The sequence below is a fragment of the Podarcis raffonei genome, chromosome 9, assembly GCF_027172205.1.
Source record: "Podarcis raffonei isolate rPodRaf1 chromosome 9, rPodRaf1.pri, whole genome shotgun sequence".
Lineage (NCBI taxonomy): Eukaryota > Metazoa > Chordata > Lepidosauria > Squamata > Lacertidae > Podarcis > Podarcis raffonei.
In genome coordinates, this window is record NC_070610.1 from 33,204,733 (window position 1) to 33,276,821 (window position 72,089).

Sequence of the window (72,089 nt, forward strand, 5' to 3'; positions counted from 1 at the left end):
ATGGAGTTGAAATTTAATAAAGAAATCAATAATAGTATTTGAGGATATAAAAGAAACAAAACGTGAAAGTCATACAGCATAAAATACTCTTTCTTGCTAACCAGTATCACATTAGCATTTGCGAACGTATTTTTTCCGCAAAAAATACTCAAGAGCTTCCTGGAGGACTTTGAATCATTAAGACCAATTCTAAACCCAATTTTGATGAAGTTGGTCTCATTGAAATAGGTGGGACTTACTTTTGAGTAAACATGCTTTAGATTATACTGCAGGTCATTTGTCAGATACACCATAACCAGTCACATTTTAGTCTGAAGTAATCTTATCCACTCTAGCTTTCAAGTAATTCTTTTGGGTCTCTAGGTTATTCCCAGATGTTGCTGGACAACAACTTCCATCATTTCTGAACATTTGGAATGATGATAGTTGTAATTCAACAACATCTGAGTAAGGACACTAAGTTAAGGCAAGCCAGTTGAGACCCTGATACTCCAACAACATAAACATGGTAGATATAAAGACTAGTGGCTTATTTAACTCCCTTTCAGCAATAGCAGGTCTATGCTTAAATGTGTAAAACTGTGCGTTTACCAAACCCTTATGCAGTAGTTTGTCGTTCCATTGACCTCACTGGGAATTAAATGTAGTCCTTAGAGAGGAAGTGCTGAAACTGTGCTGCTATAACAGTGAAAACAGGGCATAAATTATTCTACTGAAATATAGAATGTCCTTCTGTCAATACACATATTGTAAAATGTCTATAAAAAGTCAGCTGTTTGTTTATTACTGACACATGGCTTGGATTAAGGCAAAGGCTACCTCCCCAATGGCTTGCAATAATATTCCAAAGATCATTCGCAGCAGACACTGCAGTTTAAAAATAGCTACATGAACTTTTTTCTGTCTAAAGAATATTCTAAAACTGATTTGAAGGCCATTTCTTAGGTTATTATGTTACATGTCTTTGAGACTAACCCAGACTTCTCTAACTTTGCTGGAAACAAGTTACAAGAAAATACTACATGCTGTTCCCACCCACCCCCATTGCAATTCTAAAGGGAATTTATCTTCAAAATAAAGCTCCATTTAGGCACCAAACCCTATAGAAGTCATCCAAGTCAATGGTAGCAATTCTCAGACCTCTTGTTCCAAAGCAATTCTGCTGACTCAAATGAGGCCATGCTGGAGTAAATGGTTCAAAGTGTCTAAATAGTGTGGCTTGTTTTATATTCAGAGATTCACCACTGCAGCTACATTTCACTGGTTCACATGCCAGAAGGAAGCAGGCAGCAAAGAGACACAGCCAAGCAAGAAAGCTCTGGAGGTCAGCAGTAGGTCTTTAACTAAGATGTGGATCAAAGGAGTTGCCCAGCTAAATTGACTTCCAGTGAATGCACTGCCATTCCATAAGTCTTCTGCTTAACAAGGTCAAAGAAGAACTTTTTAAAAAGGAAGATGTGGGTTATAATATTGGCATGGTTTCATTAGATTCTTGGCTTAGCTCCCCTGCTTCATGTAAAGAACATAAATTCCTCATGTAAAGAAAAGTCATTCTGGTAACAATAGAGCAAGCCTTCAATGTGCCTCATCATGTATAGGCTTTACTTAACAAACTTCTCTAGTAGGAAGAAATTGAAACTATAATGCCTAACTGTGCCAAGTTGGGAGAAGAGCACTATATACAATTTCCCAGTGTACAGGATTGAACTTGATTTTGAATCAAGAATTATGACTTGCCAGCACCAGCAGCTGGCATTTCACTACTATGGTTTCTTTCACATAATGTAAATGGGGGGGGGGGATACATTTTTTGTAAATCAGCACTTTGGTGCAGAGAAATGTTTCAATGTGAAATATGACTCTGAATCCTGGAGGCACTCTGGGTGGGTAGTTCCTGAATCCAGATAATTGGTCTATTATCTGCTTTGGATGGGGTCATACTTCTCCTGAAAAAACAGGCTCACTGTCGGTGGGTGTTTCTGGCAGTGGCGTAGCGTGGGTTGTCAGCACCCGGGGCAAGGCAAGTAATTTGCACCCCCTAACTCGTGGATTTGCGCCCCCTAACCCGTGGATTTGCCCTAACCCCAGATGTTGCGCCCGGTGCAGCCAGCCCCCCCTGCACCCCCCACGCTATGCCACTGGTTTCTGGGTCCATCTTTGTCCAAGAAGAGGACCAGCTGACCTCATTATCTAGGGGTGCCTTTTACCAGCTTTGGCTGAATTACATACTGTGATTATTCTGCAGAGGAAACATTCACTAGACCACCACAAACCAACCCTCCCCTCCCCAAGAGCTTCTATCTATATCATGATGAGGTCTTTGGGGGGGGGATATGGAAGGCACAGCAATGAAAAATGGGATATTCTTACAGGGCTTAACTATACACTAGCCCTTTGGGAGGGGATAGAGTGACTCCTGTAAATGAACACTAAGACATACCCTGTTGAATGACCTTTTTACTCAATGCCACTTCCATTGATTCATATGAATATAGCCATACAGTGGTTGTGCATTCTTCTGAGAAGTCCCCCTGAGTTCAGTGGGACTTATCTTCAAGTATCTATGGTTCATCCAGCCCAGTACTATCTAGCTGACTGGTAACAGTTCTAAAAGGTCCCCAACAGAGGTCTTTTGCTATACAGAGAACTTTTGAGATTGAACCTGAGACCCTAAAAAGCAAAGCACACATTCTGTTATTTTTATTACCAGCACTTAATTTCTGCCCCATTGCCTTCTCTTTATACTTCAACTGGAATTTCCCATGCAACAGAACTAACAACTGCACTGATTCTGAATTATGCTTAGGATTTATATTTTTTTAAAAAAAATAATCATGTGGAAATGTTAAGTCCTAATTACACTACATGCTTGTCATCCTAAGATATGCTTTGGTGTACTGCAAAGCCAGTACTAAGACAATTGCAATGCCAGCAGTTCCAATGTCAATCCTGGAACATTGCTTTGTGGAAGCACATAAAATGCACTTATTTATTAGCATAGCAAATCTTTGGCTAATGCCAGAAGCAAACAAATATATAGAGCTAAAATGAATATGTAAGGAAAGAAGACATATTGGTCATCTTGCTACAATCCTGTTAATGTGGCACACTAGCATCTAAGGAAAGAAAGAAAATCTCATATTGTGAATGTGCATGAAGCATACCTCTAAGAATATAAGATAAAAGAATTAGCAATGAAATTTGCAGAGTAAATCTGACTTTTTATCTTTGTTCTTGTATCACGTTGATGGATAGTTGAATAATATGATACCATTTATATAAAAGCAAAACATAAAATAAGCTGCACAATGGCCAATTGTATATAAGACACTAATCAAATTTTAACTAGCTGAAACAAATTACTTCCACGTATCTGAAAAGGAAGCCTTATTTCAAAATACTATATTTCTATCTAAAACATTCATTTAATGGGAATCCAAAATGGTCAGAAACTATTAACATGATTAAGTGTGAGTCCAAAATTGTATTCACTTTTTAATAAGAGAGTCATCTCAATCTGGAATTTCCACAGTTGCTAAGAAGCCTTTTCTTTATTTGGTGGCCACAGTAACTATTACACCAATAGAGTTGGTTCTATTGTATTTGCTGTTCTTAAAACAACAACAACAACAAAACACATTGGAATATAAGATATTCTGTTTAAAGCACATTTAAACAAACCAGGAGTGTAAAGCTGCCTGGGAAAATGAGATTTAAGTGTCTAGAAAACTAGATTAGCCTTCTCTACTTGATCTTTGGTGAAATAAAGTTGAACTGAGATGTTTCAAAGCTGACAGGTCCTGGTGAATTCCATTTTAACTTTGCATTAATGAATCGGAGAGCAGAGGCCATGGGCCCTGTAGCCTTTTTATTGTTCCATGGTTCCACTGAGTTGAGTCTTATGTGAGAATTTCTATTACATATGTCTACCAAAGAGCTAAGGCCTCACTAATCGCTTTGCAGTTTATAATGGCCTTCTGCCAATCCTATCGACTCCTTCTGGTTATTGGAGAGACTCAAGTCCTTGTGATTAATAGCATGTGACATTTGGTTTTTAAAAAAATCAAGAAAAAAATAAAGACACATACAACTGGATCACAATAGAGAAATCTTCTAAGTATGTAATTCATTTAAACTATTTAAATACTGCAGCCTGTATGTGAAACCCTTCTAGTCTTGAAAAAGTCCCATTAGGACTGGAGTCTTATAGTACTTCATAATGCAGTACTGATTATACTTTAATGAGGATGAGGATGATGATACTGTTCCATATAAATATATTTCACCCATTACAAAGCAATAACACCCTTCCTTTGACTGAATTTATTTTGTTTTATGCACAATCCAAAACAGTTATGAGTAAATAAATAAGTATAAACCGTTCTCTACTAATTTTTCCAAATCAAGTCAACGCTGAAAATGTCAGTGGTATAAAAATTATGGTTTTCATCCATGATCCTCAGTTATTGATACATTTTTGTGCTACTCTTCTGAAGAGGGTTGGGAAGTGTCTGTCATTAACCTCCTAGCATTCTCCCACTGAATTTCTGCTTAGCCCCTCTAGCCAATGATATTATTATTGGCTTAAGTCCAAGTATTCTGTCTTACATGATTTGTGGATGGAACTTTAAGTCATGTTGTTACTTTAGACACAAAAACAAATGGGTTCTATAGGTGACTATATAACTATGAAGATTACGTCCCAGTGGTTTATTAGATTCTAGGGAAAGTCCATAATTTATGTTTGGTTTTATTTTATGCCTAGGTGTACAACAGCTTGCTTCCCAGCCACCCATCTTCTTTAGTTTCTTCATTGCACTTTGTCAGCATCTGACATGTAAAATCAGTCAACCTTGTATTTCTTGTCAGGCAATAAACCACTGTTTCTCATTAGGTTTTTAATTACACACAACACAAAACACGCAACCCTGAAGAAGATGAAGCAATTTTCCTGTTGGTTAATGTAACAGCTAGAAAATGTGCTGTGTTCTAAATAGAGCTCTGTATCCACAACAATAAGCAGCGTTTAACTTTCCAGCCAGTTAAAAGGTAATCACATAATTTTCTTTTTTTATTATTCACTTTCACCAATGTAAGCGATATATTAATAACTTTAACTAGACTGCACTGCTTATTCTCAGTCCCGACAACTAATAACTAATTGTCAGCTCATATCCTAACCGGAAAGACTGCATTTCCTCTTCCAAACTTGCCCGGGTTCTGAGATGTTTGGAAGAAGACCTTCTCTTGGTCCCGCCACCCTCACAGCCATGCTAAGTAGGGACACAGGAGAGGGCCTTCTCATTGGCTGCTCCCAGACTTTAGAACTCCCTCCCTAGAGAAGTTCAACTGGCTCCCTCCTTGTTGTCCTTCCACCAGCAGATGAAGACCTTCTTGTTCCAGCCGCTTATGGGAACTGGCTGCTTTTAAAGAAAGGGCTGGTGGCGTGCTGTTTTCATTATCATGATCTGCATGTTTTTAATAGATTTCAGATAACTAGGAAATTGGAATCCGTTTGGTATTGCAGAAGATACTTAGGATTTCCAGATGCAAAAGAGTACTATGTTTGCTCAGAGTACATCCGTTGAGTGAATTTGACTAAGTTAGGTCTATTAATGCTAATGGGTCTACTCTGAGTAAAACTTTGCTGAATACCTCCCATGGTTCCAACATCTATTATAGTTGTGTAGAAAAGGGGGTTTCAACAGATCTTGCTTGCATGACAAGCTATACCTGCTGAATTCCCCTCATCTACATACCTATGAAAAGTGGGAGAGCACTGTCCCCTCTTGCATCAGGCCACCCTAGAACTATATTGGTGAACTGGAGAAAAATATTAAACCCATCCCAATTCTCCATTTTCGCAGTAAGCCTCCTTCTCTGTTTCTGTTAACAACTATGCCCTCTTCTCTCCAAGAAGGTCAAAGGTTAAATATCTTCTTAGATTTTTTTTATTGCTTCTTCATTGTTTTACTACTGCTTTTTAAAAGCTATTAAGCTGATATCAGTAAAATTACAACAGTTTAGTTTAGCACTTCAGGGCAGAGAAAAGGAATCTCATATAAGGTCAAGTTATCAAGCCAACCTGAAAGAATTAACAGTGTTTTTCATAAACGCAACACTGCATACATCAAACAAAACAGCTCAGGGGCTATGGATTTTTTCCCTCTAGTGTTGAATTCGGCAGTAAGTGGACAGACAAGGAATACATTTATTAAAAAAGAAAAAGAAAAAACCCCATGGTATTTCATTCACAGTTCTGTCTGACCTTGAAATGTGGAGCAAAGTCGTTAAGGTTTTCCTCCCCTCTACTACCCAGTAGGACTACTAAATATAATCTATTATTACCATACATGGTGTAATGAAAAAGCAAAATGTATTTCCATTTTAGGCCACATCCCTTGTCATTTTATGCCTTCTTCATGTAGCTCCATATACCGGTACATCAATAAAAAACACTTTCATATGCCTTCAGTGTTTTCTTACAGCAGTATTTTTTCCCTAATCTCAAGCCCCTTTAAAATTAAGTCTGCTGTAAACAGATGCAGTTCAGCTTTGTATTTTTGAAGGGACTAGAATCTTAAAAGGGACAGATACTCACAATTACGTGAAATTGACAGGAGCAGCACTGAATTGAAAGACGGAGAACAGTGCTCCACCACATTATATAGAATGCCATGCCCCTTTAACTCATATTCTATACGCTGTTCTCTGCCAAAATTTACACAAACACAAATATTTCTCAGTCCAAACAAACCTCCTAAACAATACCCAGTCCAAGAGTCTGTTCAGCATGCCCAACTTTTGAAGCTGGAGTCAGTGAGGGCCCCACGCTCCCCGGCCAGGTGGAGAATGGCCTGCAAGGTCTTCCGAGACTCACAACCAAGAGCTTGTACTTAAAGAACCAGTCACACACATATGGCATCCCAGTTTGGTGTGGACTCTACACTCCAGCATACTTAAGCCTATTGACTATTCCCACTATGCATTTGACATTACAATTTACCTCTAACTGATTTGTTCACATTAAGTGAACAATAAGCTCAAGCATGGAAAAAGGATTTAGGAAATGTTAAATAGGGTCGAATTTTTCTTCTAAGAATCTAAACACTATATTAACCAATATTGACAATAGTCATGTAGGCGATGACATAATCTGCTCAGCTGCTTTGGCACAGACTGTATAAGATTTCATGTTTTCGTTTGCAGAACGGTTAGCTTATTTCCTGCCATTCCTTTTGTATTTCGTCCGTGAACCACAGAACAGGAGTCAGAGTATTAGCTCATTACATTTTTATGAAGCCTAAGGTGTGGGATCATTAGTGATCTGTGCAGACTTGCTTCTTTTAAAAGAATAAATACATCCCTGAAATAAATTAATTCTATAAACTGAGCTTGAATCTTGGTAAGATGGAGGCTCTGGGGATAAGGAGTCCCCAGGTCTAGCACATAGGTCAGTTGCATGTTCTGCATGGAGCTGCACTTTCTCTGAAGCAGTAGGTAGGTACGTAGCTTAGGGTTGCTCCTGCATCCATATTTCTGACTGTAGGCCCAAGTGGCTTCAGTGGCTAGAACTGCTTTCTGCTAGCTGGTGTGACAGTTATGGCTGCTCCTGGTTCAGGATAGCATTGGCTTGCCAGGCATTGATAGCCTCCCAGTTGAATGACTGCAATGTGCTCTATATGGAGATTCCCTTCAGTTTGGTTCAGAAGCCGCAGCTAGTGTAGTGCAGAATGAAACAGCAAGGCTACTGAAAGAATGTACCAACTATGCTGAAAAAGCTGTATTGAAGGCCATGTTTAAGATCTTGCTATTGGCATACAAATCCCTGAACAACTTGGATTCAGGTTACCATCAGGAACACCATAGATTATGTATCCTTGGCGCTAACTTCAGTCCTTGGGAAAGGCACTCTCAGTAGCACTGTATGCTCCCAAAGTTCATCTTATATTTCTAAGTCTAGGGCCTTTAGTGTGGTGGCATCTTCAGTCTGAAATGCATTTCTAATGAACATCAGACATGCAGCTAAATTTTGTCATTTAGGTATCTGCTTAAAACTCATCCGTTCATCCAGACTTTCCCTGAGGGGTGATCCTGCTCTTGCAGAGGAAAATTACTGTTCAATATTGAATGTTGCTTATCTTTCTGTGAACTACAGAAAAGATAACAGAAAGAAGAACTCCAGTTGTGCACAGGGTTTATTGTTATCATTTATTATTTCAAATTTATTGCCTGCCCTTCCTCCACACTGAAAGTCCAGGGCAGCTCACAATAATAAAAACATTCTTTCATGGACATACATCCTTGTCTTTACATTTCACCTACTGTTACTCCCATTGTCCAGGAGACAATACAGCACTTAGTTTTTGATGTGGCTGGTCTCTTTTGAGTGCGGCTGTAGACAAAACTGCAATCAAAACTCCAGTTGTGCTCATGTTTCATTCTATGAATACATGTTCTGGCTTTGGATTCCAGTTTTACTTTCCTTGATAGTCTTGACCCAAAAAGTGAACCAATGTGAAATGAATCTTATGGATAGTGAGAAACGCAAATAAATCTAGATTTCAATACCACCAAACAACATAATATAGTTTATAAAGTGGAAAGGGAATGAGAAAAGTGAAAAATAACTGCTGTAATCTCCTGACCTAAGGTTTGGATTTAGCACAATTCTTAGTAATTAAGCAGATATTCTAAAGGTATTTGTGCTTGATGTCCTGTTTTTCCAATATTAGAAGTGCTAGTGGGGGTGGGGAGTTTTAAGTCAGTAATTTGTATGTTTGAAGAACAGCATGGCAAGAGTTATAAAATGTTATAGGAGATGTGTTGTTATATTGACTTCAAATATTTTCTCTGTGGAATCTGGAGCTATTTATATCACTGTATGGTTCTGATTATACATGACAGAGATTGTACACGTCCTTTCAGTAAAAAGAGGTACACATCAAGCTTTTGTTTTATTGCATTTATCCAGGAGTTCTGATTCTATACTGTAGCACTATGTTAAAAAAAAAAAAGCAAAAAGCCGGCTTTCAGGAAATTAAACCAACTTTTCAAGAAGCATACTGAAATGTGTGCAATGCTTGCATCTCTAAGGAAAACCCCTTATTTGCAGGCATTTCCATATTGGCAAGTAACAAGGTTTTAGCCTGCTCTGTGATAGAAAAATCAGGATCAGTTGCCTGCAACTCATTACAAACAATGCAAAATTGGATCAGATAGTGTCCTCAGCTGGCCTAGATATTTCTAATTGCTGAGTGCCTAACACACACAAACCTGTGGAGCCTGCTTATAGTGGTACTGTTGAAGGCCACTCTGAAAAGACATTTTAAAAGCAGAGGTGGGCAACTTGTTTTGTACAAGGTAAGGTATTTTTTATTTTACTTTTTTAAAAAAGGTAAAGGACCCCTGGACGGTTAAGTTCAGTCAAAGGCAACTATGGGGTTGTGGCGCTCATCTCGTTTTCAGGCTGAGGGAGCCGGTGTTTGTCCACAGACAGCTTTCTGGTATTTTATTGCACTTTTAAATATGTAAACTAAGCCTTGAAAACTCTTTATGTATGTAACTGCAAGTAAGGGATAAAGAGGATAAAAATAATTTAAGCCTTCTTTGTACTTCCCTTTTTGCATAAGGTGCTTTTGAAGGAATGGGGTTCCAATAAGGCTACACTTTGAAATTGTGGTGTCAAAAATTGTTAAATTTTTGAGTGATGATGTCTAAAAACACATTTTTAAAAAGTAAAAGATGGAATTCCACCAAGAACTTGCAGCCCACATAAAATTACCTCAGGGGCTATATGTTGCCTGTTTCTGCTTTAAAGTTTTCAAATGGAACCTTTAAAAACCTTGGCTTACCCAGATGATTAGCACTCTGTGTAGTAAACCTCAAGAAGAGTGCTACTTTTCAAAAAGTTACAAAAGAATGTTTCCAAGTGGCAATTTCTTCAGCTAGCAACAATGTAGGAAACTGCCTTAAAGAATAATGATCCGTGTTGGGGCGGAGAAGGTTAAATTTGCCATAGATGTTCATATATTGTGCCATCTGCAGCAGCAGTCAACTTGAGAACACATTAATGCTGGATGTCAGGCATTCTGAATTAACCCAACTTACTCTCAGGATCCCCTATCTAGATTCCGGATCCTGAAAATGGCATGGTGGGTCAAATGGGAATACGGCCTAATAAGTTTGGCCTGCAGGGTGGAGATTTCCTGCCTGTGATCTAGAAGTACCTTAACAGTATTTCCCACTTAGGGAACAACTTTAGGAAACTTTTAAAATTGTCCCCTAAGGGGCAATACAATCAAAACAGTCAACAAGAATATCTTAGTCATTGTGGTACAATGTAAGCATGCTGTCTTATCTGAATTAGGATAATCATTATGAAACTCAAATGAGACTCTAGCATTATTGTGTGTAACAAAAGTAAAATAACACCAACTGCTTCTTTAAGACTTTTATACTTTCAGTATTTAGTCTCATGTGGGAAGTCAAGGAGCACAGTACTAATTGTGCCACTAAGGTCAATAAATTTCTTCATATCCCACCCCTGCCCTTCAAGCTCATGTTTCCTTATTTCTTTGCCCATCTGACATATCCTATCATTGATGTATCCTGCTTCTGAAATGGCCTTGTGTTTCAACAACCATTTTCTGTCTTTATGCATTTGTGCGAAATGTGGCCATATCAGGTATGTCTAGACAGCACAGAGGAATGTGCTTGACAGATGTACCTTGTACGAAACACATCAATTAAAAGGCTTGGATTTTAGTAGCAGTACTTAAAGATTCTATTGACAGAACTCTTGAAAATGTTCTATTTAGGACTCACTTGTGCTAAGTGTAGTTATCACAGCATATGCAATGCTTTTTAGAAATGTGCTTATCTGGTTTTAGCAACCACAGAGCCTGTGTATTGCTGAATCCCACTTGCATTCTTAAAATAAGTTTATGCAGACCTTGCAGTGGCCTTGTGAACTATGTTGAGCACAATCATAAACTAATGTACAGTGCAGTTGCCTTTAGAGATAGGCAACATAATTTGTCCTAGCTGTAGTCGCCGAATTATTTTCAAGGGCAGCCCTACGTAGGGTGCATTGCAATGCTCAGCTTGGAGCTAAACAAAACATGAGTGAACAAACCCTTATAATCAAGGAAGGTTAGTAGCTTTTATATCAGATCTAATAGTCTGCTTTCCAAATCTTTTGGCTCATAGATAAGGTGAGTTAAGAGTATATAATTATGAAGTTTGAGACATGTTGCCCTGCTAGTGTTTTCCAGCAAATTAAGATGCTTGGTTAAGTACAGCACATAGAATTTTTTCCCCAAGCATTTCAGTAAATTGTGATTTAGGTTGTAATTTTCTTGCACAGGAACAAAGCTGTTTCTAGTGTGTATGTACAGTGCCATGTATTGTAATGAGATGTTTTGAGAGCTTCATCCTTCTGGAGTATTACAGTAAATAACAGATTGATGGTGTTTGTTTGCTTTTTCATTCTACTATAGATTCAAGGCTAATTGCATTGGAGTTCTCCTAGGGACTGAGTGGTCTTCAGCTCCCCCCTCCATAAAATATTTGAGTGGGCCAGGGGCCCCCAAAGTTGATGGACATCGCCATTCAAATGGTGTGCATGCACCGCATTATGTGGGTAGGACTTACCTGACCCCTCCCCAATATTTTATTTAAGTTGGCACCCCTGCATTTACCTCTTAAGAAAGTCAGACTGGCCTTGTTGTCCTTCAGATGACAGGTGAAATTATTATGCTGGCAGGCTTTTGGGAACGGACTCCTTTCAACGAAAGGGCTCTTAATAGTGTGTTGCGTGCTGTTCTTTTTTTTTTTAACTATACAATTTTTTTACCTTTTAATTCCATAAATAGCTCAATTACTTTTTCACAATAACCTTTTATATGTTTTTAGCTCTGCCTGTTTAATCTGTATTTGTTTCCATTTTTGTGAGCCGCCTTGATTGGGGGGGCGGGGGGGGAGGAGGGATATAAACAAAGAATAGCCCACAAGCAAGACATGAGCTGAATAGCGCTCCGTATTTGTGGTCCCCAGCTAGTGGCAATTCAGAGGTAGCTTAGGCCATGATGCTTAGCAGCCAGTTGCGCCTAGAGATGGAAAAATTTGAAGGACAAGTTTTGATGGGAGACCAAGGAAATACAGTACAGTGGTACCTCGGGTTAAGAACTAAATTCGTTCTGGAGGTCTGTTCTTAACCTGAAACTGTTCTTAACCTGAAGCACCACTTTAGCTAATTGGGCCTCCTGCTGCTGCTGCACCGCTGTGCGATTTCTGTTCAAATCCTGAAGCAAAGTTCTTAAACCAAGGTAATATTTCTGGGTTAGCAGAGTCTGTAACCTGAAGCGTATGTAACCTGAGGTACCACTGTATTTAGGCTTCTCTCTGGACGGTAAGCGGGTAACTGCTGGCGCGTTTTCTCCTATAGGCAGCGCCTTGAGTACCATTCTCCAACCATTTCTCCCACAGGGTGGGTGGAAGGAAAGTATGCATTGAGCCACCTCGGCTCGTCTGCTTATCATTTCTGCAAAAAGCCTTCCACGGCATCATGCGTGGAAGAAGGCACCGCAGACCCCACAGCCAGCCCTGCGCTCACCCGCCGCTCTGCGAAAGCGCGGGAAAGCGAGGCAACAGGTCTGGAGCCTCCGGCAGCGCCGGGCGAGGCGCAGTTGCTCGAACGAAGCGCGCGCGCCTCCGGCTTTCCCGCAGGCTTTCCCGAGGGGGGCCAGCAGCGCGCGCGCGCGCCTCCCGTCTCACATTTCCACCACGTCTTCTTTCTTGGAAAGGGCTTTTGCGAGGCGAGCGGCTACTTGTGGAAAAATGTAACCGAAGGGGAGGAAGGAGAAGAGCTGAGCAGGCGGTGACGGGCTGTGTGTGTGGAGGAAAAGGAGGGACACACACACACACACACACACACACACACGTCCGTCCCGGGCGCCCTCCGTCCTTTCCTTCCTTCCCTCCCTTTCCTTCCTTCGCCAGCCACTCAGTCTCTCCAAGGTACAGGCAGAGGGCGCTTTAGCCATGCCCGCCCCCTGCGGTTGCTGCTGCTGCTGCTGCCGCTCCAGCTCCGCTCCACGCGCTGAGGAGGCTCCCGCTCCCCGGCCCCTGCTGCTGCTGCCGCTGCCACTGACAGACGCCCGGGGAAGCGGCGAGGAGACGGAGCCGCGCCGCTGCCCCTCGCCGCCTTCGTCCCTCCTTGGCATATAGCCCTCGGGGGGGCTGGTGGCTGCAGAGGAAATCTCTCCCCCCCCCCGTTACTACCCTCAACTGGCCCGGGAACTCCTTCGACCTCCTCGTGCTCCTGAGGGAGCCCGCTTCGGATGTCCGGTTTCCTGGTGCCTTTTTTTATTATTATTTTAACCTGACCAACTCCGAGTAACTCGTCGGAGAAGGAGCGAGCGAGCGAGCGAGCGCCTGGGCCGGCGAAGGGGAGGGGGGCTCCTGCGCACCTTTCCTCTCTCCATCCTGGGGAAGTTGCCGCTTCGCTGCTGCCTCGGAGAGAGCCGCCGGGACTCGCTCGGAGCCGCGCGGCGTTGCCCACGCGCTGCCTTCACGGCTCCCGCCTCGCCGCCCTCTGCACAATGCACTTGCTGGGATTCTTCTCTCTGGGTTGCTATCTGGCTGCTGGCGCGGTGGTGCTGCTGGGAGCTCGGGAGCCCGCGACGGCCGCTGCCTATGAATCCGGGCAGGGCTACTATGAAGAGGAGCCCGACGTGGGGGATGCCAAGGTAAGCAGGGGTGGGGGGCGCAAGCCCGGCCCGGCCCCGCCACAGACCGCCGGGACTTCGCTCAGGCTCCCCGAGCGTCATGTGACCCGAGCGCTTGGTTGGTGCAGATGCAGCGCCCCTCGAGAAGTGCATGCATACCAGCCGCTCATAAAACCAGGGTGCTCGAAACAGAGAGGGAAAGGTGCATTCCCACCTCCCTCCACCCCTCTTCCAATGCAAGGCGGGTGGGAAGCGGTATTTCTGTCCCACCATAGGTATTTTTAGGCTGGTCAGAAATTCTCCAGATTAACATGCAATACACTGTGTGTTTATCACTTGTCTGGGATTGGTTGTTGCATTTAGGCAGAACGCTTAAGGATTCTATGAAAGTTTTGTCTTCTGAAGTTTTAGGCAGCCAATATGGCTATATGGGGGAATTATTGGTTTGTTTTTGTTGTTGCTTTTGTTTTCTTGTGTATTTTGTGTTTTTCTGTTGTGACCTGCCCTGGGATCTTTAGATGAAGGGCAGTATACAAATTTATTAAATAAATAAAACAATAATAATTGCTTCTGGGCTAAGGGTTTGGACACAATGACTTCTGGTCATTCCTGTCTTTGCGGTGAGCTTATAAAGGTGATTCCTAGCATGCAGAATTAATTGGCCCCCAAGGATGTGGAGATCCGTAACCCTAGTTGTTTATCCTGTTATCTTTTGCTTGCACAGGGCTCTAAGTACTGTACAGACAGATAAGAACTCAGAGCACCATGGCTTCCCAGGGAAGTCATGTTAGTTTACAAACTAGTCAAAGGACAGGCTCGGTCTGGGGAATGCAGTATTAGTGCCTCCCTACTAGAAGTGGTTCACTGACTGTATGCATTCCTAGCTTCTTTATCAAGGGCAAAGCTGTGGAAAGCAAGGAGGTCTGTGTCCTTGGAGCGAAACGTGTGTGTTCTTGAAACTTTCCAGTGGGATCTGACTAGCTGCTGGCTAAAATCTTTAAAAGCCTTTTGGAAGACTGGTGTGCATGGCAGTGTAACTGCAGCGTAAATCCACAAAGAGAAATAATTGCATTAGAATGTCTTCCTATATTCTAAAGGTCTGTGGTGGTATTTATGAAAGTCATAATTTCTAAAGAGCAACGTGGTTTCAGGAAATTAACTTGACCTTTGATGGTGCTGCCTGGATAATTCTCGTTTGACAGCATTAACTTTAAACATAGGGCATACATGGTCTTTTCATGTTTGTAGAATACATGAATAACATCAGAAATAGCAAACTCAGAGGTTTTTATAGAAGATATCAGTTACAGATATGTTGTCTACCTCTATCTGCATTATGTGCATTGCAAGGATACCATGTTTTGTAAAGGAAACCTAAAACTGTTTATAAAAGAAAGTTTCTTTGCACATTGCATCTCCCTTTTAATGGGATATTTCCACAACAATCTGGACATTCCAGACTGGTGCTGACAGTTTTAAAATATAACAGCTGATCCCCACACACTGTAGGATAAAAGCTGGCTTGCTGTGTGTCTCCCCCACCCCCAATTTCTAATGTGTGAACACAGAACAAGTCCAATTCGTAATCACTTTAATTTGATTAAAGCTAATATATGCCAAAACTGTAGCAAAACTGAAAGGCAGACATATTTCTCACTTGGTTTTACCTCATGCAAATCAGTTGACAAAGGCTGAACTTGGTTGCTTATTATTATGACAACCTTTAGTTTGCAAGTTATGTTCGGTAATAATAGTTTCCACAGGGTATTGAGCATACACTCACAGGAAGCAGTTTGGTGAAAGATGAATGGTGTGGAACAAAGCATGTGCTTTCTGCATTTATTGCATCTTTGAAGTCTTAAACTTCCACCACCACCGCTGTAGATACTCCACCACAGTCTCCTCTGTGCTTTACTGAAGTATCATGACTCTGCGAGAAACCTGGGACAATAAAGCAAAGGAAGTAAAGAGTATGTGAGACTGGAAAGACAATGAACAGTGGATATCGAGGAGGTTATATATTTCTGTTTTGGGGGTGAGCACCTGTGCTCCATGTGTGTATATAGGCATGGAGGGGGAGGGAATTAAACACACATTCCAAGTTTTTATAGGACATTTTCCCCCCTTGCCTTTGCTGTCCATGAGCATGAATAATGTCATTGACCTAAGCAGAACTGCTAAAGTAAGAACAATTGGAAGGATTTGGTCCCTGTTGATTCTGCATATTGGTCCCTGTGTGATGAAAGAATAGTAAAAGGAAATTCTTGAAGGAATTAACATACGATTCGATAACTAAACTGTAGGTAAACATTTCAAGGAAAGTACGATTGCGGACCCACATGCATTATTCCCCACCCTGGTGGGTGAAAGGCAAGACCGACAACAGGTGTAAACAAACTGCACAAGACTCCGCCCCCAACCTGCCCATGATTGGGCAGTTTAATTCTGAGGGTGGCTGCCTTTCACACCATCTCTTGCAGCCGACCAGGGTAATTCCCCAACGGCTAGCCACCATGTGAGAGCATTATGCCCCAGGGAGCTGTGGGCGATGGTGGTGGGCTGCAAATGCCCTGGTGGTGGGACCAGGTGAGCAGCCATTATGGTGTCATTTTTCCCCAGTTCAGATAAAAATGAGTACTCTAGAGCCAAGTCTGATTGTTTGAAATTTGTGATTTCCTTAGCTTTTCCTCATTCGAGCCATATTTTTAGTTGAAATAGAACTGAAAATTTTGTAGCCATTTGTGTTAATAGATTCTATATTGTCTATTAGGATTTAAAGTGGTGGTGTTGTGGAAGTTTCAAGTGGACAGCAGCTTTTTTAATACAAAGATGGATAGGTATCATGGACCTGTTTTTCTAGGTGGGTTATGCCATAAACTTATGAAAATAGTATAACATTGGTTGGTTTTTCTAACATTTTGAAGACATGTGGAAGAAAGGTGGCTCCTTATGCATCATAACAGTCATGTCTTCCTATTTAACCTCTAACTTTTGGTAACCTGAGGTGGCACAGGTAGTTCTTATGGGGCTATGGTGGGGGCACAGGTGGAAGAGGAGACACTTAGCTCCTGCTGTTGAGTATCTCAACTGGTGTCAAGCCAACCTGTCGGCTGTTATTCATTTTTTATACTTCCATCCCCTTATACTTCCTTAAGAAAGCACAGAGCAGTTTGACATGAAGCTTCCACTGATGGTTGATCCAGGAAACGATCAGGTCCATGCTTTCCTGGCTTCAACAATGGCATAGCAACAGGTGCTTCCAGACCAATCATTGGGTGTTTTCTTTCTCACCTTAAGTCATTCCATTCCTTTGAAGCAGAATCCCCCTCTAGCTTATTTGCATGGGTGTATAACTCCTATTGGTTTTAGGATAAATTAAAGAAACTTTCATCCAGCTCTGTTCTGTATTAAAAGGAGGGGAAAACTGTAGGTAGTTGTTGATTTTGAGTTCTGTCTTTTCTATTGTCCTGAGTCAATCAATCAATCTCCTTTATTGGCATAATAAGAGTGCGTCATATACATGGATCAGAACACAGCACGGATAGCGAAACATAATAGGAGGTACTTTAAGATAAAACTGTTCAGATGTCGTGAGATACAAAAGCGGCTCTTAGGACCTATGGTGGTGTAATTTCATGGGTCACTCAAAAAATCTTGCACGTTCTCCACAATGTCATTCCTACAATTTATTTGGGATACCCTGGAAGAGTCAGTGCGATAGATCCCCTCCTTCAATAAGGGGGCCAGATACTTATCATACATTTTTGCATAAAATGGGCAATGAAATAAAATATGTGTGATGGATTTGACCTGTTTTGTGCCACAAGAGCAGTAGATTTCAGTATATGGGGTTTTCAAGAATCTACCTTGCAAAACTGCAGCAGCAAAACATTAAATCTTGTGAGGGAAGAAGCTCTGCATCAGTGGGGCTCATAAAGGTGATGTAAAAATGGAGTATCCTGGCCAAACGAGGGTCAAATTCCTAAACCTAATGGGCAAAAGGTTTTATTGGCTGTGCTGCTAAGGGTTTGGAATTCAATCTCTAGAATTCTACGCTTGATTGTCTGGAATGCTTCCAATTGTGGGAGCATAAGCAGTGACTCGAGTGATAGGTCACAGGTTCTGATTTTGTTCTCAATGCGAGCTAACCATGCCACCAGCATATGGAAAATTAAAGAAGACAGATCAGACTTGAAATGTAGGCGGAGCCAGAATTTTATAGTGGTGAGCCACGCTTTGGTTTCCAGAAGCCCTTGGCCAGTTTCCAGACACATGGCTTCATACGGCACACAATTTAGCATTGTCCTGAGTCTTTATGGCTCACTCTGCAGAGAAGGGGATCCATTGTTTGAATAGATGTGTACACATCAAAGGCTGAGAAAGATAACTGGACACATGGGTCAGCTGGGTGGGGAGCTATGTGAGTCCTGTGTGTTTGTACATACAAGAGTGTGCATAATACGAGTGTGGGGTGGCTACATCCACACCACTGGCATGAGAACCATTGACCAAGGGTGAATGTGGCCTTCAGGCCAAAAACTGTTAGCCACCCCTGGTTTAAAAAGATTATAAAACATATAATCAAACATGTCATTCAACTTGTAATTGTTAAATTACAGTGGGGCTGTTTTTGACCTTGTCCTCTATGCATCTTGCATCTGTTTTTCTTTGGGTTGTTGTTAATTTTGTTAGGCTAATATTGCCGTCCAAGACACTTTCTGGGAAATTAGTCTTCTTGAACTCTGTGTGATTTGTTTTTTAGTAAATATGCTCCATATTTGCCATGTATTTACTAACAGAGTACTCTTAACCCCCTGATCCCTGCTCCTGGGTAGAGTTGAGGTATGATGGAGGTGTCTTTCCACTGACCTCTAGTGGTGGTAGGGTGGGCTCCAATATTACAGAGCTTCCTGGACTGGAGCTGACACAGCACATATACCAGCTTACCCTGCTTGGAGTAAGTGGCAAGGCTAATGGTATGTCAACTGATCTGCTGCTCTTCTCTCTCCAGCCAGGGTTTAGGATATCTCTGCCTGTCTTAGGGTAAACTCTTGGGGGAGTGGTAGACCTGATGGCAGGGTATAAATTGATAGACACATAAATAAGTACCTACATTTATGATCATCTGGCCTTCAAAATCCTAAAAACTTGGAGTTGGAAGGAGGGAACCATCATCTGCTAGGAATATATATATTAGTTCACTTTTAAATTTATTATGTGTGAGTACACCTGTTCACAACTCAGTATGATGGGTTTCATATACAGAAAAGGAAAACCTGGCCAAGTATACGAGGCTTAAAACAAATACTACTCCTTTCCAACTGATTTGCTTCGCTGATTATAATGGAGGATGGAATTTAGAGTGCTCTGCAGTCTCTTTCTAGAAACTGCTCTATTAGCATGCCCGTGCATGGGCTTACACTTAAGGAAACTTGCTTGTCCATGAAGACACAGATACAAGCCTTGGACCCAACCCCAGTGCAAAAACAACTGTGAGCAAAACAACATGTGAAAGTCACTGATAAGGTTGGAGCAGGACAAGCAATGTCCCTGTAGTATAGCATACCAAGCACTATTTCAATAGTCCTGAAGGTTCTTCCTTGGTGCTCATATTTTGATGTTACTGTAGAGACAGACCATTCTATTAACACTTTAAAAAAAATCTTAATGTTTAATATAATCAGGTAGCTTTTGTTTTACACATCTTAATTTGCAGTAACGGTGTCACATGTGAGCAGGCCAAATCATATATGATATAACCTGTTCCTTCCCTTGCTTTTTTCCACTTACTGTTATAAAGATTGAGAAGTGTTATTATTAGGCTGTTTCTTGATGTAAAGTATAGAAAGTATAATCATTAATAAACTTGTGTGAGAAATAAAGGGCAGAGTAATCCTATGGAGGTCAGGGAGAGGCAGTTCCTAAACCTTTCTGGTCTTGCACTGGTCAAGGCAGAAGGTAGGGTTGGCTTATCTTCAGTGGAAGGGAAAATAACAAGCACCAGCTCCAGGGCCACTGCAGCTTTTCATCCCATGTTGGAGATGCCAGGGAAATGGGGTGGATTTAGATTCTGTGGATCCTCCCTCAGCACTCCTCTTTTCATTGTCTCCTGCCATCAGAGCACAGTGGTGGAGCTTTCCACCACTGCAAGAAAGAGGCCCATGGCAGTGAAACTCCTCTGTCCAAGAACTCCATTTCTACCAGTGGATGGTGAGGTTCATAGCTTCAAGTGCACCCTCAGCCGTTCTGTCTGGGAGCTTAAAATAGCTGCCTTGATTAGGCTTGTTTCTGGCATGCTATACAGATAATCTATTTGTTATTTCTGTTAATCTTTGAAAATGCAAACATTGCTGAGCAGACAACCAGTATGGAGGCTCCCAGTTTCAAATGCCAGCAAACTTCCATTAAAACATTATGGGGCAAGTTATGCTCTTAGTTATTTTAAGTATATTCATTGATTCTGTTATAATACAATCCTTCGGAAGCCAAAACGTTTGGGTCCTATGGCCAATGTGAGCAATTATATTATATTACTTTGCTTTGGAATGTTATGAGCGTTTAGAATAACTTCTGTTCAAATGCCTGCAACTATTTTCCCTGCCTGTCCCTGATCCTGTCCCAAGGGCCCACTAACCAACTTAAATTAGTTTCCACCAAGGGCGTCTTGCAGGGGAGATGCATTTTGAGCAATTAGATGCAGTGTTTGCCAAATATCAACCCCACTTTGGGGTGCATGTAGCGATCCTTATGCATTCATATTTCTTATTCACACCATCGGTTTCAATATTATGTTTTATTTTCTTTGGAATGTATAGGTCACCTAGTCAAACAAAGCCCTACACTAGGAATGTGGCACTCCAGGTCTTTCTGCCTGGTGTCTGGGACTCTGCTCAAGTCCCATCCACTCCCTAGTCTGCACCACTCACTAAATATAAAAATATCAGGCTACACTTATCAGAGCAATTGCACATTGCATTAGAGCCCAGGAAATGTGAACTTTTTTCTGTGTTGCCCAGTCCAGACCACACAGTACTTTCCTAAAATCTCATTAATTAATTGTTAACCACCAAGAATTCGGGCTCTGGAATCAGTTGCACGTTTACCTCTTCTCTGTCATTCATGAACCCTTGTGAAACATCCATTATCAGTTTTTGGTTGCAACACCCTAATTGTTCCTCTCACCAACTTATTCTTTATTATTTATTTACAGAGCATACCACTGTACATTGAAGTTACAGAATTAGATAAGAGTTAGATAATTATATAACATAGACAGGTTCCTGCCACAAAACGGTTTACAACATAGAATAAATCCTTTTGTATTTCCTACACAATAACTTATAAAAACATGTACACATACCAGGTTTTACCTAAAATAGCATTTCCAATTTACAACATTTCTAGGTTGCCACATCTTTATTAGCTTACAGAAGTTTGGTACCTAGGGATTTCCCTGTCCATATGCAAAAAACCTGCTGAAACAGTACTTCCTGACTCATACTCTTTTGCCACAGGAGTACCCCCTGGTGGCCATTCAAGACATAATGGCTGCATTTGAGATGCATCTTAGAGCAGAATATGGTTTTGGGAAACACTATTACTAATTGTTATACCTGTGTTTCTTACAGTAGATGTGTGCAGTGCTGATGTCATATATGTTTGCATCTTAAAACTCTCATCTACACATACCTGGGAACAGGATGGTGGACCAGATGGACTCTTGGTCTGATCCAGCGGGGTGGTTCTTACATCCTTAAATCTAGCTGTTGGGAGGGTTTTTGTCATAAGCTTTTTTATGTACTATATTTGTGATTCCACCAAAAAAAGAGAAAAAGTATCCTGTAAAAAAGCAGGACACTGCTTAATCACTCCAGACACCTCTGTACACATTTCAGAATGAAATTCCCTCTTGTTTTTTGGCTAAATATTCAACAGATATTTTGGCTTTATTCTTGATTTGTGTCATAGTGTAACTTTTTTACTCGTTTCATCATTCTGGAATGTAGCAGTTACAAGAGAAGTATCTGTTTTGGTTCCAGAGAAGGGGGAGGGCAGAGAGAGAGAGAGAGATCCAAAACTGTTTGGATAGTTAGTTTTATTGGATCAACTGTGTTGCTAGATTGCTAGGAACCTCTACTGCATTGCACTGTGTTTCTTTGTCCAAGAAGATATAGCACAGCACAGCACAATGCAGTGGTGGCTGCCAATTCTGGCTTTCTTTCCAACTGTTGGCCAAATGTGTGTGTAACAGAGAGAGGGGGGGCTGCAAGCACAGCCATGATAGTGCTGTGCAGCATTTATCTTGGCAGAAAGCACAGCAAAGTGCTATGGTGGTTGCCAGTTTGGCTTGAAAGGGCAATGTTAGGCTCCCAAAATAGGTATCAGGTGCAGTGGGTCCAATGCAGCTAGCTGGTGGCAATTGGCTAAAGAAGGCGAAATAGTTTAGAACAATGAAGCTGATATGCCTTAGTAGCAAGGTTGTTCTGTAATATTTCACTTATGCCAGTGTGGATAGTTTGCTAATTGTTGAAATTCAAAGGTATCTCTGTGTTTACAACTGAAAACTATCATAACATAAAATGGTATCCTTATTAACACAATTTCCATGTGCTATATCATGTCAGCAGTTTTTAATACTATAGGTATTAAATTAATTAAATTAATTAATTAAATTAATTAAATTAACTATTAATTAAGATAGTAATTACTGTTACAGTGTTCTCTGTTTTGCTATCCCCTGCCCCATTTTGTGTTGGATATAGTGTAATGGGTGGCGTGTGTTTTTTGCTGTTACAAGACTGCCTAACTTACAACCAACAAGTCAAACACAGCCCATTAGTTGCTGTAGTTGTTACAGAAAGCAACACAGTTGAACTTAATTTATGGCTGAAGCCAATATTAAAGCTACTGTGTGATAATTTAGTCTGCCTCAATTTTCAGAATCATGTCCTCTTGATCTGCAGCCACTTGTAATATGCATCATTGTTGTTGATGCACAGCTGCAAAGATGACTCCTTGAATAGATTTAAGAAACAGAGCAAAGTATGAATTGTAAATGGATGGTCAAGGGCATAAGAACCCCAACAGGAGTGCATACATCTTTTGTGTTATGATTGGGTTTGTTCAGTGTTTCTCTAGCCAGCATGGTGTAGTGGTTAAGAGCGGTGGACTCGTAATCTGGTGAACCGGGTTCGCTTCCCCACTCCTCCACATGCAGCTGCTGGATGACCTTGGGCTAGTCACACTTCTCTGAAGTCTCTTGGCCTCACTCACCTCACAGAGTGTTTGTTGTGGGGGAGGAAGGGAAAGGAGAATGTTAGCCACTTTGAGACTCCTTAAAGGGAGTGAAAGGTGGGATATCAAGTCCAAACTACTCCTCCTCCTATTCTTATTCTTCTTCACTGCTGTTGCAGACTGAGAATTATTCTCAGAAGTATGCATCTAGTGCTCATGATTACAAAGAAGGTTTGAAAATATAAAAATACTGGATTTGCCTTATACCAAATCAGACCATTGGGCTGTCTAGCTCAGTGTTGGCAGCATCTTTGTAGCATTGTAGACAGTTGTTGTTGTTGTTGTTGTTGTTGTTGTTGTTGTTGTTGTTGTTATACCTACCTAGAATCTACTGAGTCTGGGCTTTTGAGTGCAAAGCAACCAATAGTAATGTGTGTGGTGGAGCCCAAAGCTTCCCTCTTAACATTGGGATCATTTCTACTTCCACGGATGTGGTTGGGTGCACTGTTGGGAATGCCAGACTGGTGGCAGCATTCATGCTGTTATACTGACATGGTCCCTATCTCCCTGCCACACTGCCCCAGCCCTGTCCAGTTAAGCACTTTAACTTCTTAACTTTGCAGAATGTAAATTTATATATACGCATATACAATGATTTTCATTATTTAGTGGAAATCTCAATGAACTGACCGGCATCTGAAATGTATTCTTCTGCCTGTGCATTAGGATCATCGGCAGAGGCCCTCTTATCTGTCCCAAACTCCTCTTTCGTTGGAGGAAGGGACAGAGCCTTTTATGGATTCTGAGGTAGATCTAGGCTCTAGAGCATCTTGCCCAGAGAGTGTCATCTTGTCCCATCCACAATGACTTTCCACCATAGTATAAAAGCCTTCCCTTTTAAGAAGGCCTTCAGTTGTGTGAGTAGGGGTAGGGGAACCTGTTATTTGTGGTGTTCGCATACCACCTCCTGACATAAAGTTCACTGGGTGGCTTACAATAAATAAGGTTGCTGACTACAGCTTCAATCATCCCTGATGTTAGGCCATGCTGGCTGGGGCTGATGTAGCCCAACAATATCTAGAAAATCACAGCTGTGATAGAATAGCCAGACTTCTTTTGCTTGAACTGTGACTCTCCAGTGTTTTAGTAGTTTATATAATTTCTGTTATTTTATTTCTATTTAGCTGCCTTGGGTTTTTTTAAATGAAAGCTGGGATAGAAATGTTTAAATAAATAGTCATTTTTAGCTTTGCTCAAATGGTTAAAAAGAATGTGTGACATTCCAGCCCTTTGTGATTTTTTCTTTACCACATTAATGGAAATTTGATGTGTAAATTAATTGCATCCCCCCAACTGAGGATACTTTTCCAGTATGGTTCTCTGAGCTGAACAGGTTGCATACACCAACCCAGATGTTCAATATAAATAAAAGTTGCTTTGAAATGTTATGATTTTAAGTTCCTTTATATCACATTGTATATGTTTTGTCAGCTGACTGTTTATACTTAGCAGTACTGTGTACTTCTAAAACAACTGAAATATAGCTCAGACAAGCAGTTCTTTGCAGCTTTGATAGACATTTTGCCTTGAACTAGAAGTTCCGAAAACTGCACTGGAAAGTAAAGCCTATATCAGCTTTCCCCGAAGACATTTTTTCCATAACAGCCATTTGTGACTATAGAGCTCCTAAAACTAGAACAGAATTTATAAAACAGGCTTTTATAAATTTTTAACTTTAATTAATTATCCTGTGTCTCAAGAGATGTGAAAAATAAGAGGTAAATTTGAACTTAGTACATTAGTTTTGAGAATTTGTTTTCTTTTTCTTAAGCAATAAGTCTTTGCCAATAAATTATTATCTTATATCTTAAATTGCTGGAGTGTGGGTAGAATGAGATTTTAGTGATGTATGTAAGCTTAGAGCTATGTAGTTCTGACTTTCCCCCTTGCTGTAAACTCACTGGTTGGACCTCATCCTGAATATTGTATCTTGTTATTGACATATTGGATATCATGAACTGAAATTAAAGCAGAAAGGTGGGGGATGTTAATAAGAAAACCTTTCTCACAAGGAGTTTGGTAAGCCAATTCTTCCTTGGGCTGTGTGCTTTACCCAGGGACACAGATCTGTCCTCTCATAAAGACATAGAATCTCTCATTTTTTCACATGCACGAATCTGCATGTGCTTATGCATAAGATATACTTTTTCTATGTGCCCTTCAAAGATTAACATGTGGCATGATTTTGACTTACAGAGGGTAGCTGTAAGTGCTTTTGATTGTGGCTGGCAGACTTCCTTGCTTTGTTGAGAAGCTTTCACCTTTTTTAAGAAACCCATGAATCTTGACACTGTCATTGCACCATTGAAAACCCACCTCAATAAATATACAGCTAGTTTTACCGTGTAGTACATCATGTTCACAAACTTTGGATAGGGTTGTTCATTCTGAGTTCCTTGTGGGTGTTTTAAATATCAGATGCCTCTTACAAGCATATTCAGGGTTTCAAAAAGATAAATATATCATGTCTGTACAGACCAAAAATTCATATTCCACACAAAGGAATTTTAAATGGAGAGAGCTATTCACATTGTAAGAGTTTGTGAACATGAAACCTAAAACTATCTATAATATGTCTCTTGTTTTCTTTCAGCTCCTATAAATAACTGGAGATACAGAAATCCAGTTCAACAGCCTGAAAATAGAGTGAACTAATTATTTCCAGATATGGGATGAAATGTCTGGAATTTTAATGTAGATTTCTGTCATCCTATGGAACTCTGCTTTGTCACAAGGAGGATAAGATACTGACATAGATAACATTTCTTAATGACACTCATTCGTTTTGGCAGTGAATATCTTCTTTCTAATTATTTTTTTAAATAATTATTATGAAAATTGCACTGATTCTGGACATAGCCACCCAAACCTGGCAGAACTATGGACATCTCTCTCTCTCTTTTTTTAGAAAAGGGAGAAGAAAAATTGTCCCACCATTAGGTGTTCCAGAGGGAGCCTCTTTAGCTACCCATTAGTTTCCCCATTGGGAAATGCATTGCAGGAAGTGTGGCAGCCAGTGAGGCTACAGAGATCTATGCAAGGGGTGTTTGGGTGGGGGCATGTTGTTATTGTTAAAAGAAGAACACACCCCTCACCTACCTTTCATCATCAATAAAAGGTAATGCCATACCAAATCCATGCATCTCTGAGAATTTCTCTCATTCTTTCTCCTACTCCACCCCCACCTTTCTAAAGAGATAGAAAAACAGCCTATTCTTTTACTAGGGGTAGATGGAGAAGAGTTTCCAAAAATCAGAAAAAAGCAACCCACCTTTTTGTTATTTAGTACCCCTGCTTTAAGAGCTCAATGCTTTCTCCTATCTAAAAATGATCCCCTCAGACATTCTGTAGAGATTTATTCTATTGCTTCTCCCTGTTCTTCTACAACATTGTTTAGGAATCTTTTCTTTGTCCTTTAATGGAAGGAAGGTTAGAAGTCTATATGAAAAATTCCATTCTCATTTAGTTATGGTGAAAATAATAACAGTCTAGCATTCTATTTGATCTCTGAATTGCAAATTTTGGAAAAATATTCACAAATGGAGTACACAGGAACATCAGATATAATCATGGGACTGTATCAAACATCAAGCACTTTCTAAGAAGTGTGTAAGTGATGTGATTTTTATTGCATGTTTTAAAAACATTTTAAAATGATCCTTTTGTTTTCATATTTCATGTTGTTCTCAGAAATTTCTAAACAACTAAGGTTGTTTAAGGTATTGATTATCCTGTTAAAACCCTTTAGCCAAATTACCATTTTAATCTCTCCATCTCAGTTAAGCCTCACCAAAACTATAAGCAAGGACTTTGCCAGAAGCCTTTTCCCCAAACCCTTTACTGACTTATTGAAGTGCAGCTGGGTCTTCCTGTACTACCCTAGAGATCTTGTCTGTTCAACCTAAGCCAAATGATTCAGCCATACTCAACAAGTCTTCAGCCACCAAGCCAATCCATCTGCCTCTCGGGTCTTCCTTTTTCTTTAACAAACCTCTTCCTTTGATGTTGTCTTCTGGCCAACTCCACAAACGCCAAGCGCCGACAACCCTAACTCTCCCTCTGCTGACCAGCACTCAGCTGTTACATACACTTATTCTGGCTCTTCTACTCCAGTCCCAGCCAATCATGCTATCCAACTGAAAATTCTAAACCTGCACCCATCAATCAAAATATGCATACACCAGTCCTTCCGCACAGCTGTCAGTTAAGGCCCCAGGCAAAAGTTAAACAAACTTTTACCAGACAAGACATAAAACTTCCCATATCAAATACATTGCAATGCACATTGCAATAGTGTTTTCAGTTTGGGGAGGGGTTAGGGCCCAATCAGTTCTGAGTACAGGTACAAGTCCTCTGCATGGGGATCCACATAAGTTTCTCTTTCTCTCTTCTCCTGCATATCAACCCATGTCATTGCAGGGAATGAAATGTCTATGAACACCAATGTCCATCTAACTGTCTCTCTCTGTACTCTACAAGTTACTTCTGCTCTGGAACACAAATAATTTGCATGGCAGAGAGGTGAGGGGCTTCCATTCCTAGAAGCATTCTCTTACATACATTGGTCAATGGACAGCCCAGGCAACAGGATTCTATTGAGTCCTAGGGGAATCCTCTATATACAGGTATTGTATAGCCTCTTAATATCTATACATACAAATATACATATTTATACATAATTATAATTGATCAAAGCATTTCATATTCATTATCACAGTAAACTTGCAACACTCTAGTAAGATTGCATAATTTTATTCTTTCTTATAAAGTAGAGCCTGTGAGACATGCTGAAGCACAACCAGAAAGTTCACGGTAGACCTGAGATTGACACTAGAAGCTTCCATCTCATAGTACAGGCCCCTAAGCACTCACCAGCTCTCATTCAATGATGCACTGGATGCTTCTGCCACAATTCCTGAATAGTGCAACTCGTACAGCACATTGGCAACAAATATTCACACAATAGTGTATTGATCCATTGCTGAAACCCGATGCTTGCAATTTCAGTTCAAGAAATTGTCTCTTCAGAGACATAATTATGAACTTTTGCATCAAAATTAATTCTTTGCATATAGTGGGATAATTTATATTTACTTTGTATTTAATTGAAGACCTAGAAGTGTATTGTGTTGATTCTGATAAGATTCCGTTTGGAATATTATGAGTTAGCACTAGTAGACGCATCCATGGCACAAGACAACTGAAGAAGCCCAGAAAACTGTGCTCAGGGAGTGTGCCATCCACCAACCCCAACAAATTGGTCCCACCGGGGGCGAAACAGCAGCCTCTCAACTGCATGGACTGCTAGGGCGAAACAGGGATAGAACGCTGGCACCCTGTCTTCTTTATTACTTCATATGCTGCTTCATCAGCACCTCACAGCTACCGGGAACAACGTTGAACTTACCCTTTTCTTGAACCTTCTTGAACTTATTTAAAAAACAAGAAAAAACGAAAAACTGAGGCAATAATTTGTAAGAACCTAGTAATATCTGAAATTGCAAGTTCACTTTATTTTAGGCAGTTTGTAAGTTTTCATGGCATTTATTGTCTCTTTCTCACATATTTGATAAATGGTGTAAAATTATTTTGGAACAATTGTGTGAATATTTGTTGCCAACGTGCTGTATGAGTTGCACTGCATGATTAACTGCACAGGTTGCACTTTCTAAAAATTCCTGAATAAGCTAAGCACAAAGAGAACAAGTGCTATGTTACATTTACTATAGACATCATTTTTGCGGCACCCATAATCTATTTTGGCATTTCATAACAGCCATGGTAGCTAGAATTCCTGGACTCATTATGTATCCCAAGCAAATGTCAGGAGGCAGGTGGCATAAATCTAATATACTAGTTGACTCAAATCTGTTTTCATGGTAATAGAGACTTCCTTTCTTCTTTGTCAAAATATTTTGAGTAATGGCTATATCTGATTGTTGTGGAAAGAAAGGAAAATATTGGTGCATTGCAGTTTTGATGTTATAAACCATTAAAGAAATATATTTTGATCTTCAAAATGTTACATTCTGGCTAACTACTAAGTTGCATTTTTAAAATACATTTGTGTCCATATGTATTTCATTTCCCCTCTCCCTTGCATTTATTTATTTTATCTATCAAAAAAACACTAAATCTAATCCCTTTTGGGGTTTACTATTGACATGATAATTAATTGCTCCGTTTTCAAGTTCACTTTCATTTTTTTTGAGAGGGGTACATTGCATCTATGCAAAATATTTTCATCAAAATAAACTCAATAAGGGAAATTAGAACAGGTTTGTGGAAGTGATATTCACAGCAACAAGAAGTCTTAGTCATATGGAAATACAATAGAAATGTATGTAGTTTAGCAAATAAATTAGATATTATTTAATATTAGTTTGCATGTAATATTAAACTATGGCTTAGCATACATGCAAGGTTTTCCAAACTTATGTGCTCCCCCCCCTTCCTCTGGTACTGCTGCAAGGAGATAGGAAGCTTTTGCTTCTATCTTCAACTAACTGCAGTTACTCTTTGTGTCTGAAGCCAAATAAACTCTGATTTGTCTTAACTATAGTTCAAGGCATCATTCACCAACCTGGTGCGCTCCAGCTATGCTGGATGGGAGCTGTAGTCCCAAATATCTGAAGGACATCAGGCTGGTGAAGGTTTAGGGAAGGAAGGAAGCCAACTTCAAACCATAATTCATGATTGACTTGTTTCCTTAAATCATGGTTAGCTAAACTGTGGCCCTCCAGGTGCTGCTAGATTGCAACTTCCATCACACGAGGCCATTAGCCATGATGGCTGTGGCTAACGAGACAGCATCTGGAATGCCACAGGTTCACAACCTCTGCCCTAAACTGTAGTGAACACTCATCACTCTCTCAGTTAACACTCTCAGTTTGCACAATAAACAACAAAAGCAAAAACGTAAATATCCTTCCCTCATCTGTGCTGGAGTAGGAAAGCCTACAAGGTTTACTCAGCTCATTCCTATAGTGTCAAATGGTGGTTTAGCATTATGTTCAAAAGTTACCCTGTTATATTTACAGAATACATAAAATACACAGTCTTGTACAAGGAGGTCTTACAATTGGCATAAGATGAATAAAACAGAGAGTGCATTCAGACAGAAAAGGAAAGCTTGAATGCAAATGTTTCTATAGTTCAGAGAGTTAAGAATGAACTGTAAGCTCAAGTGATTCATATCTGTTTCTGCTTCTTCTCAACTTCACACACATGAAGGTGTATTCAACCTATATCTTGGTTGGAACTCCCTCACTCTGGCTCCCTCAGTGCTCTTTCCAGCCTCTTTTAAGGACATATTTATTTACTCAAGCCTTTGGAGGAAGTTGAAACGTCAGAGTATATTGTCTTTTGAGTTTCTGAGGTAAGACTCTCTGGATTAGCTTAATTTAACTTAATTTCCCCCCCCCCAATATATATATATATATATATATATATATATATATATATATATAGGCACCTTATATTATCTGAAGATATTGAAGTGGTTTGCAATCATAAAAATATAAGTACATTAAAACTATGTCAAATGATTTACATAAGAAAAACCACAAACACAGCAGCAATATCCCTATACATAAAAACAATATCAAGTAAGTTCAGAGAGCATTACAAGGCCCGCGGGTGGCACTGTGGTCTAAACCACTGAGATTTTTGGACTTGCTAATCAGAAGGTTGGTGGTTCAAATCTGCATGATAGGGTGAGCTTCCATTGCTCTGTCCCAGCTTCTGCCAACCTAGCAGTTTGAAAGCACACCAGTGCAAGTAGATAAATAGGCACTGCTGCAGCGGGAAGATAAACTGTGTTTCCGCACGCTCTGGCTTCCATTGCAACAGAAACGGTTTAGTCATGCTGGCCACACAACCCGAAAAGCTGTCTGCAGACAAACGCTGGCTCCCTTGGCCTGAAGCAAGATGAGCGCCGCAACCCCATAGTTGCCTTTGACTGGACTTAACTGTCCAGGGGCCCTTTACCTTTAACCTTTTACAAGGCAGTATGAAATTACAATCAAACACATTATTCATACAATTACTCATCCAATCTTACTATCCATCTCACACAACCAGTACAGTCATTCACTACCTCAGATACTACCTATTCACACATAAACCATTCATACTCAACAGGATTACAACCCACATACAAAGGATGTTTTTCTTCCCATCTCTAAAGCACTAATGGGCTCATGCCCCATACCCACCGGGCCATCTAATACTCCTCTCCTATCTCTCACTTGAGAGCGGCCCAGTTCTGTACCAGAGCAGAATTTCACCTGGGGGGTATCAAACTACTTGCATCCATTCAGTTCCAAGTACATAAGCACAACATGGTACTGCACAACCATTTGTTTATTTAGCAGTGCAATGAGCGAATTGGCCTGCTCCATCTTACAGTCCATTGAATACCTGCCAGTTAGCTCAGTTGGTTGGAGTGTGGTGCTTGTGATGCCAAGGTCGCAGGCTCGATCCCTGTACGGGCCAGCTAAATATTCCTGCATTGCAGGGGATTGGACTAGATAATCCTCAGGGCACCTTTCAGCTCTGTGATTCTATGATATCTTGTTGGCCAGCATCTCATGCTCTGGCTGCTCATCCTTGGCTGAGACCTGCAGGACAACATCCCTTTTTGGAGGTGGGAGGGAGGGAGAATGAAAAAAAGCAAATTTGAATCAGGAGGCCAGCTGGATCTTCTTCCACTAACAAACCAACCTCACCCTCTCTAATCCTTACTGTGAGTAACATGATGCTAATCCAGATATAGAATATTTAATATTATGCTAATATGTTGACATCTTAAGATTCTTTGTTGTATTATTTGGGTATGTTTTATTGTTGCTTTCATACTTTACAAGGTCATGTGATCTTCAGAAATAGGGTGGTTAAAAAGAAAGTACAAGTAGTACTAGTAATAATATTAATCAATTAATTATGTTTGATAGCCTGCTGTTACATCCAAACTGGCAAATGACACTTTGAACAAAGCAGGGCCAGACAGTTTGGATTGGGTTTAGAAGAACAGGTGAAGACAAAAAAAAACAGGAAGCATACAAGACCAAATTCTGTCCTCTGAACTGCCCTGAGACCCGTGGGTTTAAGGTGGCATACATAATTAATTAATTAATTAATTAATAAAGACCAAATGCAATGCAGTGCTTATTGTCAGCATACCAGTATCAGATTTCCAGTTAATAAGTGATCCTGGATTTTTTTTTCTTGAAATGCACATTAAAGGAAGATTAGGATTAAAAGATGTCCTTATATGGCCATACTCTCCGTTCCAGTTACTTCTTGTAGATATGCCTATTTCAAAAGACACATCACAAGAATATGGGTGCATTTAGAAAAAATAATGTGCAAACAAAGTTTGCAGGAGAAAGCCTGGAGACAAATGTAGCTTAAAAAATAAATAAATCCCTGGCACCACGCTGCAATGCACCTTACTTTTTTCTGTGTTCAGAATGATCTTAAGTAAAAAATCACCATAAAACTTTCAAGAAATGCTGAAAAGATCCAGGAGTGACACTTCCTTTTTGAGTAGCTTTCTATCCAAGGCTGGATCCAGATGGTACCTTTCTATGCTGGTCTCACATGGTATCTGGGGGTATTCCGGCCTTACACAGTTTTGCTTATACTGTACATTCAATGGCAAGAAACGTAACCCCTGCATAAGATGTGAGCTACCTGTATATCATCTGATTATAATAATTATATTCTACAGTTTGCCGGATATGCTTTCAGCTATAAAGTAGGGAAATTACATATCTGTACCGAGAGGGGAATATATGATGTGACTATGCAGGTAGAATGAGATGCTGTACTTCTGATTTAGGTCTACTAGGTTGAAGATATTAGCATATCTCATTTCTCTATTATTTTCTTATTTTGGGTGTGCAAGTGTCAGCGCTGCCCAAGGTCCCAGCTCACACAAGACCAACGCTGCTTCTTGCTCAAGTTTAAAAGTCTTTATTGAAGTTCAGTCTCATTTCCAGACGTGCAGCGCGCAACGCTACATCTATCCGTCAGACCGCAGAAGTCCCATCTGAATCTCCGCCCCCCTGACACCAGCTTAAGATTCTAGCTTTACTCCACCTTTTCCTCTGTTCCTTCTTTCTCTGGGTCCTTCTGCTAGTCGGAGTCTCTGCCCTCCGAGATTCTTCTGACGCTGATTCTCCCGACTCCTCCCCCCCCCTCTTTCGGGCTTTAGGACCTGGCTCCCAATCCGGGTTTTCTGCTGTCCCGCGCTCCTCCACATTTGAACTTGGCGCGCGCGCGCAGCCTCCCACTTTCCTTCTGACCGTTACACTTGTGTCACTGCTCCCCCTTTCGGGGAGGCTAGCTGGACCTGGCCTTCCCTCCTTCTCCCCACTCCCCGATGGAGGAGAAGATGGTCCTGACTCACGTGACTCTTCCCCCCCACTGTGCTCTGGTGGGGAAACTGGCCCTACTCCTCCGCTACTCCTTTGGGACTCCCCTCTGGTTCCTTGTTTATGGATCGTCCCCTCTGGGATTCGCCTCGCCCTTACCATAGGCGCCCTCTCCTGGGAATCTTCTGATTCGCTGGAGAAGCTCATGGAATCTCTCGGTCCACTGTCATATTCCCCTACGCTCCCCTCTGATTCCTCTCCTCCGCTCTCTATCTGCTCTCTCCCCTGCTCTTCTGCTCCTGAGCCTCTGACATCCATCCCCCCCTCGAAGCCCCCCCTTCCCCCCTCCCCCTCTTCGGGTGTGGGTTCCAGGTGCTCCAGCGCTGGGGGTGTGAGTGCTGGCTTCTGTTCTCTCCCCCTGGTGTGCAACCGGCCCGCGGGATCAGGCCCCCCCACGATGGGTTCGTCGACGTCGACTTCCCCTGCTTCCATTTCTCTGCTGTCGTGCTCAAAACCAAGATCCTCCCCCCACACGTCCATGTCCTCCTCTCCACCCGGTCCCTCGGGTGAGGCTGTGTGCAAGGGCCCCCTCAGCAGTTCCCTGCTCCACCCCACTTCTGGTTGAGTGTCCCACCAATAGGAGCGGTCCGTGGCAAACCCCGAGAGCGACCCCTCCGGGGAGCTCATCCCCGGCGTCGGCTCCTCATCTGAGGAGAAACCTTGGAACGTGCTGGCTGACAGTGTGGGTGTGAAAAGCCAGTCGTCGAAATACTCCGCCGGCATGGGTCTGTGTGGGAAGATCGAATGGAACTCGTCTTTGAGATAGTGCTCCTCCACGGCGTAGCAAGGCACCCACTCGTTGGCGCTGGCCGGAGTACCCTCCCTGGCGAGGAGATATTCAACTCCCTCTTCCCCCCATCTGGAGTCCAAAATCTCTGTGACCTCGTTGAGTGGCGTCGCCCTCTGTGGTCCCTCCCCTGTTGGCGATGGGCTACGTGGAGCTGGTGCGTTCCCTGGCGCCTGAAACCTGTGGGGCGCCTTGTAAGGCGTGAGCACTGACCTGTGAAAGACTGGGTGCATTCTGGAGCCCTCCGGGAGTGTCAACCGGTAGGCCACTGGATTGATTTGTGCCGCGACCTGGTAAGGTCCCAGCTGCTTGTGTCCTAGCTTCCTCTTAGCTAGCGTTCTGGCCGGCACTGCCTGAGCTGCTAACCAGACCCAGTCCCCTACCTGTATGTCTTCCCCAACCCTCCTGTGCCTGTCTGCCTGCATCTTGTAGGCGTGTTTCGCGAGTTCCAAGTGCCTTCGGAGTTGCTCATGGACCTCCTGTAACTCTGCGGCTAAGTGCTCTGCCCCCCGTGGCTCCCCCTCTGCCTCGGTCTCCAACCCCGGGAAGGTTCTGGGGTGGCGCCCATTGTTGGCGAAGAACGGTGTCACCCCTGTAGACCCGTGCTTCGTGTTGTTGTAGGCAAACTCGGCTAGCGGTAGGTAGTCCACCCAGGTCGAGGGCTGTTGATTGGCGTAGCATCGCAGGTACTGCTGCATGATGGCGTTGACCCTCTCCGCTTGTCCGTTGGTCTGCGGGTGTCGTGCCGACGCTAAGTTGATCTTGACGTTCAGGATGCCCAGCAGCTTCTGCCAAAAGTTCGAGATGAATTGGCGACCCCGGTCGGACAGGATGGACCGCGGCAGGCCGTGAGCTTTGAAAACGTGGTCTATGAACAGCTTGGCGGTCTGTTCCGCTGTGGCCACCTTCGCGCACGGAATGAAATGCGCCATCTTGGTGAAGAGGTCTACGACCACGAGTACCGCTGTTTTGCCGCGCGAACTGGGCAGATCTGTAACAAAGTCCAGGGCCACTTTCTCCCATGGTTCGAGCGGCGTCTGCAGCGGTTCCAGCAGACCCGCCGGCTTCCTGTGTACTGGCTTGGCCCTTTGGCAGGTGTCACACCTGGAAACGTAATCCGCAACTTCTCCCCGCACCTTGGGCCACCAAAAGTCCCTGGTGACTAATTCCGCCGTCTTGTCCTTGCCGAAGTGCCCAGCGCTGGGCGCGTCGTGCAGCTGCTGCAAGACTCTCGCGCGAAGGTCGTCTCCCGGTACGTAGAGAGCCCCTTTGCGGAGGAGTAGTCCGTCGCGTATCTGGAACTCGTCGTCCCTCGCTGTGCCGTTTCGCACCTCCTCCATCTTGGATTGCGCAAACGAATCCGCCTGTAGCGCACGACGGACTGCGTCCAGGTCCACTGCGGCTGAAGCGCACGCCCACACCTCTGGTGCGAAAATGTGTTTGGCCGCTGCCGGTGCCGCTTCCTCGAGATACTGCGGCTTCCTGGATAGCGCATCCGCCATGACGTTGTTGTCTCCCGGGATGTATTCTATCCGGAAATCGAAATCTGCAAAGAACTCCGCCCAGCGGATGTGTCTCTGGTTCAGGAACTTCGCCGTGCGCCAGTACTCCAGGTTCTTGTGGTCCGTGCGAACCTGCACTGTGTGTCTGGCTCCGACGAGGAAGTGCCGCCACGCCTTGAAAGCAGCATGAATGGCCAGCAACTCCCTGTCCCAGATGGTGTAGTTCTGCTCCGACGTGCTGAGCTTCCTGGAGTAGAATGCGCACGGTCTCCAGTCCCCTTGCGGATCTTGCTGCAACAGGACCGCCCCCACCGCTCTGTCCGAGGCGTCCGTTTCAACCCTCATCGGTTTGCTGGGGTTTACGTGTAGCAGCTGTTCTTCGGACGCGAAGAGACGCTTGAGCCTCCGAAAGGACTGCTCCGCCTGGTCCGTCCAGGTGAACTTCTTCTTCTTGGAGCTGAGGGTGTCCGTGATGGCTGCTGTCTCCTTCGCGAACCCCTTGATGAACTTGCGATAAAAGTTGGCGAAACCGACGAACTTCTGGACCTCCTTCCGGTTGCGCGGGCTCTTCCAGTCCAACACTGAGCGGACCTTGGCGCTGTCCATGGCAAGTCCCTTGTCGGACAGCTTGTAGCCCAGGAAATCCACCTCTGTCGTGTCGAACTGGCACTTCTCCAGTTTGGCGTAAAGTCTGTGCTCCCGTAGTCTTTGCAGGACCTCCTTGACGTCCTCCTCGTGCGCCTCCTGCGAGTCCGAAAAGATCAGGATATCATCTAAGAAGCAGACGCACTTCTTGTAGAGGAGTCCCGCTAGCACGTGGTGCATGAAAGCTTGGAAACAATGGGAGCCATTTTGGAGACCAAACGGCATGACTCTGTATTCATAGGTTCCTAAAGGCGTAAACATGGCTGTCTTCCACTCGTCGCCCTCCCGCATGCGTATAAGGTTGTAGGCCCCTCATAGATCCAACTTGGTGAAGATCCGCCCCTTCCTCACCGTCGCGAGCAGGTCGTCAATTTTGGGCATGGGGAATGCTGTGGGCTTTGTCCTGGAATTGATGATTCTATAATCCACTATGAGCCTCCGTTCGGGCGTGTCTCTCTTCTTCACGAAAAACATGGGACTGCCCCCCACTGCTTTGGATTCCCGGATGAATCCCCGCTTCAAATTGCGATCTATGAACTCCCTGAGTTCTTGCATTTCGTCTTCAGACATGGAGTACAGTTTCCCAGTCGGCAGCGTCGCCCCTGGCAGGAGGTCAATCTTGCAGTCGTAGGGTCTGTGGGGAGGCAGCTTGTCTGCTTCCTTCTCGCAGAAGACTTCCAAAAAGGCCTTGTACTTGTTGGGCACCGCTTGCACCATGCCTAGGTGTAGCTGCGGTGCATCCTCTTGCCCCTCCTCTTCCTGGCAGGTCTGGATGCAATGCGCTGCGCAGTAGGAAGAGCAGAAGGTCAATTGCCGCTGGTACCACGCTAATGCCGGGCTGTGCCTATCCAGCCAACTCATGCCCAACACTATGGGCGTGTCCGACAGGTGAGTGACGTTGAAACTGATGACTTCACGGTGGTTCCCAATTTGCATCACCAGAGGCGGTGTCTGCTGTACCACCTCTCCTCCCAGTATCTTCCTGCCATCTACTGTGACAACATTTAGGGGCGTCGTGGCTGGCAGGAGTGCTATGCGATGCTGCTTGACGAAGTCCAACCCTACAAAGTCTGCGTTGCTACCAGAGTCAATGGTAATAGGGACCTCCAGGGTGAGCCCATCGGGCAGCTGGAGCGATGCAGTGAGTTGCACCACTGGTTTGGGTGGGAGGGGGTCCGTGGGCTGCAAAATCTCTGGGGACTGCTTCACTGACTCGCCTGGTTGAGCCCCAGTGCCTCTGTCTCCAACCAGGCTCCTCCGTTTCCCTGGGGCTGCTCCTCCTGCTGAATTGCTCCTTTAACAGTTGCTGAGGCTGCAGTGTGCTTCTGGAGCCTCTGGGGACACTCTTTGGCCATGTGCAGTGCACTGTCGCAGATGTAACACTTCCTGCTCCCTCTAGGAGCCTTCGCCTTGACTGCTCCTGGTGTTTGGGCTCTGCTTGCTGTCTGAGCCCTTGCACCTCCGATTTCCATTGGCTCCTCCCCCCTCATCAGAGCAGGCGTGGACTGAGCGCGCTCTGTCTCTCTGGGTAGGAAGGGAGTCGTTCTAACTGACGTGTTTGCTCTTCCCCCCTGCTCCCTGCTCCACGGGCGTTCTTCCAGGCGCACCCCAATTGCGAGCGCCCTTTGGACAACTTCTGTTGTATTTTGGGGTCTCTCTCCCCTCGCCAGCTCATCTTTCACGGCTCCATTCAGCCCCTCCCAGAACAGATCCCTGACGGCAGCTGAGTCCTTCTGCCAGCCCAGCACATTTACTAACCCAAAAAAGCGGGAATGATACTGGCGCACTGTCGCTTTTCCTTGCCGCAATCCATGCATTTCCCTTCTAGCGACATCCACATCCACCATTGATTTAAAGCAAGCGTCCATGGCTCCAATAAAGGCGCTTGAATCTTTGAGGGCGGGGTCATTTTCGCGTAACAAGGTTCGCAGCCACGACTTAGCTTCCCCATGCAGATGAGTGATTATGAAACCCACTTTCTCCTCCTCATCTCTAAAATCTTTCCGAAGCAAATTGAGCGCGAAAACTACTTCTGCTCTGAAGTTAGGGTACTGCTGCAGGTTCCCGTCAAAATGGGTCACCAGGCTTGCCCCCCTTTTCCCGAGGGCAACTCCCTCCGGCTTGGCTCCCAGCTGCCCCTCCTTTCCCCATTTGTCCCACCTGGCTTGCAGATCCTGGCAGAGCGCAGCTGTTTCTCCTTCTTTTTTCTTAGACGCAGCCAATTCTGCGTAGAGCGTTGACACCGCTTCCTGCAATTGCTTGATTTTTTCCTCTGTAGTCATCTTTGCCTATCTTCGTGAGCTTGCAGAGTTTTTACGAGATGGGACTTACTGTCAGCGCTGCCCAAGGTCCCAGCTCACACAAGACCAACGCTGCTTCTTGCTCAAGTTTAAAAGTCTTTATTGAAGTTCAGTCTCATTTCCAGACGTGCAGCGCGCAACGCTACATCTATCCGTCAGACCGCAGAAGTCCCATCTGAATCTCCGCCCCCCTGACACCAGCTTAAGATTCTAGCTTTACTCCACCTTTTCCTCTGTTCCTTCTTTCTCTGGGTCCTTCTGCTAGTCGGAGTCTCTGCCCTCCGAGATTCTTCTGACGCTGATTCTCCCGACTCCTCCCCCCCCCTCTTTCGGGCTTTAGGACCTGGCTCCCAATCCGGGTTTTCTGCTGTCCCGCGCTCCTCCACATTTGAACTTGGCGCGCGCGCGCAGCCTCCCACTTTCCTTCTGACCGTTACACTTGTGTCACTGCTCCCCCTTTCGGGGAGGCTAGCTGGACCTGGCCTTCCCTCCTTCTCCCCACTCCCCGATGGAGGAGAAGATGGTCCTGACTCACGTGACTCTTCCCCCCCACTGTGCTCTGGTGGGGAAACTGGCCCTACTCCTCCGCTACTCCTTTGGGACTCCCCTCTGGTTCCTTGTTTATGGATCGTCCCCTCTGGGATTCGCCATAGGCGCCCTCTCCTGGGAATCTTCTGATTCGCTGGAGAAGCTCATGGAATCTCTCGGTCCACTGTCATATTCCCCTACGCTCCCCTCTGATTCCTCTCCTCCGCTCTCTATCTGCTCTCTCCCCTGCTCTTCTGCTCCTGAGCCTCTGACAGCAAGTAAACATGGTGTTCAATTAAAAGTTTTCCACAAACTCTTTCTTTGGTTTGTATGATGGGCAGAGCTTTAAATTATGGAAAATTGAAGAAATTTTTTAAATGAATTCAGCTGTTTCTTAAATCATTTTGGTTATTACATGCAGGAAGCACAGTGACCACTTAATATATTCAATGTGAGAACTTATTAACATCTGGAATTGGACTTTTTAGCCATTGTAAATTAACAACTGACACCCAGTGACCTTTTATAATATTTCTAGTGTCTGCCTGGAAGTTTCTCTCTGTGTAAAATGTTAGAAATACTCATGGAAATATTTCATCTTAACTTGCTTCTTGAACTTTTTTACATGTTACACAAGAACCATATTTAACTGTTCTCAACGTAAGACCAGACTATTCTGTTTATATACTGGATTTGATAAATCATGCAGCTTATAGCATATTTAAGTGGAACACTTAAACAGAATTAGTTCTTGACTGAAACTTTGCACACACCCATAATACTTTTAACCCTGAATTACAAAGAAAGATATGTTGTTTGAAATATCAAAATGTTGGACTAGACAGTCATGAAATAAAAATAAAACATATTAAAATAGTTCAGTTTTACCTTTTGCATGTTCCTTTACAGTGAAAATACTGGTAATCTGAACTGAAATAAATAGTAAAATAAAACTGAATTTCTCACATTTTTTCTTCAGAAAACATTTTTCTTTGAACACTGAAAGGTAAGATTGCAAATAGAGTGCCAATTTTTAATACTGAAATGCTATTATTAAATAGCTACCTGTTAATGGAATGTAAATAGAAACATTGCCTAGCTTATGTTTCAATGTGCAGGATATGTAGCACTTTCCATTACAGGACAGTGCTGTTGGAGAGGAAGGTTTAGAAGAGAGATTCTTACTCTCTTGTAGCAAAATGGCAATTTCTCCAACGCAGATTATACAGTAGACCACTCTCCATCCATTGGCAGTAAGATAAAGAAAAGGTTCCAAATGACTTAAAAGGAAAGAACTTGATTTCCATACAAAAAGTATTATATAATATTTGGGTTAGCAATGATGTAGGCAGTAAAATCTCATTTAGAGAAATTTTATTCACTTGGTTTTCCTTCAGCTGGAAGCCATGGCTGCATGCCTCCTTGTGCAGATCTTGTATGGTGTGGCGATTACAAATGCCTATGTTAAAACCAGTTTTCTCCTTCATCTAATAGCCTTTGTATCATCAGAGGTATTTTACAGTGAATGTATATATAAACAGCAGTCTCAATATTTGCAGCAGATGGTACATTTACAAGAAGAAAGAAAAGCCAATAACACTCGTGATCCACATTTCAGAACTGACTTGTGAAATACTTGGTTTTGCTTGTGGGAGTCTTTGATACTAATTTGTGTGGGAGGGGCAGATCCGTTCTAAATGGCTTGTGGATTGCAAGTTAAAATGTCATTGAAATGGCAAAAATATTTTTTCACTGTGCCATTCCTGATTATTTTATAAGGTGACCTGCAGGCTTGTGAAGCCCACCATGTTTCCGCAGACATAGGGCCTTCTACAGAAAAAGACAAATCCAATAAAATGTCTTTCTTTTTATGTTTATGCTTGGCTTATCACTACCTTTACATTCCTTCTTACTTTTTGAGATGTTATTTATGCACTGAATTATTGGGAGTTAATTTATGTTGTCATTATTGACTATTCTTTTCACTATTTTTGAACTGAGCCATTTGTTGGCTTGGCAATCCTTTGTGTAGGTTTTTTGTTCATGGCCTACTATGCTTAAATTTGAAATATTTGTTAGAACAAGGCAACATGACAAAGTAGGTGGTCTTCCAATTAATATTTCTGTTCAGATCTGTAAACTGTACAAGGATTGTTTAACAGTTCTGAATCCATGCCTTATGACATTATTCCATTTGTTTTGGAATAAAGTTCAGCATTTGCATTGGAACTTATTGCATGTTACTCATGGACTAAGGCGGGGGTGGATTTTCTCCAGAATTGCTCTTTATATTTGCTTACTTCACATACTTTGATCGTCTCTTGTTAAACATTTGGGCTATAGTTTACTTCTGTTTAGTCAAAAGTTCTAGTTATTACCATTCAGACACATGCCAGAGAAAGAACGTTGCTTATTAATTTATAACATTTTATAAACAGTGGTAAGAAGTGAGATGAGCAACATTCATTTGAGATGTGGGCCATTAAATTATCACAAATTAAAATGTTATATAGTAAATAAGGATAATATCATAATGAAAATATAATACAACTATGTGAAAGATAATATTTTAATTGATGAAGAACAGATGCTTCTCTTTTATTAACACAAGCTACTATTTAAAGGTTTAAACAGCACTTGCATTCTGCCTTCTGTCAAGTAACTGATAGCCTTCCATCTCACCACTGCAAGGCACTTTACCTCCCAAGTATGTGTCTCTGTAGGCAAGGAGAAGACCAGGCATATAGCTTGAGTTTTGAATTGTAACTGGGGAATAATACGTGGCAGAACATTTTCCACAGAAAACATTCCATTTCTAAAAATGCATTGTTACATAAAATTGTTAATAACATAATGATTGGATAAAATGGTTGTCAAAATTTTGCAGTTTCAAAATTGGGGTGGCATTGGAAGTTCAGAGCCAGCAGTGCAGTACTGCTCTCTTTCAGGACATGAATTACAGGTTCTCTCTTTGTCTGTGACTAAGCCAGCAACCAAGCCTGCTTCTCAGGACTTCCTTTTCTTCTCCAATGCCCTTCTTCTATCATTGTTGTCTTCTTCTGGTGGACTCCACAAACACCAAGCACCAACAGCTATAATTCTGTCTCTGCTAACCAGCAGCCAACCATATAAACACATATTTTGGTCCCTCTTAATACATTTCCATTAACCAATTTGTCCTGCATACAAGTAAATGAACACAAAGGTTTATAGACATCACTTTTCCATTAAAAGCCTCTCACAACAAATCCTTGAAAATGAAATGTGCTGACAACTATGATCACTACAAATCCATTAAGTTGTATTATTGCATGTCACACCATCAATTATGAGTTGCAGGCTCAGCCAAGTATTAAGTACTTTGACCTTTATAATTAATAATGGGCACCAGGGATGACTTAAAGAAAAAAGCCATGGTGTGAAAGTATAAACTACATTTAGTTTGTACTGCTAGATGGAGCAGATGCTTGAGGATTTATTTATTTTTACAGTTGCTGGGGTTTTTTTTGGTAACAATATATACAATGAATATACTTTCCCCAATTATTCATGCAAAATAAACTTACTTGCACCTGAAGTAGCTTAAATCTAATTCTAAGCTCATCAGCCAACAAGGCTATTATATTATGACAAGATAGAATAAAGGAGAATTTCATATGTGACTGAAATTCCTTTAGGGTGAAGGCATTAAATATTTGAGACCATTACCTTGAAAAAAGTATTTTTTTCCATGTTAATTGCATGACATACTGCAAATTCAAAAAGACTGCTTCAGCATAATCCAGAAGGTGTATTGTAAATGTGTACTCTTAAAAACTATTATTTAATATATATTTATACAGTGGTATCTCTGGTTAGTCATTCCGGAGGACCGTTCTTAACCTGAAACCGTTCTTAACCTGAGGTACCACTTTAGCTAATGGGGCCTCCCGCTGCCGCCGGCATGCGATTTCTGTTCTCATCTTGGGGCAAAATTCTTAACCTGAGGTACTACTTCTGGGCTAGAGGAGTCTGTAACCCGAAGTGTTTGTAACCCGAAGTACCACTGTATTAAAAGTATACAATGATATAGTTATAGAAAATGGAATAATGAAATTCAGAAAAGATCATTCACCTGCTTTTATTTCTTCCTCCCCTTGCTGCCTTTTTCACTGCATTGCCCCCCCCCCTCTCTCTGGTTCTTAGTTAATTTTTAAATGTTTCTTTTCATCAGATTAAAGTGCACTGTTTTTATGCTAAATCATTGCCATAGTGGGACACAAAATCAATGTTTGAAGGCTCTATAAGTTTAGCTGGCATTACCTGCCTTGTTTCTAAATAAGCGTGCATAGAATTGCAGCCTAAGTGATATTGAATGAAGAATCTGTGTTTGTAGTTTATTCACGTTTGCCTAAAACTAGATTTGGTGTTAGTGTTCATTTGTAAGTGTCCCCAATGGCAGTTTGTTTGGACCAATAATGGCAATATACTGGGCTAACAAAGCCAATATATTGTTTCCTCCTTGTACTTTCATAACAGCCTTAACAAAACTAAGAAGGTAGGAAGATAGTTAAACAGACTTAAATGCATTTTTGATAATGAAGTCTCTATAGGGAAAGAGACTTCCTTACTTGCTGTTGATCATATTAATATATATATATAAACATTTGTATAATGTGGAAAGTAATTATTTTTGCTCTTTTTTAGCAGACTCATGCAAGTAAAGAGTTGGAGGAGCAGTTGCGGTCTGTATCCAGTGTGGATGAACTCATGACAGTACTTTATCCAGAATACTGGAAAATGTTCAAATGTCAGTTGAGAAAAGGGAGCTGGCAACACAATAGGGAACAGTCCAGCTTCGATGCAAGATCAGAGGATTCAAATCCAGTAAAATTTGCTGCGGCACATTACAATCCCGAGATCTTGAAAAGTAAGTGTTGAAAATTTAATGTCCACCAGATACTGTAAATCAGTTTTTTAAAATTTAAATGCTGAAAACAAAACTGCTAAAATGTTATGTTAAAGCATAATTCAGCATAGTCAGAACCTCAAACCCTCACTAATAACAAGAAATTCCATAACTGTTTGCAGCTTTTTGAGCTACCATATTTTCCTGTGTATAAAATGCCCACATGTATAAGGCAACCCCCCCTTTTTAACCCAAAATCATGAAATCAGTATTTTAAACATCAAACAGAACAACTTTGATATTTTATTAAATATTCAAAGCACTGGTACCAGCGTAGCAACCCCCAGTAGTGGGGGTCTGTGCATGCATGTGTTGGCAGCAGCGGAGCATGCCCCACCAACACCCGAGATCATCCAGAATTGTTCAGCTTTTTGGGGGAGGAAAAAACCTCCCTGTGCATTCACCATCCATATATAAGAAAAACCCATTTTTGACTTTTCTTTTTGCAAAAAACATTGTCTTATACACAGAAAAATATGGTACATAGTGAAAAATAGGTGAGGTGTGCAGGTTTTTTCCAAGACCAAGATCAGCAACCTAGGCATGGCAGACAGAGTGAAATCTAAGCTAGGAAAAAGAGGGCAGACCAAATGTGAAGTACACTGCTCACCTGGCAGTTTGTCTGACAAATTATTCAGACCAAAGAAGCAGGAAGTATTATCTGCTGATATCTAGGAGTCATTTGATTCACATGATTTGACAGGTGTACCTCCTGATGCAGTCTCTGGATGTAACAACTTAATAGAGCAATCCTAGCTCCCTGCTGCCACTGCCATGTGTGTTCTTGGTGGTAGCAGTTAAAGGGAATAGGGCAGTCAGATAGGGCCCTATTCATGCTCCAGTTGCAGGCTGGCACAGCAATTGGGCCCACTGGCAGGGAGACTACCAGCAGTTTCGTGGACAGAAGTGGGAGGTTGCACTTGTAGGAGGCCAGCTGATGCAGCATAACCACCCACCCACCTAGTCCAACATTAAGGGGTTAAAACTGCAGCCTTAATTTTGCGTCCCAGGCCTAGACTAGGAGGAGGATTTATCATCCCATTCCAGTTTGGATAGCTAGCTTTAGACTTGTGGAAAGTTACAACAAGGAAGCCTTTATCTGGAGATGGGTCTGGATCTATAGTACTTTCATTCCAGCCCTGTTTTTTTGTAGTCTCTGTGCAGGCACATATATGGGTTCTGCAGCTGAGCAAAGCACCATTTGGAAACTTTCTACAGCTCATGGCCAGAAGCTGGTGTCATGCCCACCCCCACCCATTCATCAGAAGCTGTTTTCTAATCATGCATGCCTTGAGTATGTGCCTTCCCACTCATTTCTCTTTTGACTACCACAAAGGCAACAAAATGGAAAATTTTCTCAGGAAATTGCTCTTCATTGAATTCTGTTACGTCCTTCCTTTCACCCTATTTTAGTAAAAAAAAAAAAAAAAAGCTTCCTTTATGCTTTTGCTTTCTAACTTTTTAAAAAAATAATCACTAGCTACATTTATATTTGGTAGTATTGCCCTTGCATTTTGTCCCCATGCACCTATGGTGCAGCTGATCTCTCTTAAGAAGTGCTGAAATTGTGGGAGGAAGATTCCCACCTCTGATAGCAAGCTGTTTAAAGCAGGATAATAAGTGCTATCTGATCAGTTTAGGAAGCTAAACAGTTGATTCCTGTTCATTGCCAAAACTGCACTAAGCAAGCTCATAGGAATTGCTGTTCTTATCTATGTGGAATGAGCTTTGCAGACCACAAAAAGTATGGTACCCAAGAGACAATATATCTGTCCCCAATCTCAGTTCTGACCCAGGTGTCAGTTCATCAGTCTCTGCTTAGCAATAGACTTAAGGACAAAGACTGAAAAGGAAAGAATTGAGCCCATAGAATTGGTTTCATTCAAAAAAGGTTTCCCGTTCATGAATCAAAGGGAAAGCAGCATCACAATTATACTACTATCATCCTAAACCACTTGCCTCAACACAAGTAGCAAGCCCTGCACCACTTCCAAGTTTGACCTTGCTGAAACTCCTACCGACCTGCTGACTGCTCTTGTTCAGAACATCTCATCTTGAACCCTAACTCTGGACCCTGAGACTACAGCTTCAAGCTTCAATATCAGTGCCACTTCCTGCAACAGTATCCTGTTTTATTCCTTCAATTCTAAAAACTTCCAGTACTGGTGGTATTGGCTTCAACATCATCATTCCCTATTCCCTATTAATATTGGAATCAATTTTGGAAAAAGACAAGGCTGACACAAACTTGTTCAAGTCCTTGAACCTTTGATATCTGCTTCAGTCGCTAAGGTTATCCCCTGATGGACCTTTTCACCATCTCTAAATACCATTAATTCTGCAGCAGAGCAGATCAAGATCCCCATCACTGAAAGAACCTCTCTCTATATCTTCCTGCGCTTTTCCATCATTCCAAGAGTGCTACATATGGTGTCACTGAATGGAACAAACTGCATCCCCATTGACCTTAGTGCACCAAAATGCACTAATGATGAGCCTAACAGCCTGAATATACAGCTTCCTTAGGGATCTCTAAAATGATATTCTTCCATGAGGCAATCCTATACAATGAAATAGATTCAATTCTTATTACTTTTGCAAACTCCACTAATCATACTTCAGATTATCTGCTCAACCTGCTGTTCAGGTTTTAGCTATTCTTAACATCTGGGTTCTTCATTACACCATCCTATAGAAGTAATGTTAAGTGTTTGGTCATTCATTTGTTACATTTTCCTTTAAAGGTCTTAACAGTTTACAATTCCCAGTATCAGTGTCCAGTCCTGGAGTTTCCTTCAGTTCTTACTCTGCTGGTGTGAGCTTCCCTGAATTCATTTCAGCTTCAGGGTGTGTTCTTCTTCAGAATCTTTTTTGGTGAACACATGTTGGCAAGGACACTTGGTGAACAATGTGCTCTGCATTTTTATTCAATTTATTTGAATGGCGACAGAGAAAGTTTGTGGTTTGTCCTCCTTTAGATTGTTTCACATTTTCTTCTCCAAAGGGACTTGATGGTTCCAGTCTTGTGGATTCATTGTTCCAGTCTTGTCTGTACATAGATGATTGGAGGGGTTTTAGTTTTCTATCTGGACAGAACAGTTGCTTTTTACAACAACATAAGCATTTTTTTTTCTTGCTATGAGAATCTGAAAAGGGCCTTTTGTGTTTCTTCCCAATAGCGTTCATTTCCCCAGATGCTGCTACCTTTTTTCTAGGGTATTTCATTACATTAAGACGGATGGCGCCTTGTACGCCTCCTTCTGGCATCTCTTGCAGCCAAGCTGGTCCCAAGCATATTGTTCTGCTTTCCTTTGGACTATATCAGCGAGGCCGAGAGAGGGCTCTTGTCGTCTGGGCAGCCCAGGATATCCATCCACAATGCCCAGGCTTACGCCCCAGGTAGGTCACGTCAGTGCTGCTATTGCAGCAGTTTGACTTCATCCCCAGAAGTCCACTCCATTGTCTCTTGAGACAGATGGATGCCAACAATATTACCAGAACTCTGCAAAGTGGCTATATTGTTCTACCTTTCCACTTTAATAAAGCATTATGTGTTGGGAGTGAAAATAACCTCTCACTCAATCTTTGGGAGAGCTCTTCTGGACAACCCCCCCCCCCAATAATAACACCAGCACTTCCTTCCATGTATGTTGGCTGCTAGTCTTCCATATGTGTAGCTGCACAGAGTCTATGAAGAAGAAAAACACGTTGCTTACCTGTAACTGATGTTCTTCAAGTGATCATCTGTGAAGTCACAATCCACCCTCCTTTCCCACTGCAGGTGCCTCCTTTCTTTTGGTGGGATATTCTCACAACAATCATGAAGAAACTGAATAGAAGTGCACGTACTGCCCCTTCAGGCATATGTAAAAGAGATATATCTCCCTTTTGAGGGTTAGGGGCATGAGCATCAGCTCTCAGGCCTGAGTTCTAGAAAGTTCCAGGATGGTGCTCTGCACAGACACAGATCCCCTTTTTGTGACTACATATATGACCACTCAAACAACATCTGTTAAAGGTAAGCAACATCAGTTTTCTTCTCTTCTGTAGATTTTTTCCAGCTAGGTTTTCTCACAGCTATTGGAACCTTGCTAAGGAACCATTCAATAATCATTTATAAGTGCTAGAAACCTACGAGCAAATAGTTGGTTGGTTATTTCAAGCCAGTAGGTGATTCCTCAACTCTAATGCTCCAATGCATATCTACCTCTGTTCTCTGCCATTCCATCTGTCAGATTTTCTTTCCTTCTCAGAATCCTCCTTTTTGGCCTTCCCTTAATTTATGTGACTTGCCTTCTGATACTCTTTCATTGGTCTCTAGCTGCCATACCTTTCTCTTCTTTATTGCTCCTGTTTCTTCTTCCTATTCTTCCCTAAATCCACCTGCAAGCCCCACCCCCTGCTTGCTCTGCCCTTCTTTAGATCCCCAGTGCCTTTTCTAGAGACTATTCTAGCCTGCTCCACAAAGCATTTGCACCAGTGGCTCAAGTGTACCTAAGGACTTATCCCCACTTACATTTTGTCCTGCTGTTTCCTGGTACAGGTCCATGCTTTAAAGCTCCATCTCAAAGCGCTCTTCTTTCGCCCTGGAGTTTTCCCCACTTTTAAAGCTGAAGCACAACAAATGACAATCCAGGTTTTCCACAATTCAGCTTTAAAGAGCGGGTTTGCACAGGGAAAGCTCTGGAGGTTAGTGTGGATAAGCCCTGGTAATAAGACTACTGTTAGAGAACTAGCATTAAAGAACTCTGATATTTTGGTTGTCATTGCTGCAGTTGTGTTTGTTTTTTACAGAACTCAGTTTCTATATAAACATGGTTCATTTAATAAGCAAGTTTTAACTACTTTCAGGGGAATCTGATTTTGAACTATTAAGAAAACCTGTGTTATAACTTATGAGCTTTCCCTGTAACTTGGCAGGTATTGATAATGAGTGGAGAAAAACTCAATGCATGCCACGTGAGGTATGTGTAGATGTGGGGAAAGAGTATGGAGCAACAACAAACACCTTCTTTAAACCTCCATGTGTGTCCATCTACAGATGTGGAGGTTGCTGCAATAGTGAAGGGCTGCAGTGCATGAATATCAGCACAAGCTTCATCAGTAAAACGGTAGGTTGTTATCTCAGCTACATTCTGGGTTTGTTTTAAGCTCTCAGTGTCTGCATGTGATTGAAATATGCACTGAAATTTGGATCTGCTTTAAAAGGAATACATTGCTCTGTTGTTTACATTGTAAAATATAATATGAATGCATTTGTTGTAGAACTATAAGAATCCCAACATTCTGTCCCGATCTCCCAGCACTATATCATTATTTGGGGACCAAACGAGAGCCTAATTTTATTATTAGTTAATACAGTGGTACCTCGGGTTAAGAACTTAATTTGTCCCAGACGTCTGTTCTTAACCTGAAACTGTTCTTAACCTGAAGCACCACTTTAGCTAATGGGGCCTCCTGCTGCCGCTGAGCCGCCGGATTACGATTTCTGTTCTCATCCTGAAGCAAAGTTCTTAACCCGAGGTACTATTTCTGGGTTAGCGGAGTCTGTAACCTGAAGCATATGTAACCTGAAGCATATGTAACCCGAGGTACCACTGTACCAGCACACAAGCCATAAGCAGGGTCACACTGAGTAGCCCCTTCCTCTGGCTACCATGTGACCAAGCAAACACTTAAAGGAAAGGTAAAGCCTTCAAACATACATTTCTGTATGTTTTCATTTTGTGCACAGTTTCACAGCATGGTCCCACATGTTAGTATTAATTGTGAAAAGAATGTCCAAATATGGCCAATAATGTGACATTCTTTACATCATTCACCTTGTACGGCTGGTTTTTTTGTAATTAGGCAGTTAATTGCTGTTTTCTTTGGGACTCGGATAATGGTGGCCGCTTTCAAACATGATGGAACACAAGCAGTTTGCAGAGGGATGTTAAAGTGTCCTGTTCATAGTAATTCACTAGGCTGGGCTCATACATTTAATTTCTCCCATATAGGTGAATGCCTGCTATTAGTTCTTAGGCATGGAGATGATCTATTTCCTGAACACATAGTAGTTAAAGTTAATGGGGCTACATTAGTATATTCCTCACTTTTATAAGCAACTCCATGCACAAATTATTATGCCACCTTTATTAAGGAACTTACCCCTCTCATCCATACCACAAAAGAATTAACAACAACAAACAATAATTTTATTATTTATACCCCATGTATCTGTCTGGGTTTCCCCAGGCACTCTGGGTGGCCTACAGCATGTATAAAAACATAATAAAACATTGAACATTAAAAACCTCACAATACAGGGCTGCCTTCAGATATCTTCTAAAAGTTGTGTAGTCCTTGACATCTGAAGGGAGGGCATTCCACAGGGAGGGAGCCACTACCGAGAAGGCCCTCTGCCTGGTTCCCTGTAATTTTGCTTCTCACAGTGAGGGAACCAGCAGAAGACCCTTGGAGGAGGACCTCAGTGCCTGGGCTGAGTGATGGGGGTGGAGATGCTACTTCAGGAATACTGGGCCAAGGCCATTTAGGGCTTTAAAGGTCAGCACCAACACTTCGAATTGTGCTCAGAAACGTACTAGGAGCCAGTGAAAATTCTTTAGGACCAGTGTTGTACAGTCCCGGCAGCCATTCCCAGTCACCAGTCTAGCTGCCGCATTCTGGATAAGTTGTAGTTTCTGGGTCACCTTCAAAGGTAGCCCCATGTAGAGTGCATTGCAGTAGTCCAAGCAGGAGATAACCAGGGCATGCACCACTCTGGTGAGACAGTCCACATGCAGGTAGGGTCTCAGCCTGCATACCAGATGGAGCTGGTAAACGGCTGCCCTGGACACAGAATTGACCTGGGCCTCCATGAACAGCTATGACTCCCAGGCTGCACACCTGGTCCTTCAGGGGGACAGTTACCCCATTCAGGACCAGGGAGTCCCCCATACCCACCCACCAACTGTCCCCAAAGAACAGTATTTCTGTCTTGTCAGGATTCAACCTCAATCTGTTAGCTGCCATCTATCCTCCAACCACCTCCAGACATTCGCTGGTTCCGATTTAAAAGAGATATAGATTTATTTATTGTATTTATTAACTGCTCTTTCTCCCAAAGGAGCCCAGAGCATCAAACACATCCACAGGTTTATTTAAGCATTCTGAAACAGTTTAAGTAATTAAAACATTTTAAGAACATTATAAGCAGCATGCTAACACATTGCTCTAATTTTTGCTTTTAAGAAAAACTTTTATTTCTGTTTTTTCCCCTTTTATTTTTGTGTAGTTATTTGAAATAACTGTGCCACTGTCTCATGGTCCCAAACCTGTAACAATCAGTTTCGCGAATCATACATCCTGCCGATGCATGTCCAAACTTGATGTCTACAGACAAGTTCATTCAATCATTAGAAGGTCCTTGTCAGTTACACAAACACAGTAAGTATTAGATTTGCACATTTCTTACTCTGTTTTGAAAACTCTAGCATACAAGGCAGGTTAGTGGTGACAAATATTTAAACAAGTGTATTATAAAGTTATACAAAATTTTAGGAAAAAGTTATTTAGTTAATTTAAAAAAAAATCAGAAGACAAGGTTATGCCATCATTAGCTTTATGCAAAAATTTATGCAGATTCATGTATCAGAGTGTGAACCTAACATCAAAAAGTGTGGCTTATCAGTTTGAGTCATGAAAGGACTGCAACACTTCAGATATTTAGTCAAGCTAGTTTTTAAATTAAATAAACAATTTTTTTGAAATTAAGAAGTATTTTCAACCTAAATTATGAATAGTCTTCCACAACCATTTGCCAGAGTATTGAATACTGAATAAGAATCATAGAATGTGGTGGGGAGTTTGTTTTTTAACTTTTAAGCAACAATACAACATATTTTAGTTATTGTCAATTGCATGTAAATTCAAAGTGTTATAAATCAATTTGAAGTCCGAGGTGTGCTCTTTCAGACTGTGCTTGCTTAATTCTTTTAATTGTTATTTCAAAACATACTGAGTTGTATACAGAAGAATGGGAAAAAACACACAAAAATCATAAAACAGTTTGTGGGGAATTTTCCAGAGGAGACATTTTGTATATGTTAGAGCTCAGTACCCTGAGTGTTTTAATGTATGCAAATTGAGTTTAAACCACAGACTTACTGGATTAATTGATGCAATAGGCATTTCCCAATGTTCCACTATGGCCCTCTGAACTTTGAAGGGGTTTTTAGGATGTGGCATGTATTGGGTGGAAATGGAATGGGAGTGAACAATGCCACTTCACTTTACAACAAATGTATGCTGTAATAGGCAATACTAATTCTGTAAATCCCGATTCATACTAGTAGCCATTGATAGCTCTTACCTTTTTTGAATTTGTCCAGTACCCCGTTAACCATTCAAGCTGATGTTCATATCTATTTCTTGTAGAGTTCAACTATGCACTGTGAGAAGTACCATATTTTTCACTCCATAAGATGCACTTTTCCCCTCCTAAAAAGTAAGGGGAAATGTGTGGCGCCTTATGGAGTGAATACAGGCGGGAGGCTCTGGCTCAGGGCTCCCTTTGAAGAGCCGCGTGGAGTGTGTGTGCAGCTCTTGGGGGCTTTTCCCTGAGGAGGCCGCACACACACACTCAACATGCTCTTTAAAGGGAGCGTGGCTCTTAGGGGAGCCTTAGCCGCAGGCTGCCTCTCCCAGGCAGGGGATGAAGGCTCCCCTTGCCCAGGAGAGGCTGCGCACGGCCAAGCAAGAAGCCAGCACAGTGAGCGGGATCAATCCCGATGGCTGTCCTGGCTTCTGGCTTAGCCGCACACAGCCTCCGCAGGGCATGGGGAGCCTTCATCCCACTGCCCTGCGGAGGCTTCATGTGGCTATCCCTCGCTTTTGCAGGAGGTGGGGGAAGGGACAGAGCGTGTGGCTCTGTCCCTTCCCCCAACCCCCAAGAGCAGCACTCCCTTTAAAGAGTGCACTGCTCTTGCGGGAGGTGGGGGTGGAAGCCAGTAGGCTTGTTTTCGCTGAAGCCAGGAGGGCTCTCCTGGCTTCAGGGATAGCCCCACAAAGCCTCCTGAGCGAAGATGGAGGAGCGCTCCCTGTTAGCTCAGGATGCTTTGCATTGCTTTCTTATTTCTTGTATTCCTCCCCTAAGAACTAGGTGCGTTTTATGGTCCGGTGCATCTAATAGAGCGAAAAATATGATACTTCCTTTTGTCTGTCCTAAATCTCCCACTCTTCAGCTTAATTAGATGACCATGGGTTCTGCTATTATGAGGAAGGAAGAAAAATCTCTCTCTATCCAAAATGAATGGAATCAAATATATCTTAGGTTGCATTTGTCCGCATCTGTGACCCATGCACAAAAACTCTTGTCTTGCATTTTCAGTGTACTAAATAATGCAATATTTTATCCCTAGGTGTCATGTGGCAAACAAAACTTGCCCCAAAAATCATATCTGGAATAATCAGATTTGCAGATGTCTGGCTCAGCATGACTTCAGTTTTTCTTCTTACCTTGGGGATACTGGTAAGCAAATATGCTCTAGAAGTTGTATTCATTTAACGTGGCAATATTCAAGCAAAATAAAAATTATATGCACATAAACTTTTTAAAATTAAGAACTCTCTAATCCTTTATAACTGGCTGTTCACTCCACATTACAAATTCAGTGATTTAGACGTGGGTATGAAAAATGTGAAACTAGCAGATATGTTTCACTTTTTGCAATGCCTGAAGCAAAATTTATTTTCCTAATGTTTGCTGTGTTTATAGACACTGCTGAAGGATACCATGATATCTGTGGACCTAATAAGGAGCTTGATGAAGAAACCTGCCAGTGTGTCTGTAAAGGCGGAGTGAGGCCTTCCAGCTGTGGACCTCACAAAGAACTGGATAGAACATCATGCCAGTGTACATGTAAGAATAAACTGCTGCCTAGCTCATGTGGACCCAACAAGGATTTTGATGAAGAAAAGTGCCAATGTGTATGTAAAAGAACATGTCCTAAACATCAGCCACTAAATTCTGCAAAGTGTATTTGTGAATGTGTAGAATCTCCAAACAAGTGCTTCTTGAAAGGAAAAAGATTTAATCACCAGACATGCAGGTAACTAAAACAACTGAAATACTTTGTGTTGTAACTTCTATTAAATCACATGTTATTTTTGTCCTGCTAAAAGACTTTGGTTACAGTTTCTCAAATTTTCTAATAATCATGCTACATATTTGATCTCTAGCAGTTGTTGGTTGCTTATCAGAGTTAAACAGAGGGCAAAGTACTTTACTAGTCTGGAGATAAAACATGTCACTTGTCATACAGAATGGACTATCTGAACAGAAAGTGTGCTTGACACTAGTCATGTATGCTTACACTGCCCATGTAATCCATCTTTGAGAATATTACCGTATTTGTCACTCCATAAGACACACTTTTTTCCTCTTTAAAACTAAGGGGAAATGTCTGTGCGTCTTATGGAGCGAATGTGTGGTCCCTGGAGCTAAATTGCTGGAGTGTGGCACGCTCCTCAGCTGCTCTTTGGGGCTGGCGGGGGAAACCCCGGGTGCCGGCAGAGCAACCAGGGCCCCTGCCAGCCCCGACAAGCTCTGGGAGCAGCGGGCAGGCTGCGTGCAGCCTGTCCGCTGCTTCCTGAGCTGCTCTTTGGGGCTGGGGGAGGAAAACCCGGGCATCCCCCTCAAGCCCTGGGAGCAGCGGGCAGGCTGCACGCAGATGCCCCGCACTCCTGAGCAGCTCTGTGGTAGCCCGCGAAGCCTCCACAGGGCAGCGGGATGAAGGCTCCCCGCTGCCTGCGGAGGCTTCGCACTGCTAAGGCAGAAGCTAGAAAAGCTAGAGGGAGCGCTGCACAGTGCTCCCTCTAGCTGTTCTGGCTTTTGGGGTAGCCCACGAAGCCTCCACAGGGCAGTGGGGAGCCTTCATCCTGCTGCCCTGCGGAGGCTTCGTGCAGCTATCCTTGGCTTTTGCAGGGGGGAGGGACAGAGCGCGTGGCTCTGTCCCTTCTCCCACCTCCCAGAAAAGCCCCCAAGAGCCACACTCCCTTTCAAGAGCGCGCGGCTCTTGCGGGAGGTTGGGGAAAAGCCAGGAAGGCAAGAGGGATCGGTGCGCACCGATCCAGCTTGCTCTCCTGGCTTCAGGAGTAGCCCCGCAAAGCCTCCTGAGCGAAGAGGGAGGAGCGCTCCCTCTTTCCTCAGGAGGCTTTGCGTTGCTTTCTTATTTCTTGTTTTCCTCCCCTAAAACCTAGGTGCGTCTTATAGAGCGAAAAATACGGTATACAACTGCATCATTGATGATACAGATGTTTGCAAAAGCAGAGCTCTCACCAGTGCTGTTCCCTCCACTAAATAATCTCATTTTCTTCAGCACATACCAGATAGCATTGATTTCAGATATTATCCCTAAAAAAATTATGGAAGTCACCTAATAGTTGTTATTTACAATGTCATCTAGGACCTGGAGAAAAGTGTATTATTAAGATTATACAGCAAGTTTTAAGCTTTTTCAAGGGGAAACACCATATGGTCTCCAGCTCTGACAATCATCAGAGACAATGTGCAGTCTACAGGCCATATCCAGCCCAGCAAGGTTATTCTCCTTAAGCCAATTAAAGACTTGCTAGAAAAATGATATTATTGGAAGACCTACCACAATATGGTTATGAGGATTAATTTAATAGGAAGAAACTTCAGGAGTAAACTCATAGTTGAACAATTAATCCATTATGGATTATTTCCCATTATAATCTAATTTTAAATATGTTCTCTAGGATGATGTGTGCACCAGGTAGTTTTGTTTCCAGTAGGTGTTGTGTAACTTGAGATTTAGAATTGTGTATTATATACAAATGAGTTGAACAAGTGTGACAAGTTATTTTAAAAAAGCTCACCACAAGATGGAACAGGTCGGTCCAGGATGTTTCTTCCTCATTCTTTGCAGATTTCCTCATAGCTGTGCTAATTTGTTGCAAGAATTGGCTCCAGTGTAACTATAATCCTGTTACAAACATATAATACAGTATCAAATTAGTTTTTATAGAATACAATCTCCTGTTTCAAACACAACCTTTTGAACACACATTTCTCTGCATGTGCCATCCTTAGCTGTATTTGAAACTCCTAATAAATATACTAGCAAAATCGCATCCTAGTAGATTTCAAATCCAACTTACATCCTGTTCCTGTCCTTAAAACCCATTTGTCACTGTTCGGATGTAGGTTCACACACACACTGTGGTTAAATGAATGCACTGTAAGAACTTCTTCCTCTTTAACTTCTGTATGATTCATGCAGAGAAGAGCCACAACACTGTAACTCCAGCACAGTTTGTTCATATGATGAGCATTATCTAGCATTTTTCTTCCCAGTAGTTATTTGCCTACTATATATATTACTTTTACTATAGAAAGCAGAGCCAAGAGCAACCTAGAATAAGCCATACAACTGAATGTGATTCTACTGTGAGGAAAACAGCATGATATGTAGTCCATTGTACAAAAAAGTATGGCACATCTCCCTGAATAACCTCTGCAAAAGTAGCTAAGGCTGTTTGCATATTCTCCCAAAGAGGGATATGCTCACATGGGATTTTCATAGAATGCCTGAACCCCAATAATGTCTCTTGTTTATTAGGAAGGGAACTGTTGGTGCTGCCATTACTCTGCTTCTGCCACTGCTGTTTTGGACATTGAAACAGGATGCAACAGATTCTCCCATTTAAATGTTGATAAATTTCCACATTTTGCAAAACAATTTCCCTAATGCAGTTCTCTATTTTGCTTTCACTACATGAATATTTCCCTACATACTTAAAAGTCACCACCTCAAAAACAGACAGGGGTCCGGAACTGAATACTGAATATTGGCACTAGAGAGTAATGTGCATGTATAATCAACACAAGGCTGAAGGAAGGAAGTGGCTCAGGGTGTCAAGGGGGAAGAGAATTAGACTTAGAGGGCAGGTGCCTTGAGATGTATGTCCTCAGCACTGTTCCCCACCCCATACACACACACACAGTAAGGATACTTCTGCCACTGAAAACAGATGGGCACTTGCCTGGAAAAGAAATACAGCAAGGTGGGCTGGGTTTACCTTGAAGAGCATGTGCTCCGTGAGTACAATAGTAATAATTTTATTATTTATACCCCACCTATCTGGCTCAGTTTCCCCAGCCACTCTGGGCAGTTTACAGCATATAAAAAGTTGTAAAAACATAAGACATTGAAAATTTCCCAATATAGGGCTGCTGCCTTCAGATGTCTTCTAAAAGTCACATTTTCAGAGCAAACCCAATCAGGGCAGTTCCAGCTCAAGAAATGGGGGTTGTCCCCAGAGCTGGGTCCACGGAGGTAGGTGTACCAATCTACTTTTAAAAATCCAGATACAGCAGCACTTTTCTGGGTTCAAGTTAGATTGGAGCAGGGAAAGGCATGTAGGGACAGAGACGAAAGAGAGTGTCCTCCCTCTGTCCAGGAAGTCTCTCCCCCCCCTGTGGATTTTGTTGTGCAGACATCTAATATTTTATTTGTAAACTGAAATGCATAAGCTATTAATCAAGAGGAATGTTAATTGAGATCATTAAACTATCTTTTATAAAAACAGAGACAATTTTTAAAACAAATTTAAAATATAGCTGTGTTGAAACTTGAAACGTATACTTTTCGCTCTTGATTTGCTGCCAGTGTTTGAAATAGCAAAAGACTAGTGCTTTGTCTACATTACACACCAGAGGCTATTTGGCACTATCAGTGTGAGGTTATGTTAGGTCAACCTGTTTTAAAAACAACCATAAGGAATTATCATGCTATGACAAACTTGTTTATAGCCTTTGTCCTGCAATCCCTGTAGAAACAAATTATCCACTGATGCAAAATATTTATCTTCTAAGCATGAAGTACTTTTTTACTTCCCTGACTGAAGTGCTATAAATTACTGATGTCTTTCCATCCCGTTTTTAATTCATAATGTTATACATATAAGCCTCTGAACCTGCACATTGCTTCCACTGATGTTACAGGAACTCTACATGAGCAAAACAGGCTTGAGTAATTTTAAAATTAGACTATTTCAGAGAGAAATTCTTGGCTTTTTTTAAAGAAAGAAAATAACTCTGATCTGTAAGATAGTTCATTACAAATTGTTCAGACTAGAAGATATTGCAATTAGAAGCTCAGCACCAGAAAAGTTAGTTGTGTAAATAGCTAGAACGTTTTCAAATATTTGAAAGTTGTTACATAGTTATAGTCACTTGATAATGAGTAATTATTAGCACTGTGCACAGAAGAAGTATTTGCTTCAGAACCCACCTCAGCGAGTCAGATATGCGATTGCCTCATCTTGATGGTTCATATTGACATCACACTTCACCTTGGATCCAAGGCATCATTAACAACACTAGAACAACAACAACAGAACAGTTCACAATTCAGTTACAACAAGTGACAATAAAATAAATATTCATCCTGCATGAAAATCCAGAAAGGACCAGGGCAAACCCCCATGTCTTCCATTGGTGCCAGAAAATTGGCAGTTGAGGGGGCAGAACAGTAGCTGAGTTTTATGTTCTATTCCTATTCCGAAAGCAACATGACTAAGTAAAAAGAGAGCCCTGGTAAATCCATTCCGTCATAGGATGCTAGAAACTATCATTCACAGAACTACACCCACCTCTTCCTTGCTCCTCTCTGTGTGGTGTTTTCCATTTATGGAGAGCTTACATGAGAGAGAGAAGCAGCTGTAGGCGGGGCACTTATTAAGACTTATAACTGTATCCACAGTATCCAGTTCTGTTTGCCAGCCACTTGAATCCACGCACCTTACAGAGAATCCTTGCATAGATTAATTGCTTTTTTCCAAGAGCACATTGTAGATTTCAGAATAGGCAGAATAATTTCTCATGTCAGTTTTACAACTGTTTTTCCGCCCCAACTTCTTTCAGCTGCTACAGACCACCGTGTACAGTTCGAACGAAACGCTGTGAACCTGGATTTTATTACAGTGAAGAAGTTTGCCGTTGTGTGCCAACATATTGGAAAAGACCACTTATTAATTAGTGAAGAAGATACCATCTGACAAATTGGTGTACATTTTTCCTGTGTTTTTTTTTTAAAAAGACTGCTAACATTTTGGATTTACTGTGCAAAAGAGACATCATAGGACTATTGGACACAGACTCATTTGTGCTCTTAAGACGTGTGGAAAGCAAATGTAGAAAACAAAACCTGGGATTTTCTTCATTATAAAGAACTCAATAAGAACTTGATATTTTTTTTCTAATGACCAAACAGCCTACATTTTCTTCCTTGTGATTTTTTAAAAAGATAATAACTATATAATTTATTTCCATTAAAAATATTGTACTGCATTCTTGTTTATAGCAGTAACAATTGTTAAATCTCACTGTGATCAATATTTTTATATTATGCAAAATATGTTTTAAATAAAATGAAATTGTATTATATGCTGCTGACCATGTTCACTGTACTATCTCATTAATTAATATCTATAGCTGCAATTGGGGGAGATGAATGGCAACTTTAAGTATTCTACTGGAATCCAGATAAAATGAAGACTGCTAGAGGCAGCAATACATACTTATTATAACACTGAACATGTAAAAAGTTATATTTTGAGCAATGAAACTTCAGAGTTTGACCTTATGCTATTTAGAGTCTATTCACCAGTCTAAGAGCAAACTTGGTTGTCCTTTGCCAATCAGTGAAATACTGATTGCCAAATACTGAGACAGAATTTGACACACTCAAAGGACTCTCCAAGTATGCAGGAAAATGTTACTTATTTAAAAAGAGACCGTGCCTCCCCATAAAAAAAACACCTTCCCAATAGGGGTTGCACATGTGCAAAATCCTCCCATAGGAACAGATTATTTGAAACAGCTCAGTGCCCTATTGGTGATGGGGGAAAATGGGACTAGAGTGCTAGAGTAACAGAACAGTCTGCACACAAACACACTTCAACAGGACAAAACCCCATTTTCCCAAACTGTAAGAAGAAGATGCTTAACATGTTTTCTCTCTCTACTGCTCAGCCTTGCCTAAAACACTATAATCCAAAGATTCAGGCTAGCTGTACAGCTTGCTGCACACCCACCATTGACCCGATATGGCATGGAAAGGAGGTCCAACCTCCCTCAATGCCATTTGGACTAACAGAACAGTTTGTTGCCCTACTACTATAGCATGCAAGTTTGAGGCTGGCGATACAGCATTAGCAGGGTTTGTAAACCACTCCCCTTTTAAGTTGGAGGCCATCCCCTTGGCTCTACTTCTCTCCCTAGAAGTATTGCCCCCAAGAATCTTTGGGTAGATTTTGCACTCTGAACATCTATATATCTAATGCTGCCATGGTGCATCTTTTAACACAAAAACCTTAAGAGTGTCATATGAAACAGACAATTCAGTAGTCAATTATGTATGCAAAACATCTTCCAAAGGAAACGTTCATGCATCTGATTACATAATGTAACATAATCACCTGATCCACAGATTCCTTGTAGGCAAAAAGCATTGCCAGTAACTTCCATTAAGGAGGCAACTCCACAAACTCAAAGGGGCCTGCATATGAAGTTTGTAAGCCCATACTTGGCTGGAAATCCATTTGCACATTGCACAGTGGGCTCTGGATCAGAGTGAATTATTTATACTTGTGTCCTCAGTACACTTTGGTGGCACAGCTCTGCTGAGGTAATTGTACAAGCCTACTTGTACAAGAAATGGGCTGCAAACTTTCATAACTTTATGAAAGCAGTGCTTGCGTTCTCTTCTGAATTTTTATCGGATTTTAGTTTCTCTGTTTCCTGTGTCTGAAAGAGCTGCATCATTGCATTACTAATCCAATATTAGTTCAAAGAGGACTTTCAGACACTGTAGAAATCCCTGAATATATACAGTTTACTCTTGCTCAGTCTTTCTGTTCCTATCTGCTATACCATTCACACACAAAAGTATTTGAAATACTGTGTGCAACCTTTTGATAATGCATTCGTGCATCATCATGAACACAGGAATGTGCATATTTCTATTTTGTTTGTAGTGTTCCTTACAACAGGAATGTCTATAAATAAGTAGTGCTGTTTTTTAAAAAATCATTGAGAACATCCAAGAACTTAAGATTTTGGCACCAAATGCCATTACAAAATCTGTAAGCTTTTGACAGCAAAAGTACTTCTTCAACAGCTGTCGCCGGAAGGAAGAATGTAGTTCTGGAACGCCAGTTGTGGATAGTCAACACACCATCTGTGACCATTGCTTTATATACCTGCACCCTGATCCAGTTCTACTTGTTGATAAATATATATAATTCACTTACTATATTTTTTATATGAACCTTCTTCCCAAAGGAGGAACTGCTATATTAGCAAATATAGATATTTGCTAATGTTGTAATTAGGGGTGCAGATTTGTTTCACTTGCTGAAATAGACCCATGGTTTTTAATTGTTGCAGATACGGGCTCATGCAGACAATCAAATTCTAAAAAAATAAAACTGCTGTTTCAGAACATGGTAGTAAGGTTTTAAAAAAAAGGTAAAGGACTCCTGGACAGTTAAGCCCAGTCAAAGGCAACTATGGGGTGCGGCGCTCATCTCGCTTTTCAGGCCGAGGGAACCGGTGTTGGTCCAGACAGCTTTCCAGGTCATGCAGCCAGACTAAACTACTTCTAGTGCACAGAGGACCGTGACGAGTGCAGAGAGCACGAAAATGGTGTTTACCTTCCTGCCACAGTGGTACCTATTTACTTGCACTGGTATGCTTTTGAACTACTGGGTTGGCAGAAGCTGGGACAGAGCAGTGGGAGTTCACCCTGTCATGCAGATTTGAACTGCCAACCTTTCGATTGGCAAGCCCAAGAGGCTCAGTCATTTGGACCACAGTGCCACCTGTGTCCCTAACATGGCAGCATCCAATCATGTCCATCCATAGATGGAATGGGAGGTGACAATTTTGGATTAACCTCCCATACACTTGCAGTTCCCCGTGTCTCCCTAAATCTTCTGCAAAGGTTTGGAAGACTTAAAGCAGATTCAGAGGTGAGGGAGAACTGCTGAAAAACACCTCTCTCATCAATAAGGCTGGTGGATTATTTCTGTCAGCAGACAGACACCACAGGATACCATCCACTATTGATTTGCATGGATTACTTGGAGACAAACATGTATAAACACTGTAAACAAGTAGAAGCAATACATACATTTACCACTTCTAAAATTAAGTCAAAATTCTTCACATAAAATTAGAAGAAAGGTGAAGCTGAACAGTCAACCTACAGGAAAACAAATAAAACTGGGGAAATCCACTTATCTCTAGTTTGTCTTGGGGGGGAAATATTGCTATATATATCAACTATCTTTGTTTTGTATGGCATGCAACCTTTGTATCAGTAGCTTGTGTATGTTAGAACCAGATCTCCAAATAAACAATCACTGAAATTTCCTTCTGCATTCTTTTACCCATTGGTTGTTGTTACACAAGTTTTTTAGGTACTAAGCAGAAAGTTTAAATGGGCCATTGAGAACTATTAACATTGCATGGAACAGGGAATGTCGGCTGTTTGAACCATTCAAACAAATATATTTCTCTTCCATTCTCTTTATTTCTTAACACTGCCCGTTTAGATTAAGAATCTGCCTAACGTCACATAATTAAGTGAAAGACCTAATCTCCCTCCCATGTCAGTGTAAATCACTGAAAACAATGTTATGCTTGTACTCTAGGGACTCTTAACTACAAATTGTGCTGAACATGTTTCAAAGTTGTTGTGTAATAAAAAATATGGGTCCAATACTATTAATCCTGTTTTAACAAAAGAAAATTAATAAAGGTTTTCAGCTGACAGTACACTGAAAAGGGGAGGGAAATGATATTAAGGCCAACAACTTGCATTTCGAAAAGGATTTACAAAACTGAGCATTGTTCCTTTTACTCTTCCAATAACCTCTAGAATTTATATACTGTCATCTTTTCAAACCCAGGAACCACCTCTAACCCAAGCCAACAGCATAGGACTTCAGGATTTTCAAAAACCATATACAGTGTCCCATTCCTTCTTTCTGTTCATCCTCTCTCTCTTTCTCCGCATAAAAATATAGAGGTGATGAAATGCTTTGCCCTGGACTAGTAGGATGATCCCACTTAGCAGCTTCATGTAGATGTTAAACAACACAGGGGATAAAACTGAACCTTGAGGAAAGTCACATCAAAGCCTCCATGGAACCTAAGAGCACTCCCCAGGCATCACCTTCTGGAAACAACCATCCAAGTAGGACCAGAACCACCACAAAGTGATACCAACTACCCCTAACAGCCACTCCAGAAAAATACCAATGGTATTGAGAGCTACTGAGACACCAATGAGAATTAACAGGGACACATCTCCAGCCAGGGCATCATACAGGGCAACCAAAGCAGTTTCCATGCCAAAACCCTGATTGAAACGGGTCTAGAAAGTAAGTTTCCTCCAAGAAATCTTCTGCAAGCAAAGCAGTTCCTCTACCACTTGGTTATGGTCCTTCTCTTGTCCACAACCTGATCATCTCACCTAAACTACTTCAATCTTCGCTTCCCTGGCTTTCTCAAATTGGCCTTATCATGTTTATTCAGCACTCAACTCCAAAATCATTCACCTCTCTAACTTCTCTAGGTGGTGCCCCAGCTTAAATTCCCATACTGTCTTCCTTTCCACTCCTGGATCAGTACAAATTCTTTATCCTTAACTTCAAAGACCACAAGGCCTTGCTACCCCTTTCTTTCTGCTCTTTTATCCTGTGTCAAACTTCAGAATGCAGAGATAGATGATGATGATGATGATGATGATGATAGATAGATAGATAGATAGATAGATAGATAGATAGATGATAGATAGATAGATAGATGATAGACAGATATAGATAAGATAGCTTTAACATACCATGCACACTGACAGTATTATATTGAGAGAGAGAGAAACATGGGCACAGCTTATAAGGCCACTTCATGGAACAGCACCCTGCATACACAGCCCAAAATGTTATTGCGTTTCTATTACAAAAACAAAACAATTTTCTAACATGGAGGGAAATTTAATATGCAAAATAGTACATTGGTTTTCTGGGCTTGATCATCTTCTGTTTCCGTTAGAGTTAGCGGTCAACATAACAAAGGCACATTTTGCCAGCGTTAACCACACATTCATATAAAAGACACCACAGTCTTACCCATACTTGGAGATAGGAAATGACTGTGGTGTCTCAGATATTGCTTTGTGGGAACTACTGGCAAATGGTGATTTCTTACAACTACGCTCTCACATGGATGCTTTGATCGGGTGCTAAGGATTAAATTAGACATTGTTTGGTCCTGCTCCAGGACTTCTCACTTGCTAAGCCAGTTTAAAATAGACTTTAAAAAGAAAAGTTACATGCAGGATTTCTGATAATGGAAGTTATGGAAAGCTCAGTGTACACTGTCATGTCGAAACCCATTCACAAACTTCACACACATTTTCTGGTATTAGTGGAAGACACAAAAATGCAGCCATTCAGAGAGTCTTGAAAAAATCCAGATGTTTCCATTTTTACCACTGTCATTGGAATACATACATACTTCTGAAGCATCTCATTCACTGAATTCTGCTTCAGTATGTCCCTTCTTTGAGAAGTAACATGCTAGCACTTGGTTTCCAAAGAAACCATACATGTATTCTCATATACTCAGTGAAATATGTGATACCCTGAAACAGTGCAGGTCATTACGTGGATTGTCGAATTGTGTTCCAGAAACATTGCTATAAAAAGGGCCAAGTGTCAAACAGTCCTAAACATCCTTTCCAGGTCTCTTTTGCTGTTTTGCATGCTAGGTTTTTGACATTAATTCAACTATTGCTACACTTCAAAACTCTGAAAGGATAGAGCTGGTTACTGTCATGTACAAACTGAAAGGGAAAACTCCGTGATTCTTGGAAAGAAGTCAAAACGATATTTTAAATGTTCTAGTTGAAGACAAAGCCTTCTTTGTTTTATATTGTGATTCTTCAGAAATAAATTCAACTCCAGAAACAATATTTCATTTGTATGTGGTTGATAAGCACAACTATCACACGTATAAAATTTACTTATTCATCAAGTTATTTTAGCTCTGCACTGGAATATTTTCAATATCAATATGATATTAATAGGATCAATCTCATTTGGTGGCAAAAGTGTTTTATGAAAGGTGTCCTTTGATTTCTGTTAACAACCATATTCTCCTTCCTATCCTGGCTCCCAGCTTTTAAAAATGTGAGGCTGTATTTCTGCCCATAATTAAAAGGTAATATATGACTTGCAAAAACTATTGGCTTTGGCTAATTAAGAGACAAATACACTGAAGGATCCAGGAACAAAAGTCACAAGGAAGTCCTTGGTAGTTAGGCAAATTAAGCACTTCCTCCACCCTTTTACTCACCAGGGCAGATTCTTGATGAGCATCTGAATCCCAGATATGGGAATAATAATTGAGGGTTGGGGTTTTCAATCACTTCTGCTAAGGCTGTACAATGAGCAAAAAAAGACTGTAATGTGCTCTGGGGGTCTGCAGATATCTGGGCTGCTCTGCTCATTGCTTCTATGCATGACAATCAAAGAAGACATTCCTAAAATAGTTTATTCCATTATTTTGCCCTTCCATGGGAACACAGGAAGTTGCCTTACTCCCGGGCAAACAATTGGTCCATTAAACACAGTACTATCAATTCTACACTGACGACATTGACTGGCAGCAGTTATTCAGGAGCATTTCCTGCCCTAACCAGATGCCCTAGATTGCAACTGGGACCTTCTGCATGGAAAATGCATGCCCTGCAACAGAGCTGTGAGCCTTTCCATGCTTGGTGCAACAGAATATAGTCAGGTACTAAAGAAACATGGTGTACTTACTTCTAGAACATGGATATGAAAAAATGTTTTTTGTTTTATTTTTACAAATACATCTAAAGCCTTTGGCTAATAGAATAAACAATACCATTGAAGCAATCTTATGCAGCTTCATAACAAATACTGACTGCACCACAGCACTGAAATTCAAATCGTCAGTTTCCCAAAATCTTGACATCCTGAAGATTAAGACTGTTTACAACAGAAGTGTAAATTTCTTCAAGTTTGTATTGTTCAAAAGCACAAAACAGCATTTTCACTTCACAACAAAGATAGGTTGAGAGCTAGTGGTTGCCCAGTACCACCCAATATGCTTCATTGTGTCTATAAAGGTTTTTAATCTGTGTCTCCCATATTCAAACCCAACAATCTGATTGTTAAACCATACAGCAATGGAACGGTACAGAACAACTCTGAACATCGTTAAATACATGCATGCATGTGTGCGCACGCACGCATGCGCACACACACACTTAAAGCTGCTAATATGTTTTGGAAGAATTGGCTCATATCAACAAGCAAATGCATTTTCTGTGACTCTTTCAACAGTGCATATGTTTGTACAATCAATTACATTTTGCAGGCAGCACTCAAGAATTCTTCTGCCACTAGTCTCTCTCAAGCAAGGACACTTTCTGGCAAGTCTTCTAATTGTTTTGGCCTAATGCAGCTATAAATTTCAATCTAGCAGTCTTGCTATTTACTTTACTAGACCTTACGTACTCAGAGCTAAATGTCACAATATTAATTTCAGCTTTTTGTAGCAAGTAAATAATGTACAGGGATTTTTTTTTTAACCCTTGCATATTTCTACACCATAATAACTGCAGAAAAAAAACACTGATTCTTAAGCAGCCAACCAGCACTATAGACAAAATAGACAAGCTCAGGCTACCTTGGAATCATTTTTAAAAGGGCTACTATACAAGTTTTGTAAATCTTCTGAGCTCAACAAAGCCAGAGAGTAGTGACTGTAATAATTAACATCCTTGTTCAGTATTACAGTATCAGATTGGTACTAAATGAACCAGTTAGACAAAAGCTGTATGTTATATATACAATTTTCTCAGTTTTTTTTTAAATTTCAAATGCAGCCTTGAAAAGCTACAAACAGAGAAGGGTGCCCTACTTAACCATTATCCTGTTGGCTGCTGTCTCACTTAAAATCCTTCCAAGAGGTTTTCTATTTAAATCCATGGTCTCCCAAAGTTGTTTCCAGTTTGTAAAATATAATGAGGGCAGAAACTGAACGCAACAGTGTGTAGCATCTATTGACGGCCTTACTTCACTACATCATTGTTATCTAGCACAAGTGGCCTCTGCAGTCATCTTTGAGAAAATAATAATGTGGAAATGTGGTTGTTGTTGGTAGATGCTAGGGTTGGGCAGATTAATCGATTTCCAATTTCTGCCATGTATTGATTCATAAGTCCATTTTCCCCCATTTTCCCATTAATCTATGTTTCAGTGGCATGAAAATTCACACTAAAATTGTGTTTGATTTGATTATATATGTTATCTATATATCTAGACGCATATTTTAAATGCATTTCAGTACATTTTTTTGAGATGAGAACTGTATTGCAAAATTCAGAGAAGTGTGGAATCCAATCCAATGAACACATTAAACCAGAGAGTGTAGATCAGGTCAGTTCATATCCAGTGTTAGAAACTGAGATATGAAAGCTAGGAGCTAGATGGCACTTTAAACCTAGGTTAGGGGCGCAACAACAGAACGTCTAGGTGCACTTTTTTATAACAAGAATACAAAGTTGAACTACAAATGAATGAACCACAGCTAAAATCCTATGTTCATTTTGCACCTGGTCTAGTCCTCATCTGAAGACTTCGAAAAACAAAGCCATGCTTCCGCTGCCCGCCACCCTAATATTCTTAAGAGGATCCCTTCTGCAGTCTTCATAGAGTAGCTGAAAGTGGGGAGGCAGAAAAAGGTCCTCCTTTCCCTCCACCTGGCAGACAAGTCCTGGATTATCGCTACACCCCCTTTCCTTGATATAAATATATCTTTTTGGCACCACAATTAACACGTATTAAAGGCCTATACAACTGATGGCAGAGACACCCACCTTGAGTGTCCAGTTTACAAACCTAAGACTTAAGGGTCCTTCAGTGATCCCACTCCAAAATTTGTTTTGATTTTAAGCATCTCTGTGAGAGCCTGAAGTAGATAATACTTTAATATGCACTACTTAAACCATCATAACTAACTGGCTAGCATATTTCAAATTAAAAGCACATCATACATTAAAAGTACATTAAACAAGGCAATCAAAACCTAAACAAAACATGTTGGGTTTCAAAGAAAAGAAAAGTTTTCAGGTCCTCAATCCACACACATTTTACTTGGGAGGAGGCCCCATTAAACTTGCTTGGGATTTACTTCTGAGTAACAGTGGCAATTTTAATCTGAAATCTTAGGTGCAGTACTGCACCCAGAGCTCAGAAACAGCTTGAGTTTATAAAGTTCCCTGTTGCAAAAGATGCCTAGAACAATGGGAGTTTTGAATCAGAATCTGTTCATATCAGAATTGACATTTTCCTGGAGCATCCATAGTAGTTATTGTGTGTCTGTGTTTTCATTCTCTTTCCAACGCAAGTATCATTTTCAGCTTTGAAGTGCCAAACACCTCTCGGCAGATACCTATGGCATGGTCTGTATCTGGAATTTCTTCAAACAGCTTTCTTGTGTCAGCTGCTCCATGTAACTTTCCCTTCTGTGTGCAGAGAATTTCTATCCCTTCAATATCTAGTAGTATTGTGGGAATGACAGGCAACTGGGCAACCTAGATAGTGAGCAACTCTTGATTTTATGGCTACAAGTGTGGAGCAACAGCCATAGTGAGGCTGCTTCAGGAAGCCATGATTATATGACCACAACATATAGACTGGCTGTATAATAAACAGCTATTCAATGGGATGCCTAAGAGGGCTGAAATATCATTTAAGCCAGCTGTTGTGCACAGCAGAGCAATAACCCAAAAGGAACCTCTATTATAGTTGAATTTCTGAAAACACCTTGTTTACTATTGATTTAGAATTTGCCTTAGTTTAAAGCAGCAGCAGAGTGCAACCACTTGTGACCATATTTCCAACTTTTCAGAATTTTGTAATAATGGCAGCCTGCAGAGCATGAAGAACAGAATCACAAACATACAGAGTATTGTTGTGAGAGTTAGCAATGCAGGACAGAGAAACCTGCACGACTACTTCTGCATGTAAGGTAAAGGTAAAGGGACCCCTGACCATTAAGTCTAGTCATGGCCGACTCTGGGGGTGCGGCGCTCATCTCGCTTTTTTGGCCAAGGGAGCCAGCATACAGCTTCAAGGGTCATGTGGCCAGCATGACTAAGCCACTTCTGGCAAACCAGAGCAGCACACGGAAACGCCGTTTACCTTCCCGCCGGAGTGGTGCCTATTTATCTACTTGCACTGGTGTGCTTTTGAACTGCTAGGTTGGGCAGGAGCTGGGACCGAACAATGGGAGCTCACCCCGTCGCAGGAATTCGAACCGCCAACCTTCTGATTGGCAAGTCCTAGGCTCTGTGGCAGAGACATCACCTTGCCAACAAAGATCCGTATAGTTAAAGCCATGGTTTTCCCAGTAGCGATGTATGGAAGTGAGAGCTGGACCATAAAGAAGGCTGATCGCCGAAGAATTGATGCTTTTGAATTATGGTGCTGGAGGAGACTCTTGAGAGTCCCATGGACTGCAAGAAGATCAAACCTCTCCATTCTTAAGGAAATCAGCCCTGATTGCTCACTGGAAGGACAGATCCTGAAGCTGAGGCTCCAGTACTTTGGCCACCGCATGAGAAGAGAAGACTCCCTGGAAAAGACCCTGATGCTGGGAAAGATGGAGGGCACAAGGAGAAGGGGATGACAGAGGACGAGATGGTTGGACAGTGTTCTTGAAGCTACAAACATGAGTCTGACCAAACTGCGGGAGGCAGTGGAAGACAGGTGTGCGTGGTATGCTCTGGTCCATGGGGTCACGAAGAGTCGGACACGACTAAACGACTAAACAACAACAACAGGCTCTGTGGTTTAACTCACAGTGCCACCTGCGTCCCTAAGGTACAGGGTGATTTATACCAGGTTAGTCTGTGAAGTTTGAGAAGTCCTGAATAGGACCGTTATTAAATTTGGTTAGTTTATTTATATTGTTTTATACAATATTGCCTAGACTGATTTTTATTATTTATTTATCTTTTGTTATTATGAATTGACAAGGGATATTTTTTGAAGAAGCCATAATAGTTGTCATTAATAGCCTTCATTTGTTCACACATTAGCCCAAAGGAGTAATGAATCCTAGACGGAACATATGCCTATCAATGTTTGATTTTTATTCCACCTCAGCCTTCTTGCGATCGCAATGCTTGGCCATACCTCCATTGTTCTACCAAATGGCTTTTGCTGAATTTTCTGTGTGAAAATGGCACAAGGAATCTGATAACTGAATCTTCTGACCATTTTGGTCATTTTGAGAAAGCCCTTGGAATCCCCAGAGAGTTCCAAAGAACAATCAAGCTTTGCAACAAGGAAGTAAAAAAGGAAGTGCCAACCCAGTGGAAATTTATTTATTACATGTTTGAAGACTGCTGAAATAACAAAGCATCTAGCTCTAGAGGCAAACAGAGCATACACCAAAGAAGTTGAAAACCTAACTTTAAGATTGGAAGCTTTATTCAAGTAAGTGTTTAAAATGCTTGCTTTTTCTCAAGTCCCCCATTAAAATAAAGAGGAAGAAAAGTGCAACATGCTAATATGAATCACATTTATTATCCATGAGTAAGTCTCCTTGACTCTCTGCCTATCAGGAAATTTACTCAATGTCATTATGCAGGTCAAAGGTCCTTCAAACTTTCTAACCCATTCGTCATGATTCTGAGTTGTTGGAAAACCAAAATCCCTAATACAAAGTGTTAATGGGGTTGTCATACGTCCAGAATTTCCCGGACATACCCAGGATTAGGCAGTTGGAAAAAGTGCCTGGGCAGAAATCACTTAAATGTCCATGGAAATGCGGACGCATGGGAACCCATGTCGGCAGTGTAGATTTTGGCTGATTTCCTCAAAAATAGATACCAAAACTTTTTCAACTTTTTGAAATACGGCAACCCTAGTTAAAATAAGAATTTCAACTGTTTGGAATGTAGGCAAGGTATTGCTACCAGTCTTGCAAATAATCCCACAAAAGTTACAAACCTGCTAAATAAATAAATAAGTAGCTAGCCAGCCTCCTGGGGTCTGCCAGAGGAGGGGGGGAGAGAGTGCTCCATCCCTACTGTGTGTGCAAGATTCCCACCTCTGGCAGCTCACTTCATTTCCATTCTGGGTGCAGAGGAAGGACCAAGCATTTTTGTCAGCTTCAGTGGCTATTGGACATGCCTGAAAAATACAGAACAGCTAGCTGCAGATTTAATGGCTGACTGCAAAGCTATGCAGCAGTTTTGAAGTTCTACACCAAGCTGCATTTCCTTTGATCCGTAAGGATTTCATGAACTCTAGACCTGAGAAACAGAAGTAGTTCAGGTTTAATTCAGTTTGTCTGACTGTTCAGGAGACTTCAGTCTTAAGAAGAAAGGCATCAAAGTGTGGATGATGAGCTTTCCTTTATTTTCCTCCTTTTTTGTGCTTCCAGTATAGTTTGCTACATAAAAACTAGAGCATCTCTCCAATGTGCACCTGAATATGCCACAGACGTACAGCTCACATATTTCTACATAATATTGCACCTTTATATGTTCCAGCAGACGAGAGAACAAAAAGCAAAACCAGCCAAAGTTCTCTCACACTTCCTCTGTTCTACGTAAGATTCAATGCCTTTCTATAGTTTCTAATATGTTTAGTATCTTTTTAAAAAAAGAATATATGAAAAACAATCCCTCTTCCTGATCAAAGTTGTTGATGTTTAGGCATGTTGGGTGCCTCAAACATCACTAACAAATATCTGCCTGTCAGCTAAACTGAGTATTTCCACACTCTCTGAATG

At 41.6% G+C, this 72,089-nt stretch overlaps 1 protein-coding gene and 1 long non-coding RNA gene across 3 annotated transcripts; one reads left to right on the forward strand and one right to left on the reverse strand.

Annotated features, from left to right (window-relative positions):
- Nucleotides 1-13,165: 13,165 nt before the first annotated feature.
- On the forward strand, nucleotides 13,166-59,627 carry VEGFC (vascular endothelial growth factor C). 2 transcript variants are annotated; one of them, XM_053402604.1, is made up of 7 exons: nucleotides 13,166-13,751; nucleotides 43,912-44,134; nucleotides 49,094-49,284; nucleotides 51,450-51,601; nucleotides 53,575-53,684; nucleotides 53,931-54,264; nucleotides 59,106-59,627. In XM_053402604.1, the coding sequence occupies exons 1-7, from the start codon at nucleotides 13,605-13,607 to the stop codon at nucleotides 59,218-59,220; spliced, it is 1,272 nt and encodes a 423-aa protein (XP_053258579.1). In that variant the 5' UTR covers nucleotides 13,166-13,604; the 3' UTR covers nucleotides 59,221-59,627. The 2 variants fall into 2 exon arrangements, with proteins under 2 accessions (XP_053258579.1, XP_053258580.1); XM_053402605.1 differs by having other exon boundaries at nucleotides 43,915-44,134.
- On the reverse strand, nucleotides 30,543-58,576 carry LOC128420747 (uncharacterized). Its single transcript, XR_008332110.1, has 3 exons — nucleotides 58,474-58,576; nucleotides 56,057-56,163; nucleotides 30,543-31,661 (listed from the first exon to the last, which is right to left on the reverse strand). It is a non-coding gene; the product is annotated as an uncharacterized LOC128420747 (long non-coding RNA).
- Nucleotides 59,628-72,089: the final 12,462 nt, after the last annotated feature.

What these genes read in the sequence shown, in the direction of transcription:
- VEGFC (XM_053402604.1), top strand. Translation starts at nt 13,605, where the DNA reads ATGCACTTGCTGGGATTCTTCTCTCTGGGTTGCTATCTGGCTGCTGGC. An exon ending in CCGACGTGGGGGATGCCAAG is followed by an intron (nt 13,752 to 43,911) that starts GTAAGCAGGGGT and finishes GCTCTTTTTTAG; the next exon opens with CAGACTCATGCAAGTAAAGA. An exon ending in CAATCCCGAGATCTTGAAAA is followed by an intron (nt 44,135 to 49,093) that starts GTAAGTGTTGAA and finishes GTAACTTGGCAG; the next exon opens with GTATTGATAATGAGTGGAGA.